We start from the raw sequence: 72,089 nt of genomic DNA, 5'->3' as shown, positions 1-72,089 counted from the left end.
GCACTGGTCGACCATTCACTTTAGAATACAATTGAAACGTATTACTCTCACCCATAAAGCTCTACACATGTCTAAAGCTCTACGCTACACCTTCTTACATGTCCTCCCTCATCTCTGTCTACCACCCTACCCTACTTTCTGCCAATGATCTTAGATTAACATGCTCGATAATCCACACCTCCCACTCCCGTCTTCAAGACTTCTCTCGTGCTGCACCAGGCCTCTGGAATGTGCTACACCAGACAATCACATTAATTCCCAACATTTACAGTTTTAACCCCTTAAGGACGCAGCCTAGTTTTGGCCTTAAGGCTCAGAGCCCATTTTTCAAATCTGACATATTTCACTTTATGTGGTAATAAAGTCGGAATGCTTAAACCTACCCAAGCGATTCTGAGATTGTTTTCTCGTGACACATTGGGCTTCATGTTCGTGGTAAAATTTGGTCGATATATTCAGTGTTTATTGGTGAAAAATTGCAAAATGTAGAGAAAATTTTGAAAAAATTGCATTTTTCAGAATTTAAATGCATCTGCTTGTAAAACAGACGGTTATACCACCAAAAATAGTTACTAGTTCACATTTCCCATATGTCTACTTTAGATTGGCATCGTTTTATGAACATTCTTTTATTTTTCTTGGACGTTACAAGGCTTAGAACTAGAGATGAGCGAACCGGGACAACCGGCCGAACCCGTTTTGACCTAACCCGGTCAAAAACATTATACAAATCGGCAGCCACTTGTCTCTATCAATCACTGATAGAGAAAAGAGGCTGCTGATTAAAAATAAAATAAAAAGCATTTCATACGTACCCGGTCGTTGTCTTGGTGACGAGTCCCTCTTCTTCCTCCAGTCCGACCTTTTCTGACGCGGCAGACTGTGATTGGCTGCAGAGGCCTCTGCAGCCTGTGATTGGCTGCAGAGGCCGCGGCAGCCTGTGATTGGCTGCAGCGCTCACATGGGCTGCATCGTCATCAAGGAATGTCGGGCCGGATGTCGAGAGGGACGCGTCACCAAGGCAACGGCCAGGAGACCGGACTGGAGGAAGCAGGGAGTTCCCGGTAAGTATGAACGTCTTTTTTTTTACAGGTACTGTGATCGGTAGTCACTGTCCAGGGTACTGAAACAGTTACTGCCGATCAGTTAACTCTTTCAGCACCCTGGACAGTGACTATTTAGGGTATGTGCACACACACTAATTACGTCCGTAATTGACGGACGTATTTCGGCCGCAAGTACCGGACCGAACACAGTACAGGGAGCCGGGCTCCTAGCATCATAGTTATGTACGATGCTAGGAGTCCCTGCCTCTCTGCAGGACAACTGTCCCGTACTGTAATCATGTTTTCAGTACGGGACAGTAGTTCCACGGAGAGGCAGGGACTCCTAGCATCGTACATAAATATGATGCTAGGAGCCCGGCTCCCTGCAGTGTGTTCGGTCCGGTACTTGCGGCCGAAATACGTCCGTCAATTACGGACGTAATTAGTGTGTGTGCACATACCCTTACTGACGTCGCCTAGCAACGCTGCCGTAATGACGGGTGCACACATGTAGCCACCCGTCATTACGGGGCCTCATGCACACGACCATAAAAACACCCGTTATCACGGGTCGTAATTACGACCCGAAATAGCGGGCCCATAGACTTCTGTTAGCCACGGGTACCTTCCCGTTTTCTCACGGGAAGGTGCCCGTGCCGTTAAAAAGATAGAACATGTTCTATTTTTTTATTTTACGGGACGTGCTCGTAATTACGACTCGTAACTACGAGCATGGCCGGCCACGGGCAGCCGGCCGCTTTTGCGAACCGTGCTGTCATTATAATTATAGCAGCACGGCCCGTGGGTAACAGAAGTCTATGAGCCCGTTATTGCGGGTCGTAATTACGACCCGCAATAACGGGTGTTTTTACGGTCGTGTGCATAATGGGAGCACGGCTCGGAAAAACGAACGGCTGCCCGTGCTCATCTCCTGAAATACTCTGTGCTGCCTTAATCTCTGTGGACAGGTCAGGATCCTGTTTCTTTTAAATGCTGCTAGGGAACCCGCTCGATCCACTATATAAGGCTACGCTACAGTGCAGCATTTAAAAGAAACAGGATCCTGACCTGTCCACAGAGTTTAAGGCAGCACAGAGTATTTCAGGAGATGAGCGTGCAGATTCAGTGCTGCTGTGAACTCTGCTCTTACCATTACGTAGCTCTCAGTCTGTTACCTCTCCTCCACTTCTGTCCTCAAGAACACCTTCACATGATTGGCAAGTCACCACGTAATGGTAAGAGCAGAGTTCACAGCAGCACAGAGTATTTCAGGAGATGAGCGTGCGGATCTTGTGCGTGGTGGTGACTTGCCAATCATGTGAACGTGTTATAGAGGACAGGAGTGGAGGAGATGTAACAGACTGAGCTACGTAATGGTAAGAACAGAGTTCACAGCAGCACAGAGTATTTCAGGAGAGGAGCGTGCAGATTCAGTGCTGCTGTGAACTCTGCTCTTACCATTACGTAGCTCAGTCTGTTACCTCTCCTCCACTCCTGTCCTCAATAACACCTTCACATGATTGGCAAGTCACCACCCCGCACAAGATCTGCACGCTCATCTCCTGAAATACTCTGTGCTGCTGTGAACTCTGCTCTTACCATTACGTGGTGACTTGCCAATCATGTGAAGGTGTTCTGGAGGACAGGAGTGGAGGAGAGGTAACAGACTGAGAGCTACGTAATGGTAAGAGCAGAGTTCACAGCAGCACTGAATCTGCACGCTCATCTCCTGAAATACTCTGTGCTGCCTTAAACTCTATGGACAGGTCAGGATCCTGTTTCTTTTAAATGCTGCACTGTAGCGCAGCCTTATATAGTGGATCGAGCGGGTTCCCCAGCAGCATTTAAAAGAAACCGTGTTTGTGTATGTGTGTGTTTGTGTATATATGTGTGTTTGGGTATGTGACTTTGTCTGTTTTTGTTTTTATATGTGTGTTTGTGTATATGTGTGTGTGTGTATATATGGGTGTGTTTGTGTATATGTTTGTGTATATGTTTGTGTGTAGATGTTTGTGTGTGTTTTTGTATATGTGTGTGTTTGTGTATATGTGTGTATATGGGTGTGTGTTTGTGTGTATATGGGTGTGTTTGTGTATATGTGTTTGTGTATATGTGTGTTTTGGTATGTGTGTGTATAACTGTGTGTGTGTGTTTGGATATGTGTGTTTTTGTTTGTATATGTGTGAGTTCGTGTATATGTGTGTGTGTTTGTCTGTTTATGTGTGTGTGTGTGTGTATCTTGTTGTGTTTGTGTATATATGTGTGTGTTTGTGTATGGTTGTTTGTTTGTGTGTGCGTGTATATAGGTGTGTAGGTGAGTAGAAGTATTGGTATTGTTCACATTGATAACTGTTTTTTTATGTTGTTGCAGATTTTGATGTACCGATTGGACTACATCTTCGATTCGTTGGACTACTGCGTAGATCTATGTTTTTTCAAATTTTAATAAAATGATTAACGAGGGTTTTGTTGGGGATTTCTTATTTCAATAAAAAAGAATTGTCTTTGTGTTTTTTTTAAACTTTATTAGTGCCTAGATAATGGCAGTTGGCTGATTGACAGCGTCCATTATTAAGGCGGTACATAGTGTTAGCCGGTGCAGAGGCTAGCACTAACCACCCATTATTACCCCGGTACCCACCACCAACAGGGGTGCCGGGAAGAGCTTGGTACGATCCAATACCCGACCATCTGTTGTGATGGTCGGGTACTGGGGCGGCCGTAGGCTGGTATTATGAGGCTGGGAAGGGCCAAAATCAGTGGACCTTCCCACCCTTGTAATGCTAGGCTGCTACTGCTGTGTTGTATCGGGCTGGTTATAAAAATGTGGGGGACCCCCACGTCTTTTTTTTTTTTGAATTTAACAAATTTAGCAATAGACGGGTCCCCCACATTTTTAATAACCAGCCATATACAAGGCCGCAGCAGTCTGGCATTACATTGGTGGGAAGGGCCACTGGTTTTGTCCATTCCCAGGCTAATAACACTGTGTTGTATGTGGCTGGTTATGATAAATTGGGTGGAACCCCATGTCTTTTTAAAAAAATGTTTTTAAATAAATAAATAATTTAAAAAAATGACGTGGGGTCCCCCCCACTTTTATAACCAGCCAGAAACAACACAGCAGCAGCAGCCTAGCATTACAAGGGTGGGAAGGTCCACTGTTTTTGGCCCTTCCCAGCCTCATGATACCAGCCTGCGGCCGCCCCAGAGCCCGACCATCACAACAGATGGTCGGGTACTGGATCGTACCTGGCTCTTCCCGGCACCCCTGGTGGTGGTGGGTACCGGGGTAATAATGGTGGTTAGTGTTAGCCTCTGCACCGGCTAACACTAAGCCTCGCCTTAGTAATGGATGTTGTCACTCAGACAGCGGCCATTACTAAAGTGGTAGTAATAAAATTTGAAAAGAAAAAGACAAAGATATAGATAAAATATTTTATTGAAATAAAGCACCCCCAACACAACCCTCATTAACCATTTTATTGTAGAAAAAAAAACGTCATCTAAGTAGTCCTCGAAACCGACGTAGTCCAAACACTAAACCTGTAAAAAAAAAAAATGAAATAAAACATGTCGTAGGCTTAGATTCAGTTTAATGTGTGATACTGACTGTTATACCATGTATAGAAGCCTGCCGTGAAGTTGACTTAGATACAGGGCGCCAGCAGACAGTATCATACATGGCAATACATACATATATACAAACATACATACAAGCATGCACATATATACATGCAAATATACATACATGCAAACATACACACATATATACATGCAAACTATCATACATACATGCATACACACACACATGAAAACATACATACATACAAACAAACATGCAAACATACATACATATATACAAGCATGCACAAATATACATGCAAACATAAATACATGCAAACATAATTACATACATGCACATATATATAAACATACATGCAAACATACATGCAAAAATAAAAACATGCAAACATACATACATGCACATATATACATACATACATGACAACATACATACAAACATACATGACAACATACATACATGCAAACATACATGCAAACATACATACACACATGCAAACATATATACATGCAAATATACATACAAACATGCACATGTATACATACATGCAAACATACATGCACATATATACATACATGACAACATACATACATGCAAATATATACATGCAAATATACATACATACACACATGCACATATATACATACATGCCAACATACATGCACATATATGCATACATGACAACATACATACATACATGACAACATACATACATACATATATATATATACACACATGCAAATATACATACAAACATGCATACATACATGCAAACATACATTCATGCAAACACACATACATGCAAACATACATACATACATTCATGCAAACATACATACATACATACAAATATACATACACACATGCACATATATACATACATACATACATACATACATACATGACAACATACATGCAAAAATACATACATGCAAACATACACATGCAAACATACATACATACATGCAAATATATACATGCAAATACATACAAACATGCACATATATACATACATGCCAACATACATGCACAGATATACATACATGACAACATACATACATGCCAACATACATACATACATACATGCCAACATACATACATGCCAAAAAAAAAAAATAATACGTTCATACTTACTTTCCTCCTGTCCGGCCTCCAGCGATGACGTTTCATCCATGTCGCCGCTGCAGCCTGTGATTGGCTGCAGAGGCGGTCACGTGGGATGAAGCGTCATCCTGACGTGCGTGACCGCCACTACAGCCTGTGATTGGCTGCAGCGGCGAAAGGGATGAAACGTCATCGCTGGAGGCCGGACAGGAGGAAAGTAAGTACGAACGTATAATTTTTATTTTTTTATTACATTTAAATTGTATTTTCCGCGCGCCGAGCATGTACTGTGAAGGTTGCTGAAAGAGTTAGTGCAGCCCATTAACTCTATCAGCACCCCGGACAGTAGCATGCTCGGCGCACGGAAGTGACAGGTTCGGTCAGAACTAGTTCGGTCCGAACCGAACTTTTTTGTGAAATTCGGCGAACTAGCCGAACCGAACTTTTGATAAGTTCGCACATCTCTACTTAGAACATAAACAGCAATTTCTCATATTTTTAAGAAAATTTCAAAAGCCTTTTTTTTAAGGTACCTCTTGAGTTCTGAAGCGGCTTTGAGGGGCCTATGTATTAGAAACCCTGATAAAACACCCCATTTTAAAAACTAGACCCCTCAAAGTATTCAAAACAGCAGTTAGAAAGTTTTTTTAACCCTTCAGGCATTTCACAGGAATTAAAGCAAAGTGGAGGTGAAATTTGCAAATTTCATTTTTCTTGCTGAATTTCAATTTTATTCATTTTTTTTTTCTGTAACACAGAAGGTTTTACCAGAGAAACACTACAAAATATGTATTGTCCAGATTCTGCCGTTTTTAGAAATGTCCCACATGTGGCTCTAGTGCGCTCGTGGACTAAAAACACAAGCCCTAGAAGCAAAGAAGCACCTAGTGCATTTTGAGTCCTCTTTTTTTATTAGAATATATTTTAGGCAGCATGCCAGGTTTGAAGAGGTGTTGAGGTGTCAAAACAGTAGGAATCCCCCAATAGTGACCCCATTTTGGAAACTACACCCCTCAAGGAATTCATTTAGGGTTGTTGTTACCATTTTGACCGCACAGTTTTTTCACAGCACGTATTTGAATTGGGCTCTGAAATGAAAAAAATTTCATTTTTTCCAATAAAATGTCATTTGTGATCAAAATTTCTTATTTTCACAGGGAACAAAATACCCCATTTTGTTGCCCAATTTGTCCTTAGTGTGGCAATACCCCATTTGTGGTGATAAACTGCCGTTTGGGCCCATGGGAGGGCTCAGAAGGAAAGGAGCGCTATATGTTTGTTGGAGTCCAGATTTTGTTGGATTGGTTTTCGGGTGCCATGTCGCATTTGCAGAGCCTCAGAGGTATCAAAGCAATGGAAACCCACCAAAAGTGACCCCATTTTGGAAACTACACCCCTCAAGGAATTCATTTATGGTTGTTGTTAGCATTTTGACCACACAGTTTTTTCACAGCACCTATTTCAATTGGGCTGTGACATTAAAAAAATGACATTTTTTCCAATAAGATGTAATTTTTTACCAAAATTTCTTATTTTCACAGGGAACAAAATACTCAATTTTGTTGCCCAATTTCTCCTGAGTGCATCAATACCCCATTTGTGGCAATAAACTGCCGTTTGGGCCCATGGGAGGCCTCAGAAGGGAAGGAGCGCTGTGTGTTCTTTGGAGTACAGATTTTGCTGGTTTGGTTTTCGGGTGCCATGTCGCATTTGCAGAGCCCCAGAGGTATCAAAGCAATAGAAACCCACCACAAATGACCCCATTTTGGAAACTACACCCCTCAAGGAATTCATTTATGGGTGTTGTGACCATTTTGACCCCATAGTTTTTTCACAGAACTTATTTGAATTGGGCTGGGAATGAAAACAAAATTATTTTTTTCAAATAATATGTAGTTTTGGCTGAAAATTTCTTATTTTCACAAGAAACAAAATACCCCATTCTGTTGCGCAATTTGTCCTGAGTGCCGCAATACCCCATTTGTGGTGATAAACTGCCGTTTGGGCCCATGGGAGGGCTCAGAAGGAAAGGACCACCATTTGGCCTACTGGGGATTTTCTAGTGCGAAGTCATGTATGCAGAAGCCCCTGAGGTACCAGTACAGTTAAAACCCGCAAGAAGTGACCCCGTTTTAAAAACTACACCCTTAAGGCATTCATTTAGAGGTGTAGTGAGCATTTTGACCGGAGACCTACACCCCATAAACTGTAATGTGGGTTCTCCCGGGTATGGCAATACCCTACATGTGGCTGTTATCAGCTGCCTGGACACACAACAGGGCTCAGAAGGGAAAGATGAGGGGGATAAGCTGTGCGGAGTGCATCAGGGTAAGTAAAATTGGGGTAAATTATAAACCAAGGGATGTATGATAAATTTTAAAACACTTTCATACAGAGCTCTGGTTATTCGGGACACGTGTCACATTGATATATTGTGTCATCCACTATCGCCCTCTTATAGCAGACTTTGCACCTCTTTTGACTTTTTCCCTTCTTGCCAGTTTGGGGAACTACTCCTGGAAAGTGTTGCCCTGGTACGATGCATGTGGGCTCGCTTCCAGAAGTACTGGGTGCCCCCCCTTCTTGGTCCCTAAAGATTAGGTTCTTGATAATCACCTCTTGAAATTCCAGGAAAGTTCCCGTCTGGCCTGCACATCGACGTAGCATGTACGCATTGTACAATGCCATCTGTATGATGTGCCCGGCCAGCTTCTTATACCACACCGCATGGCGCTGTAGGGCTTCAGGGCTTGATCTTACAAGTCCATCCCTCCCATGTACCTATTGTAGTCCAGGATGCAGTCTGGTTTGGGGGTGGCCTTTCCTTCATATATCCTAAACCTGTAGGTATACCCTGATGCACTCTCACAGCTTATACATCTTCACGCCATACCTTGCCCTCTTACCTGGCAGGTACTCGCGGAATTGAACCCTCCCTTTAAAATGTACCAGGGACTCATCAATAGAAATACACTTCTCGGGGTGTATGCTGGGGAAAACCGGGCACTGGAACGGTCTAATAGGGGTCTCCGTTTATACAAACGGTCAAAACTGGGGTCACCTCGGGGTGGGCACGGCTTATTATCAGTATAATGTAAGAAGCGAAGTATTGCCTCATTTATTTATTTTTTTAGGTTCCAGTTCAGTTCTGAAGTTGCTTTGAGGGGCCCATATATTAGAAACCCCTATCAAATACCCCATTTTAGAAACTAGACCCCTCAAAGTATTCACAACAGCATTTAGAAAGTTTATGAACCCTTTAGGTGTTTCACAAAAATTTAGAGCAAAGTAGAGGTGAAATTGACATTTTTTTTTTGTCAGAAAATCCTCTTTATACCATTTTTTTTATAACACAAAAGGATTTATCAGAGAAACGCAACTTAATACGTATTGCCCAGATTCTGCAGTTTTGAGAAATATCCCACATGTGGCCCTAGTGCGGTAATGGACTGAAGCACCGGCCTCAGAAGCAAAGGAGCACTTAGTGGATTTTGAAGCCTCTTTTTTATTAGGCACCATGTCCGGTTTGAAGAGGTCTTGTGGTGCCAAAACATTGGGAACCCCCCAAAAGTGACTCCAATTTGGAAACTAGACCCCTTGAGGAATCCATTGTAGTTTTCTTGGGGTGCATGCGGCTTTTTGATCAGTTTTTATTCTATTTTTAGGTGGCGTGGTGACTAAAAAACAGCAATTGTACGATTGGTTTTTTTTTTCGTTTTTTTTTACAGCGTTCACCGTGCGCTATTAATGACATATTCACTTTATTCTGTGGGGCGATACGATTACGGCGATACCAGATGTTTATAGTTTTTTTTTATGTCTTATGGCGTTTGCACAATAAAATACGTTTTGTAAACAATCATTCACTTTTTGTGTTACCTTATTCTAAGAGCCAGAACATTTTTATTTTTCAATCAATAAAGCCGTGCGAGGACTTATTTTTTGCGTAACGAACTGTAGTTTCGATCAGTACCATTTTTAGGTACATGCGACTTTTTGATCTCTTTTTATTCAATTTTTTGGGAGGTGAAGTGACCAAACAATTGTGATTGTGGTTCGGTTTATTATTATTTTATTTTACGGCGTTCACCGTGCGGGATAAATAATGAAATAATTTTGTAGTTCAGGCCGTTACGGATGCGGCGATACCAATTATGTATAGTTTATTTGTTTGTTTATATATTTTTATTAATAATAAATGACTGATAAGGTAAAAAGGGGGATTTTTACTTTTATTACTTTTAAATCTTTTATTTTCTTATTTTTACACATCTTTTTTTAACTTTTTTTTTACTTTATTACTTTGTCCCACTAGGGGACTTGAGGGCAGGAGGCCCTGATCGCTATTCTAATACACTGCACTACATGCGTAGTGCAGTGTATTAAAACTGTCAGCTACTCACTGACAGCAAGCATAGTGGGTCCTGACGTTGTCAGGACCGACTAGGCTTCCGTCTATGGCATAGCCGGACGCCATTGTTTGGTGTCCGGTTGCCATAGTCACCATCGCCGGCCGCTATCGCGTAGCAGGCCGGCGATGGCAGCTTAACCCCTAAAAAGCCGCGATCTCTATAGAACGCGGCTTTTAAGGGGTTAATCAGCGGGGACACAGCGATCGGTCCCCGCTGTAGGAGCTGTGACAGCTGCTGAACAAGACAGCAGCGTCACAGCTCCTGTATGTGTCGGGAGGACGGCCGAAACGACCGTTACTCCCGAGACGTACTATTACGGCATGGAGTGCGAACGATACAGCTGCCATGACGTAATAGTACGTCAAGGAGCGGGAAGGGGTTAAGCGTGCCCTGAAAACACGTTTAGGCAGACCTATAACATTCCCTAATCTGACTCCTTTCCCTTGCTCCCTATTACACTAGTCATCAGAACCTGACCCCCTACATTCAGCAGTGACCCCCCCACACTCCTTGCACCCTAATACACTTCATGTCTGCCATACACAGATACTGTCTGCTGACTGGCTCATGCAGCTTTATGTGTATTATCCCATATGTATAAAAGATGGTGGACCATTGTACTGAGCAAGCACTTTTTATGTCTTTGCCATCCCTATTTCCTCATAGATTGTAAGCTCTTCCGAGCAGGGCACTCGATCCTTTTGTTCAAATTAATTCGTTTTGAATTGTGAAGTGCTGAGGAATACCATATGTTGGTTCTATATAAATAAAGATTATTATTATTTTTAGCTGAAAAGCGAGCGGCGGATCAGGCATTGCTCACACAGTTCATTTTGGTTAATAGATTAAATTGTATACAGTGTTATGTACACATTGCAGTTTTTTTCTACACTGTTCATCTCTCTGTGAATATGGCATAAGAGAAATGTTGTTGTTTTTTTATTACATAACGTAACAGATCAGGTCCCTTAGACTCCATGCATACGACCGTAGTTTTCATCTGTAATTAGAGATCCGTAATTACGGATGAAATTGCAGACTCATACATTTCTATTGGCCACGAACACCTTTTCGTATATTTACGGATGTTTGTCCGTGCTGTAGAAATGATCCCTGGATGGCTTCGGATGTGTATTCGTAGCTGTCGGATCCGTATTTGCAGGCAGTAAAAACCCTTACTGTCATGTGCACGAGGCCTTAAAGGGGTTTCCCATGAGAGTCATTTATGACATATCCACATGATATGTCATAAATGTCAGATAGACGCCGGTCCCACCTCTGGGACCCGCACCTATCTCCAGAACGGGGCCCCCTAAACCCTGTTCAGCCGCTCTGTATTGCGGCTGAATGAGGTTACTTACGACCGTGAAAAAGGTTATATGGTCGTGAGTTATGTATACAGCTGAGCTGCGCTGTTTTCGTAAGCCCCATAGAACTGAATGGAAGTTACGGAAACATACATTACACTACATTATCTGTACTCAGAGAGTTATCACTGTGTGTATCTGTGGTGTTACATAGGACTGCAGGTAACATCTACTACATTATCTGTACTCTGTTATTACTGTGTGTTATCTGTGGTGTTACATAGGGCTGCACGTGAAATCTACAACATTATCTGTACTCCGTTATAACTGTGTCATCTGCGGTGTTACATAGGACTGCATGTGAAATCTACCACATTATCTGTACTTGGTATATATGTGTCTGTTTGTGAATGTGTCTTTGTGCTTATATATTTGTGCCTTTTATGTATTTGTGTATGTTCCTGTCTATGTATTTATCTGCCAATGTGTGTATTTGTATATGTGTCTGTACGTCTATATATTTACCTGTATGTATGTATATATTCCAGAATGTGTGTATGTATATTTGCCTGTATGTCTAAATAGCTGTCTTTATGTATGTACAGTATATATGTTCCAGTATGTTCGTGTCTATATATCTGCTTAATTTTTGGTTTGTGTAGGGGGCGTCAATAGAGAGTCCCGCTCAGGGCACCATCCAACCTAAGGCCGGCCCTGGTCTCATCTTCCTCTTGACAATACCCGGTAGATTCTCTATGGGGTTTAGGTCTGGGTAGTTTGCTGGCCATTCAATCGCAGTGATACTGTGGTTATTACACCAGGTATTGGTACTTTTGGTAGTGTGGGCAGGTGCCAAGTCCTGCTGGAAAATGAAATCTGCATCTCCATAAAGCTTGTCAGCAGAGGGAAGCATGAAGTGCTCGAAAATGTTCTGGTGGACGCTGCACTGACTCTGGACTTGATATAACACAGTGGACCAACGCCAGAAGATGACATGGCCCCCAAACCATCACTGACTGTGGAAACTTCACACTGGACCGCAAGCAACTTGGACTGACACCGCTCCACTCTTCCTTCAGACTCTGGGACCGAGATTTCCAAATGAAATGCAAAATTTACTTTCACCTGAAAACAGGACTTTGGACACTGAGCAACAGACCCATCCTTGTAAAGGCTTAGGAAACCTTTGCAGGTGTTTTTGTTTTGATTCGCTGATTAGAGTGTCACACTATAAGTCTACAATCTTCAACTTTTACACAACATTCTAATTTTCTGAGACACTAAATTTTGGGTTTTCATTAACTGTTACCATAATCATCAACATTAAAAGAAAAAAAATGCTGGAAATAGATCACTCTGTGTGTAATGAGTCTATATAATATATGAGTTTCACTTTTTGAATTGAATTACTGAAATAAATTATCTTTATGATGATATTCTAATTAATTGAGAAGGACTAGTATAATCCGAAAACCACAGATTATTTAAATCAGCTTTTGTATTAAAAACATTTTTACAATTTTTGGTCTGGTTTTGTGTAGAAAAATCCTGAAACCTTGCAGTTTTCACATTGGCCCCTGGAGCACACACAATAAGCTGACGTCTCCACCTTTTAACCTTTTAACACCATGTCACTTGTAGGGCCAACGTTCTGTACTGATTAATTTTTAAATATCTCTTTATAGTGGTTAGAGCTCTAAATATTCATCAACACTGTGCATAGACATAGACAGGAGTTTACTAAGACTGGCATTTCATATCCCAGTCTTAAACTGGAGTGTGGTAGAGTGCAATGTGACAAATTTTTTGAGGCCATGGTCAGGGTTGTAGTACTTAAAAAAATGGAGAGCTACATGTTGCAAACCACTGCTCTGAATCACCCATCAGTTTTTGTAAAAGTGGTGTAGACTCATTTTAACCAGCTTTTATACATGCAGCTCATGTTACAAAGTAAAAACTCACATGAAGGAATTGCAAATTTTTTATTACGATTATCACATTATACAATATATATTTACATATTTATTTACATATTACCATAATTATTTGGACAAATATAATACCATAACTAGAAAACATATATTTGCTTAATTTCCTTAGTTATTGACTCTTTCAAAATCTGGTATAGGGCCCCCAAATATGACACCTATTTTATTTTTGGCCTTGGCCTCCTCATATAGGGCAGAGCAACCTTTTAGACCCTCAGTCTCCAGTGCCCAGCTGTGACTACAACCTTAGTACTCTCTATAGCTAAACCCCTGCCGTTCCAATGCTACACTCATCTTGTATGCGCGTGTGTGTGTGTGTGTGTGTGTGTGTGTATATACATATATATATATATATATATATATATATATATATATAAAAAGTTTTCCTTTAGGACCATCACAGGTTAGAACATATTCCAACTTCAGCACCTATGTCCGGTTATTACATGTGAAAGTTCTGTTCTGTAGTATCAGTGACATCCACATTCTTCAACAATCATATCTTCATGGTGCTTTAGAACCACCTTTCCTCCTTCATACATCAGCATGGATAATGGTTTTATCTTGACTGGGATACATGAGGAACAATCAACTCTATCTGAGTTGTACAACTTCACCAAACTCTAAAAAAAAAAAAAACATCAAATATGTTATCGAGGGACAGTAGAAATATGTTATTAACCAGAAAATATAAATGTAACTGTAAACATATTAAATACAAAGTGAAATTGTGGTGCAAACGTAATAATTACCTTGATATATGCATGATTTGTTGGCTGGAAGATCTCGCTCAGGGGAATTGGGCAGGCTCCCTCACATCTGTATGCATTGAATTTCTTGGGATAGATAATCTGGTCGCCCCATCCAATCTTCTCAAAGTCCATAATCATGTTTAGTCTCCTGCACAATGGTCTACCATCTTCAATAGATTTGGTGGGGATGTTGGCCATGATCATACCATGCTTTAAATTTCTGCCCTTTCTAGGCCTTGTGCCAGACACTGGGGTCATAACATACTTGGAAGACTCGACTGTCTGGATGAGGTTGGGATATCCATGGAGATTAGTAGGATTGTCCTTGGTAAAAACTACCAATACAACTCTGTCGGTAAACACTTTTGAACAGTTTTTTTCTTGACCAGTCTCTGACATTCCCTTATCCTCCATGTCTTCTTTATTATAAAAAAAATTTCCCTGGTGGAAATAAGACTGCATCATTCCGGTGATATTAAAAGCCCTTAAAGTGGATCCGATTTCACGGCTAAAGTCAACTTTCATCGACCCCAGGAAGCTCTTCCCTTCACCTTCTTTACCGTGATAGATGTTAAGGTTTACATTGTGGGTTCTCCCAGGCAAAGAAAGATGTAACCTCAGCTCTGCCAATCGTATTTCATTGTTGCTTGTGATAGAGGACATATCAAAGGACAATGCCCAATCATTTGTCTGTTGAGAGCAACCTGGTGACAATAAAATAAAATAAAATGAAGGTCAACAACCATGCCACATGATTAATACATGCCAAAAAAACATAATTATTAGAAAATATCAACAACTTGTATCTAAGGTAAGAAAATGATCAAACATAAAATACTCTTTGTTGTCTACAAAATGCATATACTGAAAAACTAAGAAAGAGTTAACCTATAATACATATTGCCATATTAGGTTCAACAGGTTGAACATATTAAAACTATCTCAACATAATTAATAAAAAAGTTGTACTTGCTTTTGGCGGTGAGGCTTAGGATAGTGTCAGAATCTTGAAGAACAGAATGTTCTAGACTGGATAGATCAGTTGTGTTTCCCATGATGAGGGTCTGGTAGAGTTGCATCATGAAGGGTGAGTGCTTCATATTTTGGGAGTGTGTCCTTCCATGTAGACTGGATGAAGCCTTTAAACCAAGGTTTGAATGTTGAAGAGGAATCTTCATATGTTTGTCCTGTAGAGAAGGCGGCCTTCCCAGAACCATGGAGATGATTGTGAAGTGTAAGATGGAGATCAACCAAGACATCTCTGCACAGGTCTTCTGTAATGTCTATCAGGAGATGTTGTTAAGACCCTCCTCAAGAATGAAGTGAGGTCTTCAGGGTTCTCTTACCTTTTATATCAAGGGATCAAAAGCCTCCATGTTAACACCTGTGGCCTTTCATGTATATAAACTTAACATCCAATACCAGAATAGACACTTCTCCAATTATGGTAATGAAGCAAGTCATTAGGTGACATAAATATTTGTTTATATATCAGATATGTCCTTTAATGTCTGTAAACCAGAAACTATGCTTGTGAATTGACACGTAGTAAGGACTATTTGGGGAAATACAGCTAATAGTTGTCGTTTTTGTAATGTGAATTGTTTACAGTCTCCACAACGCTAAATGGGTACAGTGATAAACGGTTAACCAATAAACGTTATATTGTTAACATTTGAACATTTAGTAAAACCAAAAAGGTATAAATATACCAATAAATAATGTAATACTATATGATTAAACTCAACAATGAAATATATGGTTAAAATATTTATGAAACGTGCCATATTTAAATGTGGTTAAAAAGAAAGATGAAATACCTGATCACAATGCATTGTTTTATTTTTTTTCCAACGTCTTTTAAAGTTTTTATAGGCTTCTCACCAGATGTTTTTTTTTTATATCTTACATTAACAAATATTTTTTTTTTATTTATAAGCTTAACATTTTTTAAGCATACTTAATAAATTTTAAAAAAGTTACAACTATGAACAACTCTTTTGATATATATCGATACACATTTAATACGCAGCCCGTAATTTAATACACAAGTCTGAACAATTTTATTTTAACGTGTTGGATGATAACATTTTTATATTTTAAAATGTAGTCCTGTGAATAACTTTTTCTGCTCCACCCCCCCCCCCCCGTTTCAACATGTGGTCAAATGTAGTATAATGTTATAGAACCTATATATAGGGCATACATATGCATCATTTTACACGACGGAACTCCTACGATATAATATAACACCAAAAACAAGAGTCCACAGAGTCTATAAGTCAAATGTAAAAAAACAATCACGACGCTGGATGGAGTCAGAACCTCCGCTGTGGCCAGAGCCGAAGAGGAGGGTAAGTTTACCACTATTATCTGCTGTCCAGTCCCTAAAAATCGATCGATAGATAACTAAAGAATCAGGCAGAACTTTATTACCCTCAGTGCAACATTTCAGCTCCTTGGTCTTGAGCCTTTCTCAAGCTGAACATTCTGTTCTTGAAACGTTCCACTGAGGGTAATAAAGTTCTGCCTGATTTTTAACCCCCTTATTTTCAATTGAACTACGGAGTGCTGCCTGATTCTTTGGTTATATATATATGGGTTGAGGGCCTGTTCCCCAGGGCCTGCACCCGCAAGCTGCCTGTGCTGCTGGACTTTTGGATAATAGATGGATAGATAGATAGATAGATAGATAGATAGATAGATAGATAGATAGATAGATAGATAGATAGATAGATAGATAGATAGATAGATAGATAGATAGATAGATAGGAGATAGATAGATAGATAGATAGATAGATAGATAGATAGATAGATAGATAGATAGATAGATAGATAGATAGATAGATAGATAGATAGATAGATAGATAGATAGATAGATAGATATAGATAGATAGATAGATAGATATACAAATGACAGAACAAAGAAAGCATTCCAGAAACTAATTTCAGAAAATATATGATAATCTCATCACAGGAGCATCTTGTCAATAAAATCAAACAGTAGGTGTTACTGCTAAATATAACACCCGCACCACAGGCATAAAACAAACTTGTAGCACCTAAGATATAAACGTGTTACAGGGCAAACAATGAGTTCTGTGGACTGTTCTATACAGGGTGGCAGCAATGCATTTGAAGTGAAAGATCAAAGTTTTCTAGAAGTGTAAGAAGTCTTAGTAAAACAATATGTTATGTAAAAATATAAACTCTGATAGAACTTATTTCTATCAGAGTTTATATTTTTACACGTATGGAAGCCTGGAGGCGGAGCCTAGTTGATTTGCTTTCAGTGTATGACTGACAGCTCTAATGCATTGCACTACATGGGTAGTGCAATGTATTAGAATAAAGATCAGAGGTGCAGGCCTTCAAGTCCACTATTGGGACAAAAGAAAAATTTAAGAAACCGTAAATATAAATATTGTACAAAAGTATAAAAATAAAAGTTTCAAGTTAAAAAAAAAAAAAAACTGTTTTTTTTTCCCTATAAGTCTTTTATTATAGGAAAAGAATGAAAATGTAAAAAAAAAGTACACATATTTGGTATCACCGCATTCGTAATGACCCAAACTATAAAACTATAATGTTATTTTTCCCACAAGGTGAACACCGAAAAAAATAAAAAATAAATAATCAATGCCAGAATCGCTATTTTTTGGTCACCACCCCTCCAAAAACAAAGAATAAAAAGTGATCAAAATGTAACATGTACCCCCAAAAAAAGCGGAGAAGATTAGGCACGATTTATCAGTGCGACACCGGCCACACATCTATGGATTATTTATTTACCGCATTATTATACCCTGATGTACTCTGCCCAGCTTACATATACCCTCACATTATAAACTGAAATACCAGCAAAACCCAAAACAAAACAACTACCAAGCAAAATCTGCTTTCCAAGAGCCAATGGCGCTCCCTCCCTTCTGAACCCTACAGAGTGCCTAAACAGCAGTTTATCGCCCCCACACATATAACATTGCCATACCCAGGTGAACCTGCGTAACAGTTTATTAGATATTTGTCTGCAGTGGCACAAACTGGGCACAACATATTGTGCACTAAAATATCAGGCATATTTTCACTTAACACCATCCGCTGCATATGAATTTCAAATGAAAAACACCTACAGGGTCAAAATGCTCACTACACCCATTAAAATGCCCTAAGGGGTGTAGTTTCCAAAATAGGGGTCACTACTTGGCAGTTTGTTTTACTATTCTACGTCAGAGCCCTGCAATTGTGGACCAATGCTGTAAAAAACACCAAAATAGGCCTCAAATGCACATGTTGCTCTTCACTTCTGAGCCCTGTAATCTGTCCAAGCAAATTATAAATGCCTTGAGGGGTATAGTTTCTAAAAGGGCTCACTTCTTGGGGGCTTCCACCGTACTCTAGTACCTCAGGGGTTTTGCTAATGCGACATGGCGCCCAAAAACCAAACCAGCAAAATCTGCATGCCAAATAGCGTTCCTGCATTTCTGAGCCATGCTGTGTGTCCAAACAGCAGTTTAAGACCACATGTGGGGTATTGCCGTACTCGGGAGAAATTGCTTTGGAAATGTTGGGCGGCTTTTTCTTCTTTATCCCTTATGAAAATGAAAAAATGCAACATTTTAGTGGAGAAAATGTTGATATTAATTTTCACAGCCTAATTCCAATAAATTCTGCAAAAAACCTGTGGGGTCTAAATTCTCACTATACCCCTAGATAGATTTCTTAAGGGGTGTAGTTTCCCAAATGGGGTAATTTTTTAGATATTTCTACAGTTTTGGTCCCTCAGGGGCTTTGCAAATGCGTCATGACATTTGAAAACCATTCCAGCTAAATTTGAGCTCCAAAAGCCAAATAGTACTCCTTCCCTTCTGAGCCCGCTGTGTGTCCAAACAGACATTTATGACCACATATGGAGTATTGCCATAATCTTGAGAAATTGCTTTTCAAACATTGGGGTACTTTTTATTCCTTGTAAAAATTAAAAATGTCTGCGTTTTATCAGAAAAAAATAAATTTTCAATTTGACTGCATAATTCCACTAAATACCCCTCGATAAATTCCATCAGGAGTGTAGTTTGCCAAATATGGTCACTTTTGCTGGCTTTCCACTGATTTGGTCCAGCAGGGGTTTTGCAAATGTGACATGGCGCCACAAACCATTCAAGCTAAATTTGAGCTCCAAAAGTCAAATAGCTTAGGAGCCCTCCAGTTTATTGCAACATATGGGATATTGCTGTACTCATTAGACATTGCTTCACGAATATTGGTGGGCTTTTTCTCCTTTATCTACTGTAGAAATTGAAAAATCTGAGCTAAAACTACATTTTATCAGAAAAAACGTAGATTTTCATTTTCACAGACTAATTCCACTAAATTCAGCAAAACACCTGTGGAGTCAAAATGCTCACTATACACTTCGATAAATTTCTTGAGGGGTATAGTTTCCAAAATGAGGTCATTTTTGGGGGGGTTTCCACTGTTTTGGTCTCTCAGGGGCTTTGCAAATGCGACATGGCACCCGAAAATCATTCCAGCAAAACTTGAGCTCCAAAAGCCAAATGGCGCTCCTTCCTTTCTCTGCCCTGCCGTGTGTCCAAACAGCAGTTTATTACCACATATGGGGTACTGCCGTAATCGGGAGAAATTGATTTTCAAACGATGGGGTGCTTTTTCTCCTTTATGCCTTGTAAATATTGAAAATGTTGACGTTTTTAATTTTCAATTCACAATTCCACTAGATTTAGCAAAAAAAAAACATATACCCCTTGATAAATTCCTTGAGGGGTATAGTTTGCCAAATGGTGTCTTTTTTGGGGGTGAGCACTGTTTTGGCACCACAAGACCTCTTCAAACCAGATATGGTGCCTAAAAAATATTCTAACAAAAAGGAGGCCCCAAAATCCACTTGGTGGCCCTTTACTTCTGAGGCCTGTGTTTAAGTCCAGTAGCACACTAGGGCCACATGTGGGATATTTCGAAAAACTGCAGAATCTGGGCAATAAATATTCATTTGCGTTTCTTTGGTAAAACCTTTTTGTGTTACAGAAAAAAATGGATTAAAACAGGTTTTATGCAAAAACGTGCTTTAATTCCTGTGAAACGCCTAATGGGTTAAGAAACTTTCTAAATGCTGTTTTGAATACTTTGAGAGGTGCAGATTTTAAAATGGGGTGATTTATAGGGGATTTCTAATATATATGGCCCTCAAACCCACTTCAGAACTGAACTGGTCCCGAAAAAAAAGGATATTGAAATTTTCTTGAAAATGTAAGAAATTGCTGCTAAAGTTCTAAGCCTTTTAACCTCCTAGAAAAATAGAAGGACGTTCAAATAATGATGCCAACATAAAATAGATATATGGGAAATATTAACTAGTAATTATTTTGTGTGGTATTACTATCTGTCTTACAAGCAGATATATTTAAGTTTAGAAAAATGCAAATTTTTTCACATTTTCACCAAATTTTGGTGTTTTTCCACAAATAAATACTGAATGTATCAACCAAATTTTACAACCAACTTAAAGTACAATGTGTCACGAGAAAACAGTCTCAGAATCGCTTGAAAAAATAAAAGCATTCCAAAGTTATTACCACATAAAGTGACATATGTCAGATTTGAAAAAAATGGCCTGGTCCATGATGCAAAAATAGGCTGTGTACCTAAGGGGTTAAGAGGTGTGTCCCAACACTTTTGTCCATATAGTGTATCTGACTTGATCCATTAGAAGCATTTTTCAACCAAGATGATTGTATTATACGGAGATCATCTAAGTGATATCCATATTATAACTCTTCTATTGTATCCTCCATATCTTATAAGTTATCTTAGGAGATGATGTTCCTCATAAGTTCTGTCTATATTAAATGGGTGTTTTCATCTTAAAAAGTGATGAACTAGAGCAGGGGTCTCAAAATCGGCCAGGTAAGTGGGCCACATATAGAAATAATTAGAAGTTGACGGGCTGCATCTCAACAATCCAGTTTTCAAGTTTAAGTGTCGCTAAATGCAGTCCAGTGGCTCAGTTGGCAGCATTTTGGCAGACACACAAATGTCAAGATTGGGCAGCCCCTTTTTAGATAGTGCCACAGAGACTTCTGTAGATACTGCCACAGTGCTCTCTGTAGATAATGCCACACACCCCTAGATAATGCCACAGTGTCCTCTATAGATAATGCCACAGTGCCCTCTGTAGATGCTGCCACACACCCACCCATAGATAATGCCACAGTGCCCTCTGTAGATACTGCCACAGTGCCCTCTGTAGATACTGCCACAGTGCCCTCAGTAGATACTACCACAGTGCCCTCTGTAGATGCTGCCACAGTGCCCTCTGTAGATACTGCCACACACCCACCCATAGATAATGCCTTAGTGCCCTCTGTGGATGCTGCCACAGTGCCCTCTGTAGATGCTGCCACAGTGCCATATATGGACAGTGATGTCAGGGGCTGGCCCAGAGCTAGAGTCCCGGAGCAGAGACGCTTCTAGCACTCTGCCTGGGACTCCAGCTGCTCTCCTGACATCACTGTCCAGCTCTGGGGAAGCCCTAGACATCGCTGTCCACAGAGTCCCGGAGCAGAGGCTATACTAGCGCTTTGCCCGGTACTCCGCTCTGGGGAAGCCACAGACATCGCGTGTTCATATATGGACAGCGATGTAAGGGAATTCCACAGAGTCCCGGAGCAGAGCCTATACTAGCGCTCTGCCCGGGACTCCGCTCTGGGGAAGACCCTGACAACACTGTCCGTATATGGACAGCGATGTCAGGGAGTTCCACAGAGTCCCAGACCAGAACCTGTACTAGCGGCTCTGTGTCCCGTGGGCCGCAGATGACAGCCACAGGGCCGCGTGCTTGAGACCCCTGAACTGCAGACTTTTTTTCTAATCTCATACAACCACTATCAGAAAACCAGCAGCGGGCAACTGTAAGGAAGAGGGCTCTGTGGCTGGCACTGTTATGAAGGTTGTCTATGGCTGACATTGTTATAGGTTTTATTTGGGAAAGGTCTTAAAGGTTGAAATGTAGTTTAGGTAGAAGGATACAGTTACTTATGTAAGAAGGACAGAGTTCCAGAATAAGGGTTTACATAAACTTATATGTAAAAAGAGTCTGACAGTTTGATTCTTTCATAGGATGATAAGGGAGGGAAAGTCTTAGAGTCTAATCTCGTTTTCTCCAATTTGTGGCATAGTTCGTCTTGGCTTGACATGCCATTTTCACACTTACGACCTTTTATCCAAGTGCAGTCAATGACTCCAAAGACAATCAAAGTTAATGCTAGGTGACAAATCAGTCACATGTGCTTGTATGATCTTAACATGTATGTCAGATGTATATGGAAACAGAAAATACCCTTACTAAGTACTCTATACCCCGGATTGCAAGATATACAAAAGAGGTAAACAAAAAGAGATAAAATAATATCTAGTCCAATTGTCACTCACATAAATATAAACCTTACTGTGGTGCTGTTATGGGGATGCAATGGCTGGTTCTTATGAAAGTATTGTAGCCATCACTGTTCTGGAGGCACTTTTGCTGTCTTTTATTATAGGAGATAGCTTTGTTGTCACTGCTATAGAGGTATTGAGGGTACTTTTGGAGCATTGTTGTGGCTGGCTCTTTTATGGGGTGTACTGTTAATCACAGCCATGCATGTTACCTCTGTATATATTTTGCCAAAAAAAGATATCAACATAGAGATTTCTCTACTAGGCTTCTAATCCAGCATTTGGCAAAACATAAATGGAAAGATCATGGATACTTTACCATATGTTTGCACAAACAAAAGTATATATATTTTTTTCAGTGCCTACAGTAATAGTATAGCAGGGTATTCTATTCAATACAATTTTTAAAAAAAATGTGCGCTAGATACAGACAGCACTTTTATAATTGCTTAGAAGCAGATATCCCCAAAAATTTCAAAGGCACCCCTATAGGGTCTAACAATTATGGTCACAGTTCACCCCATAATTGTCAGCCACAGTTCCCCTTCAAAATAGCCAGCCTCAGTCCATATAACTATCAGCCACAGTTCACCCTTATAATTACCCACAATTCACCACCATATTTTTTAGCAACAGTTCACCTTCATATTTGTCAGCCACAGCCCCCTATAACTGACAGCCACAGACCCCCATTATTACTGCCGACCACAGTGCCCCCTATAACTGTCAGCCACAGTCCCCCTTTTAACTTCCAGCAAAAGCCCCCCTTATAACTGCCAACCGCAGTGTCCCCTAAAACTGCCAGCCACAGTCCCTCTTATGACTACTGACACATTCCACCTCCCATAATTGCCAGACCAAGCCCTCTTATGATTGGCAGCCGCAATATCTCCCATAACTGCATGGAATACACGAGTTCTGTATATTATCGTGACACGAATGTTAGACATGCTGAGACTATTGTTCTCAGGGATCACCTGCTGTGTGTGGGGAATCCACGGCACGGCAATACACATCTCCAAAACGGCATTATACATAACTCTGTGTACTGCAGTGCGAGATATGCTGCCGCCAGGCAGTAACAGGCTGCCTGCCTCTGCTCTGCGATCTCCTCACTCTCAGTACAAAGGGTGGAGGAGGAAGCATGCTCAGTACACACTGAGTGCTGTATTAGGGCAGGTTTACACCTGCGTTGGTCTTTCCATTGTTCTACGTCAGAGCAGTAGAATGACGAATATACCGGAAGCGGCGGTATTTCCATTGTACGATGGACACCACCGTTGGGTGGCTGTCAGGGTGTCTGGGGTTTTACCAGAAACAATAGTGCAGCATACTATACTAATGTTTCCGGTATTTTCCGCTGGATCTGCGACAGCGGCCCCTAATGTAGCCTCCAACGCAGAGGTGAACAGGCCTCTAGAGAATAGGGTCAGATCCTGTCCCTATTCTCTGATGCACAGTGCATGCTGTACAGCAATCTATAGAGCTGTCGTTCCCAGCATGGTTCAACAGTTTTATAGAAGATGTCTGCCTCCATAAAATAAATAAGAATTAAAACTAAGCAAATACACAATCAGAAAATAAAAGTAAAATATATCATTTAATAAATACTTTTAATTAATAAGTAAAAGAAAATAGCTATACATTTCCTTTCAGTTTCTGATTATTGATCGGAACTGAAGTTTCAATCGTCAGATTTTGGGGGGGAAAATTCAACATGCCCTATCCTTTGTTTTCAAAGAAGATAAGTCGCCGTCAGAGGGACCTGATATCAGCTTATTCTCCTCTTCCAAGACATGCTTGCTCAGTTTCGTTGACTATGCATGTGTATGGGAAGCTCAGGAGGAATAGCGGTCGGCCATCAGGTATAGAAGGTGTATGGCAACCATTAGTTTTAATGTTGTAGTTACTAATGTCAAAACATAATTGAGGATACAGGGAAATTCCATGTAAATAGCTTTCAGTTGGTTATGTGAACAAGGTAATAGGGCACAATAGTATCTGACATGGCGGGTGCCAAGTGTTGCATCAAGGCCATGGTGCAGTAGTTGTATTCCATGGAAGTCATTGGACACATTGATTGAATGAAAAAGAGTCCAGTAGCTGAAAGTCAATAACAGGCTACAGGTGATATTACACGGCCCGACGTGGGTCGTGTAAACAAGCGCCGATCAATGAGACATCGTTGATCGGCGCTCATTTGCTCCTTTCACAAGAAGCTAGTATGGGGCGGAGTGCTCGTTACTCCGATCGCTCGTCCCCATACATTTTTATCATGTCGGCAGCGCATCTCCCTCTTTAGACAGGAGATGTGCTACCGACAATGATAATCGTTTAGGCATTTAAAACGATGCAATCAGCCGATCATCTGCTGATCTCGCCATGTATACACAGGGCAATTATCGTGAACGAGCGTTCTGTGAACGCTTATTTGCCCGATATTAGCTGGTGTAAAAGGGCCTTTAAGCTGGCAAGATCTTATATATCTTTTAAACAGTCTGATAAGTGATACGATATTTAAGGTATTGGAAAGTTTGATAAATGTATGGATATGTGATTGTACGAGGGTGAGGATACAGCAAATATTCCTGCAATTTAAAGAGGTAAAAGGGGGGCCTATCTATGCCTAATTTGAGTTTTTATTTCTTGGCTTGTCACTACAATCAATCCCTGGTGCGCTGGAACCAGCATGGTTAAAAAATTAAAATTTTTGAATTTTTTTAAATATTATAATATATACAGTATTTGACTAATGAGACACTTCACAAGAGAAAGCAAAAATGCTTTTGAATGTGGAAGAATAATTCATTTGTTTGGGACTTTGAGAAAATATGTACTTGGAGGAATTTGATTTTATAACAGATAAAATATTTTGGGAAAGCAGAGGATTAAACAAAATTTCAACATTGGTGGTAGGTGATACCTTAATGTCTATTAAATATTTATAGGTTGAATTTAATAGGATCACTTAAAGAGGCTCTGTCACCAGATTCTCAAATCCCTTTCTCCTATTGCATGTGATCGGCGCTGCAATGTAGATAACAGTAACATTTTTTTTTTTTTTAAAACGTTCATTTTTGGCCAAGTTATGAGCTATTTTATATATATATGCAAATGAGCTTTGAAATGGACAATTGGGCGTGTTTTTGTTCGTATGTCCAACTGGGCGTGTATTGTGTTTCTAACTGGGCGTGTTTACTTGTTTTACTAACTGGGCGTTGTGAATAGAAGTGTATGATGCTGACGAATCAGTGACCAATCAGCATCATGCACTCCTCTCCATTCATTTACACAGCACATAGTGTTCTTACTAGAACGATGTGCAGCCACATACACAAGTGTCCTGATAATGAATACACATGACCTCCAGCCTGGACGTCATGTGTATTCAGAATCCTGACACTTCTGAATCTTTTCTGTGAGATTTCCAGAAAGGGAAACGAAATCTCGTTTACCTCGTAATCCCGTGAGATTACGCGTGGCTTGCTGGAATCTCACAGAAAAGATTCAGAAGTGTCAGGATTCTGAATACACATGACGTCCAGGCTGGAGGTCATGTGTATTCATTATTAGGACACTTGTGTATGTGGCTGCACATCGTTCTAGTAAGAACGTGATGCTGCTGTGTAAATGAATGGAGAGGAGTGAATGATGCTGATTGGTCACTGATTCGTCAGCATCATACACTTCTATTCACAACGCCCAGTTAGTAAAACAAGTAAACACGCCCAGTTACAAATACAATACACGCGCAGTTGGACATACGAACAAAAACACGCCCAGTTGTCCATTTCAAAGCTCATTTGCATATATATAAAATAGCTCATAACTTGGCCAAAAATGAACGTTTAAAAAAAACAAAAACGTTACTGTTATCTACATTGCAGCGCCGATCACATGCAATAGGAGATAGGGATTTGAGAATCTGGTGACAGAGCCTCTTTAAAGAGGACATGTCACTAGGTCATATAAGATGAACTAGTTAACTAACCTGAATAGCGCCGTCTTCAAGATTCCTGTTTTTTTTTTTTTATTAGCCCCCTCGCCGTTCCAGAGATGGCCCACTGTTGTGTTGGCTACCTATATGGTAATTTGCTGTACCCAACGGGGTGGAGCTTCCCTGCCTCTGATGCTGACCAATCAATGAGGCACCTTGAGGGTAGTTCACGCCCTGTTAGCTAACTTGCAAATTAGCATAGAGGGGGCCAACACAACAGTGAGCCATATCTCTGGAACCAGGTAGATAAAAAAAATACAGGTATTTAAAATTAAGGATATTTTAAAAGCAGTTAATAAGAAATTGTAGATCGAAACATTTGATATGTAGAATATATTGATGTCACAGAACAATGTAAAGAGTATTTTATCTCAATTATATAGGGTGTAGTTAAGGTCCTCCTTGAGAAATGATGAATTTCTAAATAGACAGCAGTGGCAAATTTTCATAGGGGCACTTTGGGCAGCCATCCCTGGGCCCAAGGTCTTTATTATACACCTGATAAACTAGCAAGAATAGGTAGTCGAATGTCAGAAAAATTTCCTAAATGTTTGAAGGGACTGGTGAACTGATATATTTGCTCTGGCATTACTTAAAGCTGTCCATACATCTAAGATAGTGAGTGACTGCAATGTGGCTGATCAATCGTCTGCACGATCGTTTCTATGAATGATCTCACCAGCAACAGTAAAAACGAAACATGTCAGTTTAAAAATAATCTAGACTCCCTTGGGCTTGCGCACAATGGCAAATGATCGGTCAAATTCGGCCAATCATGCCATACAGAAGTCGTTTCGGCCGACTGCAGCAGAAATTTTCCAACCTGACCGATCATATTTTCGACAGATATCTGCTGTCAGCCATGTTGGACGATCGTTTGCATTAATTTTACAAGCAATGTCAGCCTAAATGGCTCAAACTTGTGTTTGTGGTGGGTTTTTGAGCCTACAGTGAGCCAGAACAGGAGAAAGGAAGGCCACAGGTCATCTGTAGAAATACAGTGCATTCGGAAAGTCTTCAGACCCTTTTACTTTTTCCACATTTTGTGATGTTGAGGCCTTGTGCTAAAATAAAAAAAGGCATGTTTTTCCCTATCATTCTGCACTCAATACCCCATAATGACAAAGTGAAAACAGAATTTTAGAAATTTCGGCAAATTTATTAAAAATGAATATCTCAAATTTCGCATTGAGATAAGAATTCAGACACTTTGCTATCACACTTGAAGTTTAACTCTGGGGGGGCCTCCCATTTCTCTAGATCATCTTTGAAATGTTTCTACACCTCGATTTGAGTCCACCTGTGGTAAATTCATTTGATTGGACATAATTTTGAATTACACACCCCTGTCTATATAAGGTCTCCCAGCTGACCATGCATACCAGAGCAAAGCCAAGACATGAGGAGGAAAGAACTACTTGTAGAGCTCAGAGACAGGATTGTGTGGAGGCACAGATCTGAAGGTTCCCAAGAGGACAGTGACCTCCACCATTCTTAAATGGAAGAGGTTTGGAACAACCAGGACTCTTCCTACAGCTGGCCGCCCCACCAAACTAAGTAATGAAGGTAAAGGGCCTTGGTAAAAGAGGTGACCAAGAACCCAATAGTCACTCTGGCTTAGCTCCAAAGATAATGTGTGCAGATGGGAGAAACTTCCAGAAGGTCAACCATCACTGCAACACTGTTTCCTTCTGGCCACTCTGCCATAAAGTCCAGATTGGTGGATTGCTGCAGTGATGGTTGACCTTCTGGAAGTTTCTCTCAACTGCACACAGGATCTTTGAAGCTCAGCCAGAGTGACCATTGGGTTCTTGGTCACCTCTAATACCAAGGCCCTTCTCCCCCAATTACTTAGTCTACTGGAGCAAGACCAGTCAGAAGAGATCAGGCCTGCATAGCTGGAGGAGAGGACGGTGTGGCAACGGGGACAGGTGGGTGTAGCACTATGTACAGGGGGTGTGGGGTGCTATCTACAGGAGTGTGTGGCACTATCTACAGTGGGGTGTGGCACTACCTACAAGGGCACTGTGGCACTACCTACCTGGGCACAGCAGCACTACCTACATGAGCACTGTGGCGCTATCTTCATGGGCACTGTGACACTATTTACATTGGCACTGTATGGCACTTTCTACATGGGCAGTGTGTGGCACTATTGACATGGGAAGTGTGTGGTATTATCTACTTGGGCAGTGTGTGGCATTATATACATGGGCAGTTAGCAATATCTACAGTGGGCAATGTGGCACCATCAACAGGAGCAGTGCGGGGGACTATCAACAGGGAGCACTGTGGAAACACTGTGGAACTATCTACAGCGGGCAGTATGGGGCACTTTCTACAAGTGGTACTGAGTGTGGCACTATCTATTCTGGTTTCTACACTAACAGTAGTGGACAGCACATATACATTAGCCTAGCCCTTTTTTGTTTATCAGAGCTTGTAATATAAAGGGCTAGGCTGGTGGATAAGTGCTGATGACTACTGGCAGCGTAAATACCAGAGGGTTGAGATAGAGGGTTTTAGTTTGAAAAGTATGCGTTTGGAAACCCCCCAATGAAAATCCTGCATTTGCCCCTGGGTTACATGATTGCTTGGATGCCATTTAGTGGGAGGATTCCGCAGGGTCTAGCTAGACCCAGCACAGCCATATCAGTGACAATAGTCACTAGAACCGGGCTAATTTCCCCCTGTAACTGGGGCTGCAGTGGTGTCAAATAAAAAACAGTCCCCCAGAGTTTTTTTTTCTGAACATTGAGTGACATACCATAATATTAACAAAAATAAAAGGTAAAAAATTTTATATAATGAATGCACATAAAATACCCACCCCAAAAATATATTCCCCACATTGTCGTAACTCTAGCCCTGACCCAATTACCCTAAAAGAGACATGTAATATATCAAAACTTAAAGGGGTTGTCCAGAGAAATCAAACTCCTGCTTATTAACTTTATAAATATATATAATCTTACTTACCAATAGTGATGAATTTCGACATTTGTCCAGTCTTGCCAAACGGAACCCTGGTCACATGATCCCTGAAGCTCAGTAGTTCAACCACTAGTAGTTGCAACCTATCTGATGACGCGCCGACACGGCAACACGTGACCTCTACTGGTTTCCTACTGCTGTTGGTGTCGGAGCCTTATCAAACATGTGACCTAAAAGGGCTGGCTTAGGAAAGGAGCAGTCGCAGTTCCAGCCCATTTAGGTCACATGTTCTAATTTCTGTCTCTCTCCGCAAGAGAGAAGTCTAGCTCCAGACCTCCCAGTCAATTAAATAATAGCGTTATTAAAGCACGCATGGCTTTCGACTGAGAATAGTCCTCTTTGGAGAGTACTTGGTGCGAACCTATTGGTCATTTAATAAAGAGGATGGGGATTAGGCTACAGAAACCAGAGGGATATGACGGCATGACGGGATATATATTTCCGAAGCGCCCAAGTCCCACCTTCAAACAGGAAGTGAAGTAGTGTATAAGCCGCAATATCGTGGGTAAGTTACTGCTCTTAAAATATGTTTATTAGCTAGCAAAGGACGTATTAACACTAGGTAAGTATTAACACTAGGGAAGCATTTCAGATGTGTTTCGGGAGTTGTTTTTTTTGTTGGTGGCCGTTGGAAACCCCTTTAAGGTAGGCAATGATGATCACGAATAAAAGGTCTATTTTAGGGGAACACTATATATTACCATAAATAATTAGCTAGAACCTGAAAAAGCATATTTTTTTTACTATAATTTTCAAACTATAAGCCTAAAAATTCTAAATACCAAAAAGGATGTGTATAAAAATAATGAAAAAAGAAACCTGTGTTGTTTATGAAAAAAATGTCACAAAAATCACTTCGCTAGTCCAACAAATAAAAACGTTAGAGCAGTTTAACGCATTGGTAAAAATGTCTAAACGGTATCTAGTCCTGAAGGCTCAAAATAGCCCGGTCCTGTACCAGTTAATACATTCTGCCAAATTCCCCCACAGATTACAGCTGATTTCTGGGAGACACAGTACTAGGACAAGCAGCGATCAGCTTATTGTTGAGGGACCCTTCTAACAAAAAAGGATTGTCAAAAGCAGACAACCCCTTTAAGAATAAATATTTTGCCCATCTTTGCCTTTAACGATCCCTTTTTGGCAGAAGCATCCCGTATCCCCCGATGGGGAGATTATCACAAAGATATGCTGCTGCTGGGACCTTAAATAAACGTCTGTAATCTGTAGTGGATCAGGGCAGCAAGTGTTCCCTTTCCCTGCAACGCCTCAACAGGGGAATTTCAAGCATTATCCATTGAAATCAATGGGCTGTCTTCTTTATGGGCCCTCCAGAGTGGGAAACACTCTTTGTAAATAATAGATGAGGGTCCTGAATTCACTTTGAATTCCCTAAAAGGGTATTTGAAAATGTTTTTTTTTAAACAAGACAATTCATTTAAGGGTTTATATGGATGATGTCAGGTCCCTAGCAACCATGTTCCTTACACATAGTTACATAGTTGACAATGTTGAAAAAAGACAAAAGTCCAATCTATAATCCCACCATGTTAATCCAGAGGAAGGCAAAGCCCCCATGAGGTTGATGCCAATTGCCCCATTAGGGTAAAAATTCCTCCCTGACTCCCTGACTCAAAATATAGAATATAGAAATCAGAATAAATCAATGTCCCATCTCCAGAATCTACTACTCATAACCTGTAATATTATATTTTTTTTAAGAAAGACATCAAGGCCCTTCTTGAACTTGTTCAAAGAATCAACCACCACATCCTGTGGCAGCGAGTTCCATAGTCTCACCGTCCTTACAGTAAAGAATTCCCGTCTGTGATGATGGTGAAACCTTTTCTACTCTGGACATAGTGGATGCGCCCTTGTTCTTGTTACAGGCCTAGGTGTAAAAAGATCATTAGAAATATATCTGTAGTGTCCAGTTATATATTTGTACATTATAATTAGATCGCCCCTAAGCCGTATTTTTTCTAAACTTAATAGCCCCAAGTTTGATGACCTTTCTTGGTACTGCAATCCGCCCATTCCCTTAATCACTCTTCTTTGCATCCATTCTAGTTCAGCCATGTCCTTCTTATACACAGGTCCCCAAAACTGTACACAATATTCCATATATGTGGTCTGACTAGTGATTTGTATAGAGGCAAAACTATGTTCTTGTCACGAGCATCTATGCCTCTTTTGATGCAACCCATGATTTTATTTGTCTTGGCACCAGCTGCCTAGCACTGGTTGCTAAAGGTAAATGTACTGTCCACCAATATCTCCAAATCTTTTTCAGTGGTAGTTGTACCCAGTGTTTTACCATTTAATGCATAATTGTAAAATCTGTTTCCATAGCACAAGTGCATATGTACACTACCGTTCAAAAGTTTAGAAATTTCCTTATTTTTGAAAGAAAAGCACAGTTTTTTTCAATCAAGATAACATTAAATTAATCAGAAATACACTCTATACATTGTTAATGTGCTAAATGACTATTCTAGCTGCAAACGTCTGGTTTTTTAATGCAATATCTACACAGGTGTATAGAGGCCCATTTCCAGCAACCATCACTCCAGTGATCTAATGGTACATTGTGTTTGCTAACTGTGTTAGAAGGCTAATGGATGATTAGAAAACACTTGAAAACCCTTGTGCAATTATGTTAGCACCGCTGTAAACAGTTTTGCTGTTTAGAGGAGCTATAAAACTGACCTTCCTTTATGCTAGTTGAGAATCTGGAGCATTACATTTGTGGGTTCGATTAAACTCTCAAAATGGCTAGAAAAAGAGAGTTTTCATGTGAAACTCGACAGTCTATTCTTGTTCTTAGAAATGAAGGCTATTCCATACAAGAAATTGCCAAGAAACTAAGATTTCCTACAGTGGTGTGTACTACTCCCTTCATAGGACAGCACACACAGGCTCTAACCAGAGTAGTATGAGAAGTGGGAGGCCCCGCTGCACAACTGAGCAACAAGACAAGTACATTAGAGTCTCTAGTTTGAGAAATAGACGCCTCACAGGTCCTCAACTGGCAGCTTCATTAAATAGTACCCGCAAAACGCCAGTGTCAACGTCTACAGTGAAGAGGCGACTCCGGGATGCTGGCCTTCAGGGCAGAGTGGCAAAGAAAAAGCCATATCTGAGACTGGCTAATAAAAGGAAAAGATTAATATGGGCAAAAGCACACAGACATTGGACAGAGGAAGATTGGAAAAAAGTGTTATGGACAGACGAATCGAAGTTTGAGGTGATTGGATCACACAAAAGAACATTTGTGAGACGCAGAACAACTGAAAAGATGCTGGAAGAGTGCCTGACGCCATCTGTCATGGTGGAGGTAATGTGATGGTCTGGGGTTGCTTTGGTGCTGGTAAAGTGGGAGATTTGTACAAGGTAAAAGGGATTTTGAATAAGGAAGGCTATCACTCCATTTTGCAACGCCATGCCATACCCTGTGGACAGCGCTTGATTGGAGCCAATTTCATCCTACAACAGGACAATGACCCAAAGCACACCTCCAAATTATGCAAGAACTATTTAGGGAAGAAGCAGGCAGCTGGTATTCTATCTGTAATGGAGTGGCCAGCAGAGTCACCCCCATAGAGCTGTTGTGTGAGCAGCTTGACCGTATGGTACGCAAGAAGTGCCCATCAAGCCAATCCAACTTGTGGGAGGGCCTTCTGGAAGCATGGGGTGAAATTTCTCCCGATTACCTCAGCAAATTAACAGCTAGAATGCCAAAGGTCTGCAATGCTGTAATTGCTGCAAATGGAGCATTCTTTGACGAAAGCAAAATTTGAAGGAGAAAATTATTATTTGAAATAAAAATCATTATTTCTAACCTTGTCAATGTCTTGACTATATTTTCTAGTCATTTTGCAACTCATTTGCTAAATATAAGTGTGAGTTTTCAAGGAAAACACAAAATTGTCTGGTTGACCCTAAACTTTCGAACGGTAGTGTAAGTACTTGCTGCGGTGGTGGGCAATAGATACGACACTGCGGTTGGTTTAATGGTTGTTTACTGTGTAAATTCAGAGATGGATCTCCTCCTCTTGGTTACAACATTCAACTTCGGGTGACAATTGTCCTCTGCAATGAACGCCAGAACACGGCCAGAAGATAACCACGGGCAAAAGGTTGGGGGCGTTGAAGGGTGTGGCTCATTGGCTGTTGGGCCTCCTCTGTATGAGAAAGTCTCTGGTGCACTGTCACAACTACAGGAGTCACGCTTCCTCGTCCTCGCTTAGGGAGAAACCAGTCCAGTACCTGTGCTCCTCTGCGTCTTCCTTCCCGGCTTTGGGGTGGCGTCCCAGGGTCTGGCAACAGGCCCGCTGCACGGCTGGACCACGGCACGGCTGTACCTCGGCACGGCTGGACCTCGGCACGGCTGGATCTCTGCACGGCTGGACCTCTGCACGGCTGGACCTCGGCACGGCTGGACCACGGCACGGCTGGACCTCGGCACGGCTGGACCACGGCACGGCTGGACCTCGGCACGGCTGGACCACTGCAAGGCTGGACCTCTGCACGGCTGGACGACTGCACGGCTGGACCTCTGCACGGCTGGACCTCTGCACGGCTGGACCTCTGCACGGCTGGACCTCTGCATGGCTGTTGGGCGGTTAGTGCTGCTGGCTGTTGGGCGGCTAGTGCTGCTGGCTGTTGGGCGGTTAGTGCTGCTGGCTGTTGGCGGCTAGTGCTGCTGCTGTTGGCGGCTAGTGCTGCTGATGTTGGCGGCTAAGGCTGCTGGCTGTCTGGGTGGCTGGTCCTGCTGGGGGGGTACTTTGGTACTCACTGCTCCCCTCACTTTATAGTACTGTCTCCTCCTGGTTCGCTGTTATGCTCCTTCCCCCCCTCACTCCAAGGCTGCCTGCCTTGATTCCCTGTTTGCTCAGTCTCCCTGCCGCTTCTCATCTCTCTCCGCCTCTTCTCCTTCTACTGCCACTCTCCAAGGCTGCCTGCCCTGATTCCCTTCTCCCCTCAGTCTTCCGGCCGCTTCTCCTCCTTCTCGCCGCTTCTCCTCACCTCCTCCTTCTCTTCTTCTTACCGCCCTTCTTCCTCTCCTCTTCGTGCCCATGCTCCTGCTTGCGGTCCATCTTCACCTCCTCCCTCCTCCGTTCTCTGCGCGCCCTTTCCCTTACTTCCGGTTGCGCGTCCTCTTCCTTCCGGCCCATGCGCGCCCCTCACTTCCGGCGCGCCTCACAACCGCCGACACCGTCCTGCTCCGGACAAGTAAGTCCTCGGGGGTATTGATCCCCCTTACACTTCCCCCCTCGTTCTGAAGTGCAGTCCTCTGCACTTGTTCTTTGTAGTCCTGTAGATAAGCCGGTCGTTTGTTACGGCTACTTCTCTGAGGATACCGTAATCCGCGGTTCTCTTCGGGTGTTGATGGCTCCAAGGGCCCGGCTAACTCTGCTGCCTCTGTTGGCACTCGTTCCCGGGACGCCGAGGGGTCATCTGACGGGATCACCAGCCACCAGTCCTCTCCTGCAGCAGTCGGCAACGAACCCCTCTGCTCTTCTGGTCCTGGCGAGGCTACCACGTCTGGCATGGGAAAGGTGCAGGGCCGCAACGGGTTTCCGGTGTAGATTTCTACTCTGGCCCTGATTCCCTTCTGGCCGTACTTCATACACCGGGAGTTCAGGATCAATACGCTTAATTACCACATATGATCTTTCCCATCGGGGTTCTAGCTTACCCCCGCGTGTCGCTCGGCCGTTCCGGACCATTACTCGATCTCCAGGATGAAAGCTTGCGTGACGTCTAGCACGGTTTGGAGTCTTCTCTCTTACTCCAACTCTCTCCACCCTGCCTTTCGCGATGTTCAGATGCCTCTGGTGTTCCCGTACCCATTCAGCGGGAGACCTGTCCACGTGAGACTCTGGGGTCTCCCAAAGGAGCGCTAGTGGCAACCGACTGGGACGGCCGAACATCAGCTGATACGGGGTGTAACCCGTTGTGCGGTGCACGGTGTGGTTGTAAGCCCACACAAGGTCGTCTATGTACTCGGGCCATCGTTCCTGTTTCTCCTCCCCCAGGGTTCTCAGCAGACTAAGTAAGGTGCGGTTAAATCTTTCACAGGCCCCATTGCCTTGCGGGTGGTAAGGCATCGTCCTCGATTTCCTTATTCCATGGAGGGCACACAGCTCCCGGATGAGTTCGGATTCGAAGTTCGGCCCTTGGTCGGATAATAGTCGTCTCGGAAACCCGTAAGGACGAAGAACGTGTTTCCACAATGCAGTGGCTGTTGTTGACGTAGTCTGATCCCGGGTTGGAATCACTACCGCAAATTTGGAGAAATGGTCGACACAGACTAAGGCATACTTGTGGCCCGACGTGACTTACTGTATGGTCAGAAAGTCGACCGACAACAGCTCCAGCGGTTCTCCCGTTTTGGTGACCATCGGCTCTTCACACTGTTCAGTAGCCTTGTGCACCACACAGGTCGCACATTCTTCGCATACATGCCTGGTTACTTCCTCTAATCCTGGCGAGTAGAAGTGATTACGGATCAATTGAACCATTTTGTCCGCTGCAAAGTGGCCTCCCTTCTCATGCATCCACCTGCATACTGACTTCACGTCTGCCTTTGGTAACACCAGCTGCCATAGTTCTCGGTACTCTCGCGGAGACCACACTCTGCGGTACAGAACTCCTTTCCGCAGCTCCAACCGCTCTAATTGGCGGCCCAGGATCCGTGCTCGTAACGTCAGTCTGCTCCTCTTCGCCGGTGTTGGTCTTTCCCCTTGCATTACCCAGGCTGCGGCTACCCTGATGTCCGCATCCAGTTGCTGGCGACGCGCCCATTCAGTTTGGTCATACAGATCAGCCATTCCGGCAGATGCTTGGACCACTGTAGTGACCCTCTTGGTCCTTGACTCTGTCGAGACCACCCGCAGTGGGGGAATCTCGGTTTCCTCCTGTTCTTCATCCACCTCTCCGTAAGGGACTTCACAGGGCTGTCGGGACAGTGCATCCGCATTGGTGTTATCCTTGCCTGGTTTGTAATAATGGATCACGTAGTCGAACCGAGCCAACCGGGCCACCCACCTCTGTTCCATCGCTCCCAATTTTGCAGTATTTAGGTAGGCCAGTGGGTTGTTATCAGTGTAGATGTCCACCTTGCTGCCGGCTAAATATTCGGCAAAGAGTTCCGTCACGGCCCACACTATAGCTAAAAGCTCTAGTCTGAATGAGCTGTCGTTAGCGGGGTTGCGTTCTGTTGGTCGGAGACTGCGGCTTCCGTACGTAATGACCCGTTCGGTTCCCCCTTGCTGTTGTGCCAGCATGGCTCCCAGTCCTCTTAAGCTACCATCCGTGTATAACCGGAATGTTCGGTTAAAGTCAGCGAACGCTAAGATAGGAGCTGACACTAGTCTGGTCTTCAACTCCTCGAACGCCTGTTTTGAGGCTCCTGCCACTGTTCGGCGACACTCCGACTGTGACTTCCCTTCTTCTGCGTGGGTTTCCCGCACAGGAGTTGATTCAGTGGGGCCGCGATATTGGCGAAGTCCTGAATAAATCGTCGATAGTATCCGACTAATCCCAAGTAGGCCTTTACTTCCGTGGTGTTTTTCGGCACGGGCCACTCTTGCAATTCCCGCCCCATCCACGAGATGACCGAGGTACTTGATCTGTTGACGGGCCAACTTACACTTACTAGGCTTCAATTTGAGACCATACTGGCCCAGCCGCTCCAACACCACATGTAGGTGCTGGAGATGTTCGGTGAAGGTCTTGGAGAAAATTACGATGTCGTCCAGGTAGATCAGCACCGACTCGTAATTCAAGTCCCCTAGGCAATGTTCCATTAACCTCTGGAATGTACTAAGCGCGTTGGTGAGCTCAAACAGCATTCGGTTGAATTCAAATAGTCCAGAAGGAGTGATGAATGCCGTCTTCTCCTTGTCTTCTTCCTTCATGGGCACCTGCCAGTACCCACTGGCTAGGTCCAGGGTTGTATAAAATCGGGCTTCTTGCATGGCAGTTAACGACTCCTCCATCCGTGGTAGCGGATAGGCATTCCGATGAGTGCATGCGTTTAGCTTCCGATAGTCCACGCAAAATCGGAGGGTGCCATCCTTCTTACGTACCAGAACGATTGGAGCCGCCCACGGACTTTGACTCTCCCTGATCACTTGACCTTCCAACATCTTCTGTAATAGGTCCTTCACCTCTCGATGCAACGCCGGTGGAATATTTCGATACCGTTCCCTGATAGGTGGGTTGATTCCAGTGTGGATTTCGTGCTCTATAGTGGTGGTACACCCGTAATCCTCTACATGTTGGGCGAATACCCAGTCAAACCGTCGCACCAACAGCTTCAACTTTTGCTCAGCCTCTGTCGTTGGGGCCACTCCGTCCAGCTCCAACTGTTGCCACAGTCGATTGTTTGAATCCTGTTCTGGAGTAGGACCCTGATCCTCTTGCCTTGACCTTTCTGCAGGGCCTTCGGTATTGGTTGTAACGGACACGTCTTCCGGCCGGACTAACTCGATGCCCTTCAGTAGTGTGCCCGCTGAGATGACAATGGCGTTTGGGGTGGGATTCATCAGCCGGACTGTGACCATGCCTCTTACGATTCGACACATCGTTCTTCCAACCACCCACGCACTAGGATTCTCCATAGTCTTTACGGGTTCCACTACGACCAGGGCGCCCTTCAGCCGGTGGTGTGTTCCGACCATCAAAGGAACAGCGACCTCTTGACGGGATTGTACCCGGATTCCCGTCCTGCTTGGAGAGCGGATCATTCCAACTTGCCCCACCAGAGTCTTCCAGCTTGCTTGCCGTTGACACACCTGATGAACATGAAATAGGGTCCATTGTACCTTCTGATCAGACGCCAGACGCTCCCAATAACTGTCACCGACTTCGTTGAACATTAGCCCATGTATTTCTTGCAGAACATTCATGCCGATGATTACGGGCACACCTGTTCGAGCGCAGTTATGGACCACCACAATGCCGGCCCGCTGCAACTCTCGTCCAAACACCTCCACTGTTAGCCAGGTCACCCCTGCCATTGGAATCGGAAGGCTATTGGCTGCTGTTAGCTATATCCAGGGTGCTTCTAACCTCTGATGGTTCTGGAACTTGTCGTGGAATAGCTGGTACGTCATGGTCGTCACCTCGGATCCCGTATCAATCAGGCAGGGGACCTCCACTCTCCCAATGACGGCCGTCACAGCTTGGCATCGTCCCGTCAACAGTCCCCCTGTCCCCTCGTGGGCCTAACAGTGAATTGCCCGCGGCTTGACCCTCAGCGGCGGGAGTTCCTAGTTTAACGGCGGCTGTTCCCTTCTGGTCAACCGTTCCGCTCTGCACTCGCGGGCAAAATGTCCTGGTTGATCACAGCATCAACAACGATGAGGGCCACCTGGCGGCCCTCTGGATGATCGCGGCGTCAGTCTATCGGCCATCACTCTCAACTGTGCGACCTCCGTTTTCAACTCCCGGATTGCTTCCCGGACATCCCGGGCAAAATCTTGAAACCCTGATCCCGGTCGCTCCACTCCACCTGGCGTCGCTTCTGCAAGGCCGGTACATTGCGAGGCTACACTTGCTTCCCCAGCTTCCTCTCCATGGAGTTCCAGGACTTCCCTTAGCACATCGCCCATCGTCACCGTTGGTGTGGCTCTGATGAACTCCCGCAGCGTCCTCCTCCAGGTGCGGCTATCCAGACCGGAGATGAACTGGTCCCTTACAATCCGGTCGTGCTCGGATAGCGCCGCACATCCCTCTGGGTCGTTCTTCACCAACCGACTCCACATACCTTGAAGCCCCACCGCAAATTGTTGGAGGGACTCCCCATTCCTTTGCACCCACGTGTAGAATTTCTTTCGCAGATCAGCGACTGAAGTGACATCCCAGAATAATGAGTCCAGTCTATTGATAATAGCTTCTAGCGTATCACGCTGGTCCGCTGGTAGGACCAGTACTGCTCTCCTTGCGTCCCCCTCTATGGAATTGAGTGCTAAATCGGCTTGGTGGGCTAATGGCACCTGGAAAAAACGGGCGGCTGCCCGTACCCTCGCGGCCCAATCTGCAATAGGTACACTCTGTCCATCGAATTTAGGGACGTTCATCAGAGCAGTTCCCATCGGTATTACAATCGCGACAGTTGCGGCGGCGCCCCCGCTGCTTGATGGTTCCATCCTCTAATGCGGGTCTTGGATCCTGCCGACTACGCCAAATGTGTAAGTACTTGCTGCAGTGGTGGGCAATAGATACGACACTGCGGTTGGTTTAACGGTTGTTTACTGTATAAATTCAGAGACGGATCTCCTCCTCTTGGTTACAACATTCAACTTCGGGTGACAATTGTCCTCTGCAATGAACGCCAGAACACGGCCAGAAGATAACTACGGGCAAAAGGTTGGGGGCGTTGAAGGGTGTGGCTCAATGGCTGTTGCGCCTCCTCCGTATGTGAAAGTCTCTGGTGCACTGTAGCGACTACGGGAGTCACGCTTCCTCGTCCTCGCTTAGGGAGAAACCAGTCCAGTACCTGTGCTCCTCTGCGTCTTCCTTCCTGGCTTTGGGGTGGCGTCCCAGGGTCTGGCAACAGGCCCGCTGCACGGCTGGACCACGGCACGGCTGGACTACGGCACGGCTGGACCTCGGCACGGCTGGACCTCGGCACGGCTGGACCACTGCACGGCTGGACCTCTGCACGGCTGGACCACTGCACGGCTGGACCTCTGCACGGCTGGACCTCTGCACGGCTGGACCTCTGCACGGCTGTTGGGCGGCTAGTGCTGCTGGCTGTTGGGCGGCTAGTGTTTCTGACTGTTGGGCAGCTAGTGCTGCAGGCTGTTGGCGGCTAGTGCTGCTGCTGTTGGCGGCTAGTGCTGCTGCTGTTGGCAGCTAAGGCTGCTGGCTGTCTGGGTGGCTGGTCCTAGTGGGGGGGTACTTTGGTACTCACTGCTCCCCTTAATTTACAGTACTGTCTCCTCCTGGTTCGCTGTTATGCTCCTTCCCCCCCTCACTCCAAGGCTGCCTGCCTTGATTCCCTATTTCCTCAGTCTCCCTGCTGCTTCTCCTCTCTCTCCGCTGCTTCTCCTTCTACTGCCACTCTCCAAGGCTGCCTGCCCTGATTCCCTTCTCCCCTCAGTCTTCCGGCCGCTTCTCCTCCTTCTCGCCGCTTCTCCTCACCTTCTCATTCTCTTCTTCTTACCGCCCTTCTTCCTCTCCTCTTCGCGCCCATCCTCCTGCTTGCGGTCCCTCGTCACCTCCTCCCTCCTCCGTTCTCTGCGCGCCCTTTCCCTCACTTCCGGTCGCGCTTCCTCCTCCTTCCGGCACATGCGCGCGCCTCACTTCTGTCGCATCCGCGCGCCTCGCAGCCACCAACGCCGTCCAGCTCCGGACAGGTAAGTCCTCGGGGGTATTGACCCCCCTTACACATAGCCTTACATTTATCCACATTAAACCTCATTTGCCATTTATCCACATAAAACCTAATTTGCCATTTCTCTGCCCAAACCTCCAGCTTACCCAAATCCCTCTGTAGTATTCCATTATCCTCCTACGTGTTGATTACTTTACAGACCTTAGTATCATATGCAAATACTGAAATTATACTCTGTAAACCCTCTACAAGGTCATTAATAAATATATTAAAAAGAAGAGGGCCCAATACTGACCCCTGTGGAACCCCTCCGGTAACTGTGACCCACTCTGAGGATGTACCATTAATAAACACCCTCTGTTTTCTATCACTCAGCCAGTTGTTAACCCCATTACACATATTTTCCCCCAGTCCCAGCATTTTAATTTTATAGGCCAACCTTTTATGTGGCACAGTATCAAACGCCTTTGAAAAGTCTAGATATATCACATCCACAGCCTTACCCAGGTCCAGTCTAGCGCTTACCTCCTCATAGAAGCTGATCAAGTTTGACAGGACCGATCCCTCATAAACCCATGCTGATGAGGTATTAACAGTTTATTTGTATTAAGATACACGAAAATAGTATCTCTTAGAAAACCCTCAAATATTTTACCCACAATGGAGGTTAAATTTACAGGCCTATATTTTCTGGGCTCACTTTTTGACCCCTTTTTAAATATTGGCACCACATTTGCTATGCGCCAGTCCTGTGGAACAGACATGGTCATGATAGAATCCTTAAACACCAGAAATAAGGGTCTGTCTATCACGGTACTTAATTCCTGCAGAATGTGGGGGTGTATACCATCTGGACCAGGTGATTTGTCTATTTTAGTGTTATTTTAGTGTGCAGCGCCGCACTTCTTGCTGCGTTAAGCAGGTGACATTTAATGAGGAATTGACTTTATCCCTTATCATGTCGTCTGACATTGGATTTTCATGTGTAAATACAGTACAGAAAAAGGCGTTTAATAGGTTGGACTTTTACTCATCGTCCTCCACTATAATACCCAGATTCTTTTTGAGAGGGCCGGCACTATCAGTCTTCAGTTTTTTAATATTTATGTATTTGAAAAATATTTTTGGTTTATTTCAACTTCCTTTGCCAACGAGTCTCTCTGTTTCAATCTTTGCTGCCTTTATTTGTCTTTTACACAACTTATTTTTTTCTTTAGAATTATTTAATGCCTTGTCACTACCGTCTGGCTTTAGCAGTTTGAACGCTTTCTTTTTATCATTTATTGCCCCCCTTACTGTTTTATTTAACCACATTGGTTTCATCATGCTTGTTTATTCCCATAAGATATATATTTTTCACAGGACCCACTTAAAAGGCTTTTAAAAATGTTCCAGTTAGTTTCTGTATTTTTATTTTTGAGGACCTTGTCCCAATTTATGCCCTTAAGGTCATCCCTTAGCCCATGAAAATTGGGCTTTCTGAAGTTTGGGGTTTTTGTAGGTACTCTACCGAACATCTTTTTAAAGGCTACATGAAAACGTAAAAAACCCACACGGTTCTCCTATAACCGCTAAGAGCCAGTATCTGGCAATATTGTTTACAGAGGGCTTCAGGGTAAGAGATCATTTTAGAGATCTGAACTGGGCCAATTTTAAAGTGAATCTACAGTAGGCTATGTTCACACAGAGTTTTTTGCAGGCGTAATTTCTGCCTCAAAATTCCGTTTGGAAGTTTGAGGCAGATTTTCCTCTCCCTGCATGCAGATTTTCGCAGCGTTTTTTGCCCGCGGCCATTGAGCTCCACGGGCATAAAACGCAGCGAAATACGCTTTCTCTGCCTCCCATTGAAGCCAATGGGAGGTCAGAGGCGTAAACGCGAAGATAAGGCAACCGCCCCCACCTCACATTGAAATCAATGGGAGGCATTTTCGGGACGTTTTTGACGAGTTTTGCGGCGCGGTTTCCGCGTCAAAAAACTTGTTACAAAAACTCAGTGTGAACATAGGCTTAGACTGTTATATTTATGTGAGCTGTTAAACCTTTAGTAGACCTGGATAAACCCTTTACGTCTATTTCATGATTTCTGAATTAGCAAATATTATATCAAAACTTAACCCCAGTATGCCAAACCCATATCACACTCATGTGGTTCCAGGAAGCCAAGATAAGGATAGTATTTCCCTCATGTCCCATTATGTCAAAGGCAGGCAAAGACACGGCAACAATATAGTTTGTAGACTCCACTCAGCTTAGTAAACTTCTGTGAGTGCGACATGGGGACGATATTTGAGGCACCTGCAGTGAAGCCTGAATGTACAGAATGCATGCATTAAATATAGATTTGTGGAACAGAGCTTTTGCTGGTGACCTGCATTCTGTGTATTACGTTCTTTACACTAAGTACTACACTATACATTAATAATCTGTATTAAAAAATAACTGTAACACTACATTACAGAAGCTTAGCTAAGATGTGTGTCTGTAAATAGGATTGTTGACTGTTACCAATGACAACCAGCAGAATTGTGAATGCAGCTCTGGGGTATAAGATCAATACAATTATAATAATATATAATCTGTAAAATGCTGCTCAAAGGTAAACTATTCCTATCATTAAGCATGAATGCATATGGACAATAATAAGGCAACACAACAGATCATTTTTAAATTAAAAAAAGTTTATTTTATATAAATTAAAATGTGCACATTAGATTTATACATCATTATTTTAACAACAAAAGAACATTTCCTCTGTATTTTCTTCAATTATTAATATTTGTGGTATATTTTTTGCCATATGAATTAATAATTAACATGCAATTTATTACAGTTCACCATCTGTCAGTTTTCCCCTGTATCTTTTGTTGTTTCCATGTTCAGATGACTCTTGAATATACCCTGCTTCAGACTTTTGTAGACCACTATTCTAATATCTATCAGGCTTGCCGATAGTTAAGAAGCCTCTTGATTGCAAGTGGACCCATATTAGGCCTTATATTCTGTTCACATGTATATATGTATACATCCTCAATGGCATCCACATTCTTCAACAATCATATCTTCATGGTGTTTCATCACAACATCTCCCTCTTCAGACATCAACATGGACAAGGGCCTCATCTTCACAGGGACGCAGGAGGAGCATTCTACCCTCTCCCAATCATACATCTTCACCAAACTCTGCAAAACAAAAATAAAAGACATCAATTTTTTTTATTAAAACAAAAACTAAATTTATACATGTATCACATTTTCTGTATTGTGCTTTATATCATTCTTAATATATTGTTTTAGCTAACTGTAGAAAAGAGTTGAAACATACCTTTATGTAAGCATGATTTGTTGGCTTGAAGATCTCATTCAAGGGGATTGGGCAGGATCCCTCACACCTGTAGGCATTGAAATCCTTGGGGTAGATAATCTGTTTGCCCCAACCTATCTTTTCAAAGTCCACAATCATGTTCACCCTTCTGCATAGTGGGCTTTCTTCTTCAACATGTCTGGTGGGGAAGTTGTTCATTATGAGACTGTGTTTGGAATTTCTGTTCTTCCTGAACCTTTTACTATCACTGTCTCTCGTGTCTTCTGTTGCCACTACATACTTGGAAGTCTCCACCGTCTGGATGAGGTTGGGATGTTCATTAAGGGTATCCAATGGTTTGTATTTGGTAAATACCACAACTACTGCTTTATCTGAAGATATATCTCCACAGCTGGTCTCTTCATATGTCTCTGACATGCCATTTTTCTTAGAGTATTTTTCAGTTCCGAAAGTGATGTCCTGATGAAGATAATTGTTCAGCAATTCAGTAATGTTGAAGACTTCCCAGGAGTATTCAGGTGTAAGAGATGAATCAATATGAAATAATCCCAAGTAGACCTTCTCTTGGCCATTTTTACTGTGATAGATCTCAATTTTTGTGTGGTGTTTCTCCAAAGATGGGAGATGAATCCTCAGCTCGGCCAAATTTATCTCATTATTTCTCGATAAAGAGGACATGTCAAAAGATAGTGCCCAGGTTTTGTCCACTTCAGAGCAGCCTAAGAAGGACACAAGACAGACAAGGTTATTCACTGAGGTATACAAATCCTGACAAAACTAAGAATTTTGTTTTGAAGTTAAGCACTAAATCTGACTCAAGTAAAAATTTAACTGTAAATGAGTTTTGGTGTATAGACAAGGCCGACATGTACAAATAGGTAATACAATATATGAGTGAACAATCTGTACTTACTTTTGACCGTGAGGCTTAAAATGGATTCAGAATCTTGAAGAACAGAATATTTCAGGCTGGATAGATCTGTCTTGTTTCCCATGATGAGGGTCTGGTAGAGTTGCATCATGAATGGAGAATGCTTCATATTCTGGGAATGCTCTTTTCCAAGAAGACTGGATGAAGCCTTTAATCTATAGTTAGATTGTTGAAGAGGAATCCTGCCTATTTTTCCATTGAGAGGAGCAGGAATTCCCTGAACCAAGGAAATGGCTGTGAAGTATAGGATGAAGGTCAACCAGGTCATCTTGTACAGCGATTCGTTAGAGTCTCTTCATATGTTCTGTCTCGTCTCAGGAGTTCTGTCTTAAAGGGAATGTGTTGCCAGAAAAACATGTTGTTTTTTTTTAAATTAAACATTTAGTGTGTGGGTGATTAAACATTGTTCAAATTTTTTTAATTTTTTTCACGAGTCAGGAAATATTATAAATTAATTCTAATTTATAATACTACCCATTTTTGGTCACTAGATGGAGCTATTCCCAAAATTGCAGCTTTGCAAAATTGGGTAAAAAGCCCTCGCTCTAGTGAGCTCTCAGCATCCCCCCCTCCTTTATCCTGGCTAGTGCCGGGATAAACGAGGGGTTTGAACGGTGTAACCTCCTACACTGTGTGTCGCCATTTTTTGAGCTAACACACAGTGTAGTAGGTTTACATACAGTAGTAAACACACACAAACACGAACATACATTGAAATCTCTTACCTGCTCCTGCCGCCGCGGCTCCCTCCGGCCCGTCCGCTCCGTTTGCTGCCGCTGGTCCAAGTGCACAAATCCGGAAGCCGCGACCGGAAGTAGTAATATTACTGTCCGGCCGCGACTTCCGGTCCACAGGAAAATGGCGCCGGACGGCGCCAATTTCGAATTGGACTGTGTGGGAGCGGCGCATGCGCAGTTCCCACACAGACGCCGTACACTGAAGTCAATGGGACGGGAGCCGTTCGCAGTCCCTATGGGACTGTGGCTGCCGTATTCCATGTCTGTATGTGTCGTTAATCGACACATACAGAAATGGAACAAAAAATGGCAGCCCCCATAGGGAAGAAAAAGTGTAAAAATAAGAAAAAGTAAAACACAAACACACAAATGAATATAAACGTTTTTAATAAAGCACTAACATCTTTAACATATAAAAAAATAATTTGTGATGACACTGTTCCTTTAAGAAGCTCACCAAGACTGAACTGAAGTCTTCAGATTTCCTTCACTTTTTATGCCTGGATCAAAAGCTTCCATATTCACACCTGTCACGTTTCATGTTAGTAACACCTTCTTCAAAGACTATAATTGTCAAGGTCAGGTGACAAGTCTTCTATGTTATGTTAAAGGACATACAGAGAAAATCCTATCTGGCAAAATCTTTATGTAATGTAGAGAAATTTAAGTATCTACAGAAAGGCTGGATTTAAAGGGGTTTTCTTATCTTGGACATTTATGGCATATCCACAGGATATATTTAGGGAATGTACGGCACTCCGATAAATGGTGGTGCTCGAGTAGGACTCCACTCCTTGATAATATAAATACAAGAACTCGGCACTCAGGTACGCTGTGAAACAACTTGTGATTTTTATTATGCAATCCACATATTTATAAACGTTTTCGGCCACATAAGGTCTTCATCAGATAATTCGGATTACCAAGGAACGCAGCAAAATGAGAAGACTCTAAGACTTAGTATAATGCTCTCTAATACGCAACATCCATTGCTGTGGTAAATGGCACCATTTACCACAGCAATGGATGTTGCGTATGAGAGCGATATACTAAGTCTTAGAGTCTTCTCTTTTTACTTTGTTCCTTGGTAATCCGTATTATCTGATGAAGACCTTATGTGGCCGAAAATGTTATAAATATGTGGATTGCATAATAAAAATCACAAATTGTTTCACCACGTACCTGAGTGCCGAGTTCTTGTATTTATATATCCACAGGATATGTAATAAACGAGCGACAGATGCGAGTCCCACTTCTGGGACCTGCACTTATCTCTAGAATGGGTCCCCCTAAATCCTGCTCTACCTTGCTCGGCTCCTGCTATCTCCCAGCCACTTCCTGATTAGGTATTCGGGAGTTACTAAAACAGCCGAGCTCAATGACATATGCTGTTTCCGTAACTCCCATTGAAGTGAATAGGAGTTACAGAAACACCGTCGAGCTATGCTGTTTCTTTAACTTGGGAGCTACAGAAACAGTCTTTTTTTTGCAAATGTGACATAAGTGTTGGTTACTCTTGGATAGCAGTTCTTTCTGCCTTGTTACTTTCCCATAAATCCCATATTTACCCCTTTACCTTCTTAAAGTGGAGTCATAAACATGGACGACTACTATGGCTAGATATAGCGGCAGGTTTTTGGGATGTTTTGTGGCTTCCTGGATAAGTTCTTGCTGTAGAAATTTTGGTTAAGCCGTTTCTCCTGGTAAGATTTACCACTGTTTGAAGTCTTCTCCATTTTAAGATAATGAATGACGAGACGACTTATGACCCTAAAATGCAGCTGTATTATCACCTTCTGAAATGGGCCTTAGTTGTAGTTTTAGGGCAAGCATGGCTTCATTAGGCAGTGAAATAAATTATGAAATGTAAGGATTTAATCTAAGTTACTATTCTACATAAGGATTATGGTTAGTTCATAACTTTCTTCCTCCCTGCCCTTGATGATGCTTATTAGAGAATAAGGGTCTCATTCTGTGGCTCTGCCCAATCATCTTATGATATGTGAAGTAGCTACTGCACCCAGTTCTGAAGGCTTAAAAGTGGGTGCTTCCAATGTCTGTTGGTTTAACTCTCTAGGGGTGTCAGTGTGACACATATACAATAAAGGACATTTTATTCAGTATAGAAGGAATTTATTTTTAGTTAGTTCTAATAAAAAAAGTTGCTGTTGCACATAGAGACCAGTAACTTGTACAACTCTCATTTTTCGAACTACCTGAGAAGATGCCAATGGTAACACCACCACTTATTTGTTGTTACACACCCAATCTTTGATCCACCAATGATGTAATTTATAAGCAGAATTAACATTACATAGACAGTGTCATGACTACAGGTGACACCTGCATTTCACACTTCCGACCTAAAGTCCATGTGATGTTTGTATGTAATGCAGATTTAAGGTGTAGACTAAAAGTCTGTCTTCTTTTATATAATTTAGATGTAAGGTGTTAGCTAAATGTCTACAATACATGTTATAATATCAGGTCCAACAAACACATCTAAAGCCATGACACTTTACATGTGACCACCAGCCAAGATCAATAAAACACATTTCTTTGTTCTGACCATAAACCATAATACCACGTCGATCCGACATGTCAATAAAGGTCAGACTGGTGGTGGTTTGGAAGCGGGCATGGAATTTCCATAATTTACTTTGCGTTATGGAAATTTCATATAGAGCAGGTAAAATATTTTGAATGTATAAAATATTCATCTTAAAAGGGTTGTGTCATCTCAGTAACTCATTTTATCAAATGCCCTAGGGCATATGGACATCATAAATTGGAGTTTCCTGCTCGGAGAGCCGCTAACAAGCAATGGATCTCGCTCTAAACTACCTGGTCCATCCATGTATTACATGGATGTCCATTCATTTGAGTGTACAAAGAAGAGATCCTGGCAGCACATCCAATGGAACAAAAAGTTTTATTCACCCATGCAACGTTTTAGCTACACGGAGCCTTTCTCAAGCATAACATTATGCACAATGTGATCAGTATTTAAGGTGCAATACATCATTAGTAATTGTTCAATCAATCAATATATAATAAGTAAAAATACAGTGAAACAAATGTAAAAAAATACATATCATGTGTCAAAAAACAGTGTAATGACTAGAACAACCCTTAATATATTGGTATGCGTAACTCAATTAAATAGAACCTATTGAGGACAAGACACGACCTTCAATAAACAATAAAAAGTACGTATTTTATTAATTGATCCAATTAAAATATAGAAACATGTACAAATAAGTAAAATCCAATATGTAGCCTTCACAATAGAACAGAGAAAGAAAAAATGTGATGAGCATAACAGCTATATAGACAGTGTCAAGGTCTTATGCAGAAATCAGTACGCAGTGGAATACAATATTGAGTCAAGTGTTTAAGACATATAGTCAGACAAGACAAGGAGCCAGCACAGTACAACAGGATATAACATGAATCAAAGTAACAATGTAAGTTAGTTGATATAGTAAGCCATGAAGATGAATATCTTAAGCATAACACTCAGAACGTGGTAAGTTTTGGCAAATCCTGGTGTATATATATTACCTGCAGATGTAGCTGAGCCGGGACATTAGAAAAACCTAGACAGGACCAGTCACGCACCACCGCCGCGCTCCTGACACACGTTTCGCCGCAGCTTCGTCAGGGAATGGCGTCACCACCCCTCCCACTTAACCCTAATCCCATGTCAGTTCGCGCCGCAAACCAGAAGTCAGGCCGCATAGAGTGTAATTCACGGTCCGACAGAAGATATATCAAACTCATTCTCATAGGTTTGAATGAACAGGGTCCATAATTTGCTCATAGGGGCCATGTGGTACAATGGCCCCTATGAGCCAATTATGGACCCTGTTCATTTAAACCTATGGAGAACCTATTAGGAGAAACGTCCAATGAATGCCGCATCAGGATTAACAAAGATAAGTCCACTATACGTACCAAGAGACTTGATCTCCCTGTTTCTCAGCATGTTGTTAATGTTGGTCATACCGTTAGAGATCTTGCATTTTGGATTGTAGACTATATCCCCCCACTTAGACGTGGTGGTGTTAGGGTTGCCAAATTTAAGGGTAGAGAGTTGGAGTGGATTTTCAATTGAAATACCTTGGCCCCTAATGGTCGGAACCTTGATTTCAAAGTGGGTCGGCATTGTCTTGATACACATCTTTGGGACTGGGTGGCTAACCGGTTTTCTTTTCTTTCTATTCTGCATTTGTCTTTCTCCTCAATAGGTTTACATATAACATTCTGTATATGTGATTGATCTAATTCTTGATATTTTACAGATTGTCTTATAAACCTCTTTTTAATATGGTTTTGTTTTATTCCAGATGGTCTTTGACTGCCTATCTTGGACCCATTTATTGACTGTGTTCATCATCCATTTCCCAATATAGCGATTCAATATGTTTTTGTCATCTTTATTTGTCATCGATATTTTGACTCCGTGGGATCTATTCATCTCGTCATATTTTGAGCTGTATTTTTTATAGTTTGTATTTATATGTCCCGATATACATTCTCTTATAAACATATTCCCTTATTAACTATAGGTTGTCTTCCCATTCATGCTAGTCTACATAAAATCGTTATGGACCCTTATGTGTGTAGCGTCCATGGGCGCGGGCCGTCGGGTCTACTCACGCCTGCAGCCATGGATCTGTGAGTGCTGGTCCCAGCGCTCACGTTCGCTCCGGTCCGCTGTGTCATGAAGAAAATCATCATCATCAACACACATGATTTCCTAGACTATAAGAAGGCCCCAGCCCGTCTGATCTTTGCCTGAGCATTGTTAGTAATTCCCAAGTCTGTCTTGCAAATGGTCCCTTAGTGTTTCCCATTCCAGTTGTTACCAGTGCCCTGTTACCTGTTGCTATATCCCGTGCTGTGTTCCTGTTCCTGTGCCTACTAGTTGGAGTTGTGTCTACTGCAACTGTGTCATCCGCCACGTCCTGTGTCATCTGCCATGTACAGAGGGATTCACCACGTCTGGCGCAACCTGCGGCCCCTGCTGTCATCCGCCACGTCTGGCGTAACCTGCTGCACCCACCTCCATCCATGCCAGAGCTGCGGCCGCTGTCTGGGCTATCCAGGTACCCTAGTACGGGGTTTTGTATTACTGGGGTGCTCTGTTGTTTGGCCAGCTGCTTCTTCCACATACCCACAAACCGTGACACAGACCAAGTTTGCTCCCATCAGGCCATAGTGCCCTCAGAGTAGTGAAGCCATCGTGTCCATATTGTAGTGCCAATATAAATACCCACAGAAAAGTACCAGCCATAGTGCTCACATTTCAGTGCCAGTCACAATGACTCCATAACTGTGATAACCACATTGTCCCCAGAACAGTGGCAGCTACTGTGCCTACATTAAATCACCACTTATAATACCTCTAAAGCTATGCCAACCATAATGGCCTAGCAGAGTACATTACTTCCTAATCGCAATACAGTACTGACCATAGAACGCTGGTTGAAACCATAGAACACCAGTTGGGAACCACTGCCCTAATCACCACCTATTACCCGACTCGTACCCCTTATAAGTTGGGTTTTGCCAATACATAAAGCAGGGAAGCTATGGAAGCAATGTCTCACTGATTTTCCTGAAATCCCATCAGCAGACACATCCCCTGCATAGAAATAGCAATTCAATTAGTTTCTGACTGTCTGCATCCATCACTATATGGAACAAGAGGCTTAAAAGGGTTTTCCAGCATAAGGCTGGCTTTCCAGTGAGCGACACCTCCCCTTCTTTGTTAACCAAGCGCATCGCCGTACAGGCTGTGCCTGGTAGTGCAGCTCACTCCCACTCACTTGAATGGGATTGAGCTGCAGTCTCAGGCACAGCCACTACCAAATGTATGGCATTGTGTCTGGTAAACAATGAAGGGGACGTGGGGCTTTTTCGGTCAGCTGATCGGCAAGGATGCCAGGAGTCGGACCCCCACCAATCTCATATTTTTTGTTTGGAATATAATTTTTATTGAAACATTTTATATTTAGTAACAAATACATAGAGTACATAGAAAAATGCATACATAGCATAATGAACAAAAAAAAAACATGGCAAAGAACTTTTCCATTGGTAAAAGCTTAGAATCCCCACCTCCTCTCCTAAAACACGACTCAGATAATTTATATAATTGTTATGTTTATATAACCCTAGAAGACTTCCTAATTCAGGACACGAGTTACAACCCACCAAGAGTACCCTTGAAAAGTTCTCTGTTGTACCATGCAGTGTATTGATACGGTTCGACTATGTCTGTTATTTCCGCAGCAGTAAAGTAGGATTCAATAAAAACTTTCCACTTGGAAAACAATTTCTCAGCCCCTGAATCTTTACGCCTCACCGCTTCTATTCTCTCCAGCCCCAACAGTGTCTTCAAATGTGTCACAATCATATTTATACCTGGTATATACTTTTCTAGCTATTTAGAATGAAGACAATGTAATGCTACCACCGAAATTATGTGTACCAGGGGGGGAAGAGTATTCTTCTCCTGACGACCCTCCATTTCTGGCGGTCTAACATGGTAAAACAACATTGTCTGAGACGACATGGGAAGTCTCATCTTCCAATGATAATATACATAGGTTTGGACTGCATTCCAAAACTGTTAAGTGGGAGGACAGTACCATACCCCATACCAAAGATTAGCTAGCGGGATATTACATTTGGGGCAGGCAATAATGCGATCCGGGAAGGATGGAGAAGGCAAGATGCTAAAGCCATATAGAGCCGTATGCATCAATTTAAAGTAGGGTTCTCTCCATCTCTCATTCAGTATGACCTTTCTCACCATGTCCTAACCATCTAGTATTATCCCTCCTATATCAGGATCATCTTTCCCATGTTTTGAACATTAATTTGGGATTAATTTTAAGGAAATTGTCTCTGAGAGCCCTATAAAGAGTCGAGATAGATGCTTTATATGTCGTTGGGCCTGTGATCTCATCCAAAGTGTGTGCTGTGGCTTCTCTAGATAAGTCTCTCAGTCGGGACATACAAAAAGATCTTATCTGAAGCACTTTGAGAAAATCACCCACAGATGGATGTAATTTAGCCAAGATTTCAGACGGAGTAAGCCATCTCCTATCTTCTTCATGCATAATATCCCCTGCGCATGTGACCTCACCATCTATCCAAGAGGCAAATGCACTATCTCCTCCCACCCCTGTGGGAAATTCTGGATGTCCCCATAAAGGCATGTGTTTGGAGAGCAGATGAGGTAGACCAAATGGTTTTCGAATTACCTTCCAAGCTACAACTGTATCTCTCAAGATAATTGAGGTTTTAAGGTGTTGCGGAAGGGTAGCAACTTTGCAGTGTAACAACGCTTTTAAATTCCAGGGTGAAGCATACGCAGCTTCTAGAGCTATATTGGAATGGTGGTCCGACACATGCAGCCAATCTATTACATGGCGAAAAAGACACATCACATTGTAGCCTCTGACGTTTGGGAATTTAATTCCCCCATCAGACTTGTGAAGCATTAGTTTATTAAGTGTTATACGAGGTCATTTACCCGCCCAAATGAAATGCGTGAAGGCAGAATTCAGCCTAGTGACGTCTACATGTTTGAGCAAAAGTGGAAGTGTTTGCAAGGGATATAGAAGCCTAGGGAAACTGATCATTTTTACCACGTGACATTTACCTAGAAAGGTCAGCGGAAGACAGTGCCATCTTGCGAGCTCCGACTGAATTTTCTGAAGGAGTGGCGAAAAATTAAAACCATATTGTTACTCAGGGGATTTCCCTATCTTAATGCCGAGATATGTGATACAAGTTTGAGTAGGAAAAATGTCACATCTCATTAATTGCCTTTGCGATCTTAGGCATGGTTGTCTCAGTTCTAAAGGTTTGCTTTTCCCTACATTTACTTTGTAGCCGGAGCATAATCCAAATTGAGACAGGAAGTTATATATAGGTACCAAATGCTCCTGGGGGTTAGACAGAAAGAGTATAACATCGTCAGCAAATAATGCCATCTTCACTTCTGTAAACCCCACTCGTATACCACTAAATAGAGCAGAGTCTCCTAAGAATCTCGTCATTGGTTCTAATGCTAAATTAAACAAGAGTGGAGGTAAGGGGCAACCTTGTTGTGTCTCTTTGAACAACTGGAAGGGTGTTGACAAAAATCCCAGTGTTTATATTCGAGCCTGCGGGTTGGTGTAAAGGCCATGTAGAAAAGTTCGAAAAGCTCCTTGGACATGCATTTTGTCTAACACCATCCCCAGCCAGCCCCACTGAATATTATCAAAAGCCTTTTCTGCATCCAGTGCCAGTAAAGCTGATCTGTTACCTGGCTGCGGATGTTGCCGCACCATCTCCAACACTGTCAATACCTTACGTAAATTTGTTACCGCAGCTCGACCTCTCACAAATCCCACCAGGGAGCATCCCACCAATCCACCAATTCAGGTATATATATATATAAAGCCAAAACGAATATGTTTGACAGAAGTTTCTGGTCTTGATCTATCAAAGATATCAGCCTATATGACCCTGGGTCCTATGGATCTTTCCCCTTTTTGGGCAACACCTTAATATATGCCATTTTAGCTTCTGCCAGAAATGTCCATGTTCTCAGCAATGCATTGTAGTAATTTGACAATAATGGGCTAATGTTATCCCTCAGGGATCTGTAAAATTCACTTGTGTACCCATCCGGCCCGGGGGCTTTTCCAGTGAGAAGGGAAAGAATTTCCTCAGTCGTAAATTCTGTATTCTGCAGCTCGCATTGATCTTGTGTGAGGCTAGGCAAAGGTATCTGATCCAATATTTCCTTACCTTTATGTAAATCAATAGGTGTATCAGCATACAGTGACTGATAAAAGGACTGTAAAATAGTGTTAATCTGTTTAGAGTCTGACGTAAACCGGCCTTGTTTATCTTTAAAGAGGCTCTGTCACCAGATTATAAGTGCCCTATCTCCCACATAATCTGATCGGCACTGTAATGTAGATAACAACAGTGGTTTTTATTTTGAAAAACTATCATTTTTGAGCAAAGTATGGGCAATTTTAGATTTATGCTAATTAGTTTCTTAATAGACAACTGGGCGTTTTTTACCTTTTTAGCAAGTGGGCGTTGTATAGAGAAGTGCATGACGCTGACCAATCAGCGTCATACACTTCTCTCCACTCATGTCAATTTGTACTCAGCACAGCGAGATCTCGCGAGATCACGCTGTGCTGTCACATACACCCACATTAACTTTACTGAAATGTCCTGCGAGTGAATAGACATCACCTCCAGCCAGGACGCGATGTCTATTCACACTCAAGACACTTCGGTAAAGTTTGTTTGGGACTTAATCACAGCACAGCGTGATCTCGCGAGATCACATTGTGCTGTGTGAGTAAGTCCCACAAAAATGCGTTTTTATTATATATTCTAATAAAGATATTTTTTGATATATTGGCTAGTGCTATGTTTGTACTTCTGGTGATTTACATTCTAGATTTATTTTCTTTTTCTCTCTGCTCAAAAATTATATTTTTTCTAAATAAAAACCACTGTTGTTATCTACATTACAGCGCCGATCAGATTATATAGGAGATAGGGCACTTATAATGTGGTGACAGAGCCTCTTTAACCCCTTCCCGACATCCACCGTATATATACGGCGCTGTCGGGAAGGTGTTCCCGCAAACCGCAGTACAGTTACGTCGCGGTGATGGTGCGGGCTCAGAAGCAGAGCCGGCACCATCACCACGGGGTGACAGCTGTATTATACAGCTGGCGCCCTTCTGTAACTGCCAGGACAGGAGCTATTCTCCGATCCGGCCGATTAACCCCTCAGATGCAGTGCTCAATAGAGCACAGCATCTGATGGGTTTTAACCCGACCGGCAACCCAGCGATGCAATCGCTGGGTTGCTATGGCAATCGGAGGCCAAATAATGGCGGCGTGTCCTCATAGGCTTGCTGTCAGTGAATAACTGACAGTGCTAATACACTGCACTACTTATGTAGTGCAGGGTATTAGAGTAGCGATCAAGGCATCAGGCCCTCAAGTGCCCTAGTGGGACAAGTCAAAAAAGTTAAAAAAGTTAATAAACATGTCGTAAAACAATAAAAACACACAAGTTTCAAGTAAAAAAAAAAGTCAACTGCCTTTTTTCCCATAATAAGTCTTTTATTAAGGGAAAAAACGTAAAAAATAAAAAAAAACGATACATAATTGGTATCGCCGCGTCCGTAACGACCCAAACGATAAAACTATTATGTAATTTATCCCGCACTGTGAACACCGTAAAAAAACAAACATGAAAAACAGCGCCAGAATCTTTGTTTTTAGGTCACATCTCCTTCCAAAAAATGCTATAAAAAGTGATCAAAAAGTCACATTTACTCCAAAATAGTACCAATAAAACCGACAACCCGTCCCACAAAAAATAATCCCTGACGCAGCTTTGTCCTCGCAAAAATAAAAAAAGTTATGGGTCTTAGAATATGGCTACACAGAAAACAAATGATTTTATAATAAAAGTGATTTTATTGTGCAAAAGCTGCAATACATAAAAAAAACTATATACATTTTGTATCGTCGTAATCGTATCGACCCACAGAATAACGTTAACGTGTCATTTATGCCGCACTGTGGATGCCGAAAAACCCCCCAATAAAACACTATTCCAGAATTGCTTGTTTTTGGTAATTTTCCATACCAAAAAATGAAATAAAAAGTGATCAAAAAGTCGTATGTGTTCTAAAATGGTACCAATAAAATCTACAGCCCGTCTCGCAAAAAACGAGCCTGCACACCGCTCAATCAACTGAAAAATAAAAAAGTTACGGCACTAGTAATGCGGTGATGAAAAAACATCTCAATGCGCAGGCCGGAGGGGAACATTCCTTCAGTTTCAGGGCCCTAGTATTTAGGAACTAGGAAGGAAAGGGACATAGCACATCCGCTGGAAAGTGCAGCGTGTTACACAAGGGGGATAAGAAAGAAAAATGTTTATCAGTGTGACACCGACCTGCGCATAATAGATCGCTTCACAGCGTAACACACATCTATGGATAATTTTATTATTTACCACACTATTATACCCTCTTATTATGCCCTGATGTACTCCGCACAGATTACATATGCACCCACATTATAAACTGAAATACCAGCAAAATCCATGCTCAAAATGGCGGTCTTTCCCTTCTTAGCCCTACAGTGTGCCCAAACAACAATTTATGTCCACAAGTAAGGCATTACCATATCCGGGAGAACCCGCTTAACAATTTATGGGGTAAGATTATCCAGTGGCACAAGTTGGGCACAACATATTGTGCGGTGAATAGGCATATCAGTGGAAAAATTGCAATTTTCACTTTGCACCATCCACTGCGTATTAATTTCTGAAAAACACCTGTGTAGTCTAAATTCTCACTACACCCCTTGATAAATGCCTTTAGAGGTGTAGTTTCTAAATCGGGGTCACCTTTGTTTGGTACATCAGGGGTTTTGCAAATGCAACACGGCAACCGCAAACCATTCCAGCAAAATCTACGCTCCAAAAGTTAAATACCGCTCCTTTTCTTCTGAATGCTCCCATATATGTAAACAGCTGATTATAACCACATATGAGGTGTTACTGTACTCGGGTTAAAATTGCTTTACAAATGTTGGTGTGCTTTTTCTTCTTTATTCCTTTGCTTAATTTTAATTAATTCAGCAAAAAACCTTTGGGATCAAAATTCTCACTATACCCCTAGATGATTCCTCAGGGGGTGCAGTTTCCCAAACTGAGTCACTTTTGGGGTGTTTCCACTGTACTAGTACTACAGGGGCTCAGCAAATGTGACATGGCGCCCAGAAACCATTCCAAAATACAAATGGTGCTCCTTCCCTTCTAACCCCTGCCGTGTGTCCAAACAGCCGTTTATGACCACACGTGGGGTATGGTTTTACTCAGGAGAAATTGCTTTACAAATGTTGCGGTGCTTTTACTCCTTTAGTGTTTGTGAAAATTAAAAAAAAATTAGCTAAACCTACATTTTATTTGAAAAAATTTAGATTTTAATTTTCACGGTCTAGTTGCAAAAAAACCTGTGCCGTCAAAATGCTCACTATACCCCTAGATAATTTCTTCAAGGGGTATAGTTTCCAAAATGGGGTCACTTGTTGGGGGTTTCCACTGTCTAGTCCTCTCAGGGGCTTTGCAAATGCGACATGGCCACCACAAACCATTCCTGCTAAATTTGAGCTCCAAGAGCCAAATGGCACTCTTTCCCTTCTCAGCCTTGCCATGTGTCCAAACAGCCGTTTAAAACAATAACCCACAGGTGGGCATACTCGGGAGAAATTGCTCTACAAATGCTGTGGTGCTTTTTCTCCTTTAGTCCTTTTGGAAATGAAAGAAAATTAGCTAAACCTACATTTTATTTGAAAAATTTAGATTTTCATTTTCATGGCCTACTTCCAAAAATTTCTGCAAAAAAACTGTTGCGTCAAACTGCTTACTATACTCCTAAATAAATTCCTTGAGGGGTGTAGCTTCCCAAATGGGGTCACTTTAGGGGGGTTTACACTGTTTTGGTACCACAAGACCCAGGGGCGTAACTAGGAAAGACTGGGCCCCATAGCAAACTTTTGACTGGGCCCCCCCCCCGGTAACCAACAGCGCCACAACTCCCGCCTTCCCGACAATGAACACTTATCAGTTCTGTGTGCCAAGTGTACTCTTATTAGCCTTTTAGTTACAGTGTTACAAATAATGTAACGAACAGTTAAGCACTGTTGGGCGGTCTGAGGGGCCTCTCTTTCTGAGGCTGGGTTCACACTACCTATTTTCAGACGTAAGCGAGGCGTATTATGCCTCGTTTTACATCTGAAAATAGGGCTACATTTGAATGGGTTTGCCGACGTACTGTGCAGACAACCTGTCATTTACGCGTCGTCGTTTGACAGCTGTAAAACGACGACGCGTAAAAATACAGCCTCGTCAAAAGGAGTGCAGGGCACTTCTTTCAGACGTTATTTGAGCCGTTCTTCATTGAACTCAATGAAGCACAGCTCAAAATTTACGGCTGTCAAGAGAAGCCTCGCAAAATGCGAGGAGGAGCATTTACGTCTGAAACGAGGCAGCTGTTTTCTCCTGAAAACAGGCTGTCTTTTCAGACGTAAAAGCCTGCTACCGTGTGCACATACCCTAAGGGCTTACATGCCGTGGTTGCTATTGACCGCAGCATCTAAGAGGTTAAACGCGCGGAATCAGAGTGATCTTGGATTTTACATGTTGCAGCGAGGCATCTGCTGTATCAAGGGCGTAGGTAAAGGCTCATAGGCCCTGATACAAAAGTCCTTCTTGGGCCCCCCAACTTCTTATGACCGACGGGCCGCAGCTTGCAGCTGCATCGCTAAGTCTCCTAAGTGACCCAACAATGCAGCATTAGCAGCCAGGGGCGTCACGAAGGTCTTAAAACATATGGGGCAATAGCCACAATTCATATCCACCAAAAAAGGCAGCATATCTATAGCACTACAACCACATAGCTATGGATAGGATTAGATACAATGGCGCAGCAGACGGTATCACACATGATAGGATTAGATATAGGACTCAACAGACAGTATCACAAATGATAGGATTAGATATAGGACTCAACAGACAGTATCACACATGATAGGATTAGATACACAGCTCAGCAGTCAGTATCACACATGATAGGATTAGATACAGGACTCAGCTCATTGACATTGTTCGTTTAGCTCCGCCCCCTGTCCTCCCCTGTCTGAGCGCTCCTCCTACCACCTATCGCCGTCCCATTCAACTGTGTGTGGCAGACTGTCAGTGCACAGTGTGCAGTGCAGGGGATATCACTGGACCCTCGGACCCCCCCGCGCGGCTATCAGCGGGCCCCCGGCCCCCCCCGGATGCCTAGTGTAACGTTGGTGTCGTGATGCATGCCTGCCACATAATGTAATGTGACTGTCAGGGCGACACGGGCCCCCCCATGCCGCGGGCCCCGTAGCAGCTGCTACGGCTGCTACTGTGGTAGTTACGCCACTGACAAGACCTCTTCAAATCTGACATGGTGCCTAAAATATATTCTAATAGAAAGGAGGCTCCAAAATCCTCTAGGTGCTCCTTTGCTTCTGAGGCCGGTGCTTCAGTCCTGAAGCGTACTAGAGCCACATGTGGGATATTTCCTAAAAATGTGGAACCTGGGCAATAAATATTTTGAGTTGCGTTTCTCTGGTAAAACCTTCTGTGTTACAAAAAAAATTGATTCAAAATGAATTTCTGCAAAAAAAAATGAACTTTGTAAATTTCACCTCTACTTTGCTTTAATTCCTGCAAAATGTCTAAAGGGTTAAGAAATTTTCTAAATGCTGTTTTGAATACTTTGAGGGGTGCAGTTTTTAAAATGGGGTGGCTTATTGGGGGTTTCTAATATATAAGGCCCTAAAAGACACTTCAGAACTGAACTGGTCCCTGTAAAAATAGCCTTTTGAAATTTTCTTGAAAATGTGAGAAATTGCTGCTAAAGTTCTAAGCCTTGTAATATCCTAGAAAAATAAAAGGATGTTCAAAAAACAATGCCAATCTAAAGTAGACATATGGGGGATGTTAATTAGTGACTATTTTGTGTGGTATAACTATCTGTCTTACAAGCAGAAACATTTAAATTTAGAATAATGCTAATTTTTGCAATTTTTCGCTAAATGTTGCTGTTTTTCACAACGAAATACTAAATGTATAGACAAAATTTTACCACTAACTTAAAGTCCAATGTGTCACGAGAAAACAATCTCAGAATTGCTTGGATAGGTAAAAGCATTCTAAAGTTATTACCACATAAATTGAAACATGTCAGATTTGAAAAATGAGGCTCTGTCAGGAAGGTCAAAGTGGCCAAAGCGGGAAGGGGTTAAGGCTTGGGATGTGTGTTGGAGCATATCGCCCCTTAGCTAAACGAGCTAAGAGTTTGCCGGCCTTGTTACCATGCCTAAAAAGATCAGCATCAAATTGTGACCTATAGATACTCTTTTTTTTCTAGCCGGAGCTCAAATCTGGTGTCGGAGATTGTAGAAATGCTGTGTATGCAGCCCGTAGATGCTCACTCGCAGCATTGTATCCTTCAGTTGTCTTACGTTTAAGAGTAGACATGTGTTGTAGAATCTTACCCCTCATCATTACGTTGGCTGTGAGCCAACACAAAGTCGAGTTAGAGCGGTGAGATCTATTGTTCCCCTTGTATTCTAGCCACCAACCCTGTAATTTCTGTATGAAACTATCATCCTTCACTAAAAAGGAAGAAAAATGGCATATAAAATCCATACCTTTAGCAATAGTGTCAGAAAGGGTAATTGTAACCGGAGAGTGGTCAGAAATAACTAAATCCTCAATCGATGCCTCTGTCAGACGTCGGGTAGGAACTTCACTCACTAAAATGTAGTCAATTTGAGACCAGGACTGGTGGGCATGTGAATAATGTGTGAACTCCCTAGCGTCTGGATGCAGCCATCGCCAGGCATCTGTAAGTGTAGTTTGTCTTGCAAAGTTGGGTAAAATCAAATCCCTATGCCGTTGTGAAGGGGTTACTGCACTCCTATCGCCCCCTCGTAGCATTACAGTGTTCAAATCTCCCCCTAACACCAAGAATTTTGTACGATCTAGCTGGATTGTGATTCCAGTTTACGAAAGAAACGACCATTAGCGGCATTAGGGCCATACACATTATATAAACTAATCGGTTCACCGGCATGTTCAATCATCAGGTGTATCCAACGACCTTCATCTTCACATTCTTGGGATAATACATTAAAAACAACATTTTTAGGCATCAACACCATGACTCCCACTTTCCCATCTTTTTCAGCAGAGCCAAAAACCTCGTCTAGCCTCAGTTTCTGCATATATCTAAACTCTCAGCCAGTGAGATGGGTTTCCTGCAAGAGGACCACATCCGGACAAAATCTTTTCAAATGCCTAAGCAATTTGCTTTGTTTGTGCAGAGATCTTAGACCTTTAACGTTCCAAATGACTATCTTCATATAATTGGGCTATGTAGTTGATGATCCCTATTACAAAAGGATTGTGACCAGGTGGGGAGGTTGGATTCACCTTTACAGAAAAGCCATGTAGGAACATGTAAAACAAAATACGAACAAAGTAGAACATATGAAAATACAGTCAATACCAACAGATAATAAGAAAGATGCCTCTTATGCGGGTGTGCATAAAACTGCTCCCTAAGGCCTCATTTACACGAGCGTGTGCGTTTTGCGCGCGCAAAAAACGCTGCGTTTTGCGCGCGTTTGTATGGCGTATGCACTGCGTATACGCAGCCTTGTTGCGTTTTAAACGCGCGCACGACTAGCGTTTGCATCGCGCGTAAAAAACGCAGAGGGGATTAGTGGGACGCCCGCCTACAAATAGGCCAGCTGGCCCAACCCCTGCTTGCTGGTAGAAATCTGTTTGCAAGGTTATTTCCGCCTCTGCAGAAACCACAGTGTTTGTTTTTCCCTTCAAATTGGAATCGCTTTGACACCCAACTATTATGGCTTCGCCAGCACTGGCGCGTGTGCTTCTTCTCTGGATGATCTCACGTCGGTTTGGCCAGCGCCGACACATGCTGCAGCACCACACGCCTGGAAGAAGTCGCATTTGGGTTCATCCACTTGTGGCCCAACGTACAATAAAAGGGCATTTCCATACCCTGTTTGAGGACTTACGCCGGCATCCCGACAAATTTCGATCCTTCTGCCGCATGTCTGTGGCCACATTTGACCTTCTGCTTGAGCAAACTCGCTCTGGTCTCACCTTCCAGAATACGAACATGAGACGCTGCATTTCGCCCGAGGAACGTCTGCTTGTGACCTTGAGGTATGTATGAAGCTGCTATAACTTAGTCCATGCCGCTGTCTGCTTTACCAGCCCCCCACTAACATGTGTTCTTCCTTTCTTTTTCTTTCTCTTTATTTTCTAGATTTCTGGCCACAGGCAATAGTTATCATTCGTTGCATTTTGAATTTCTTTTGGGAGTGACCACCATTTCGTTCATTGTCACATCCACCTGTGTCGTGTTGTGGCAGAGTTTAAAGAGCACGGTCATGCCTCAGCCCACGACAGAACAGTGGCTAAGTATATCAGAGGGATTTCTTAGAGCTACTGAATTTCCAAATTGCATTGGTGCCCTTGACGGCAAACACATTCGTGTGAGAAAGCCCCCACGCAGTGGCTCGCAATACTATAACTACAAGCAGTATTTTTCGATGGTATTGTTAGCCTTGGCGGACACTAATTATTGTTTCACTATTGTTGACATTGGCTCGTATGGAAGCTCGGCAGATGCCCGCATATTCCGTACATCAAGAATGGGGAAGCGACTCGTGAATAGGCGACTGGGGTTGCCGGAACCCTCCATCCTCCCAGGCTCCAGCGGGCCCCCAATCCCGTATGTAATCGTGGCAGATGAGGGGTTTGCACTCACAAGGCAAGTCATGCGTCCCTTTGCAAGAAGGGGCTTGGATGACCGTAGGCGCATGTTCAATCTCCGCCTGGGCAGAGCTCGGCGATGTGTCGAATGTGCCTTTGGCATTATGTCGAACAGGTGGCGTGTCTTTCTGTCAACAATGCAATTGTCCATGCATAATGTCACACGTGTTATCCAAGCGGGTGTAGTTCTGCATAACTTCTGCCGCATTAATGATGCAAACTTTGATGCTGACTATATCATAACACACGCAGACACCACTGACAATGTCCCGGTGATTCCTCTCGGGCGATCTGTCTCCTCCGGCCTTCGAGTTCGTGATTCTTTGGCGGCATATTTTGAGTGCCCATCTGGACCAGCACCGTGGGGGGCTGATGACCTGTGAAGGGGTGAATGTTCTTTTGACGCTTCACTACCCACCTGAGATGTGGGCATTTTTTGTTTTGTTTCTTTTGTGTGTTGGGGTTGGGGTAGGGACTCGCAAAACATGAGGACCCTTGACGCGGGTTGCGAGCTTATATCTCTCGGGGTTTGAGCAGGACTTTACACAGTTGCCGACTTACTTTGCCCATATATCCTGTTGTGCGGACTCCAGTTAGGGAAGTCCAATTGCAAGTGTACTTATTTTGCTTCAGGGCCCATGGCAGGACCTAAACTTTGCAATCCCTTTCAAGCCATGTCAAACCACGAGAGATTAACTAAAACCTCATATCACATGTCCATGCATTGGTCCAAAAGGCCAGAAGTGTGTGAGAGTGTAGGCTAAGGAAATGTGTGCCAAACCTTCTGTTGGGTGGTCGAAATGAATAATAAAACGAAATCAAACCATTAACGTTTTTTTTTTTTATTTAGGGATTCGGACCAATCCCAAAATTTGTGGAAAAAAAATTAGACACCAACATGGTGTAACGAAATCCAAAATAAAAACATGATCCCACAATATACGTGGCCAGGCCTGCACCACACACAACAGTGCCGTCCAAACATATTGGCACCAACACTCTCAGAGGTGTTGGTATAGTTGGGCTGGGGAGGCATATGCCTGCATTTCAGCACCACTATGCTGGACCTGGAGCTGGGTAGGTTGTTCCTGGCCAGCATAGTGGTGCTGATGTGGTGGCTGGAATGTGGGCCCTGCGAAGTGGGGAGCCATAGGGCGCATGTATGGATGCGGACGGGCCATCTGGGGAACAGGGTGAAATTGGCCAGGCACCTGGGCCGTGGGTGGCGGCATGTAAGTATTTCGCCACTGCTCTATTGCCGTGAAACACGGATGGGGATTGTGTGGCGGTCTGCAAGCGTCGATCAATGTGACGATCGACGCCTGCAGACGGCCCATAAGGTCCATCGGCACCAGGCGTAGGAGGGGCACAATGCTGCGGCCAAAGGCATCATTGCCATCCTCCTCTGCGGCTCGCCTCAAATAGTCCAGTACCCGCGTATCCACCTGGGCAGATGTGGAGGCCTGTGGGGCACGAACACGCCGACTGCGGGCTCGCACGGGCCGCTCCTGGGCTGGAGAGCCAACCGGCCGTTCGGACTGGCCTGGTGCGGGCTCCTGGGGTGTCGGCTCGGGGCTGGGTGGCAGGATATTGGGAGCAGGGGCTTCGGCCACAGACTCCCCCACGTCAGTCTCCTCTGCTGTATCCTCCAAATTGTCGGTGGTTCTACAAGGAGGCAAAAAATTATGAGTACAAAATCTAACAATGCCCACAACAACACGTTGACAGACAGGACCTGGCCAAACACACAGTACACTCATGCAACGACATAAATGCTTGCGTGCGCATATCCATGATGTCCTTCAGGAACATCAGCTGTTTCGTATAAATGTAGGGCCGTTTGCGAGATGCCCCATCTCCGCTGCGTCCCTTGTCACCCATCTCTCGCCTGAATTGATCACGGCAGCTCCGCCACCGTGTCTTGATATCTTGGACTGGTGTATGTAACAAAAACAAAACACGCCATCAGAACTATCACCTCTCACTACAAAATGAAGGGCCCTGCAATGGCAATGCGGTGGGACGTGGGGAAGCACCTGCTCCACCAAAGTTTCTCGTGCTCATGTGCGCAATACACATACAGGGCCCAGGTTTTCGATAGGCATGACAGGCATTGACAGAAAATGCCAGGTACTCACCCAACCGAGTGCGGTCACGGGTTCGGCCTGTCTCCCACTCTTGCCCAAAGAGGTTTTTGGCCACCAACTCCCATGCGTCCTCCTTCACCGTCCTGTTGTGATACTCCTCACATCTGTTATCCCATATCGCTGGATGCTCCTGGACAAAAAGTATGAGGCGCTCCACATCCATCCCGCGCGGCATGGCTGTAGTATGTGGCTGTGAAACACTCCAAAATATCCGCAGACAACTCTCCTGGCACTGGCTAGACTTGCCCCCTCGCACTTGAAAGGCAGGCACTTCCTGGTTTGGAGAAGCTTTGTGTAGCTTTATAGACTAATTAGAATGGACATAACAGCTCTTGCGTGTTTTTCGCGCATGCAACGCAGGACCGTCCGTGTGGCATGCGTTGTTTTCACGCACCCATTGAAGTCAATGGGTGCGTGTTGCGTGAAAAACGCAAGAATATAGAACATTTCGTGAGTTTTACGCAACGCACTCACGCAGCGCAAAATACACGCATCGTCTAAACAGCCCCATAGACTATTATAGGTGCGTACGACACGCGTGAAAAGCACGCGCGTCGCACGCGCGTATAATACGCTCGTGTAAATGAGGCCTAATGGTGTTAAAGACTTCACTTTTTTTTGGCGCGCAAAACATCTCTTACCTCTTTCTTCCCTTGCCGACTTATGTGTCGACATAAACTTATAAGCAAATGGTGTATAGAAACCGACACTAAGAATAAAGTAAAGGAAAGTAGTGCCACCAAAGAGCCAACACGTTTTGAACAAAATCACATTGCATCAAATTAAAGAGTCTGCGCAGGTTACCTCAATTGTGCAAAAGTCCCTGTGATAGTCCCACGAGCTTTCAATCTGGAGATGGAGAACAAGAATGGGTGTGATCTCTCGGGCGTCTCTGTGGCTTGGGAGATTCTGCTTTGCACAGAGATCTGGTTCTTCGGGTATTCTCCGACGAGGAAAACAAGGCCTCCGCCCAAGTCTGGCCTACATCTGACCGGCGGCGTCGTGGGGTACGCGGGCTGCATTGAGGACTGTTATGTTCACTCCGCCGAGAGCTTTGTCTACGATGCCCCACACCTGAATCCTAGAACGCATCCTCAGCCTCCTGTGCTGAAGTATAAATCTTGGCTAGTACATCTGCTTGGTACACTCGCAAGGTAGCTGGATATTGGATATCGCTGCCTTGATTGAAATAGACCGGTCCATATCTTGCTAAAGGCTCTGCGACGTTTGGAGAGATCCATCGAGTAGTCCTCGAAAAGTAGAAGTTTCATGCTTCTAATTTCCAAGGGTTTAGATCTGCGACGGAAAGCTTTCATTAGGACCACCTTCTCATTATAGTCAAGCAATTTCATTATGACCTGTCTAGACCGTGGCGGTCTAGTATTAGCAATTGGTGGTTGATGTCTCGGATCGGGACCCACTCTATGTGCACGTTCCACCCTGCATGGGTATTGGAGGCCCAGAAGTTCTGGCAAGGTTCCTTCACATAAACGGTGTAGGTCAGAATGAGCGACAGATTCATGCAGGCCCACGAGCCTCAGTTTGCTCCTCCTGGAGTGATTTTCTAAGTCTTCCACCATCTCCCCCAGCTCTGCTGTATTATTCAGGATAATTTTGAGCTGAAAATGCAGTCGCTCATTTTCATCTTCTTACAGCATTATACGTTGTTCTGCTTCATCTGCCCCGGATACTTAACTGCGCCAAATCTGCATGCATGCGGTTTAGGGATTTTTGCACCGTAGCTTCCATTGCCTTTTGCAAGGGGGTTAGTGGACACAATATCTGCAGGCACTATAGGAGCTGAGGGTGCCTGTGGTGGAGGCTCCGCTTGGGTGTATAGCGGGGGAGAAGAATTGGCGGGAATCACCGCCATTTTACCTCCTTGTTTCTGCGGCCGCTCTGAATCTTCCAGCAGAGAGTGTGACTTTTGAGCACTCCGGAGAGTCTCAGCATCACGCGTCCCGCATCGCCAGCACCTGAACCGGATGTCACCAATCTCATATTGATGGCCTATCCTAGGCCATCAATGTTACAAACCCTGGAAAAACCCTTTAATGCATATAATAACTTGTAAATTGAACTCAATGATAACAAAGTATACAGTACGTTCCTCCTTGTGGTGGCTTCAAGCAGCCAGCATGTTGTAATAATTTAAATCTGTCTATGCAGTGGATTTAGAGTTCTGCATCAAAGGAACGGAGCTCTGACTACTATAAAAATATTATAAGAAGTTAATCTGCAGAGAATTTTAGACTTGTTTAGATTAAAACCAAAAAAGATAGAGTAAAGATTTGTGAAAAACTACACTACATTAACTTGTTCCTATATAAAATCATACAGTGATGCTGACGGTTTTCTGCTCAATTTCACACCAAATTTTTACTCCTCGCTGCTACATGAATAGATGACCAATGGTGTTACACTTTATCATAATGCTAAACAGAGCAAGTCCTTTTAAGTTTAACAATATCCCGTCATTTTCTGGGAGGTAAACAGGAACTTGTTATCAGTTTTTATGGTCTACCTTTGTGTGTAGACAATAGTCATGAAATACAAAATAAGGTGAAGCAGATGAGTTTTGCACTTCATAGATTGACCCAGTGTATAGTGTGTGAAATGTTTAGTATGAAATATCAATCTTAGGCTACATTCACATGAGCGTGACAGATGTACGCGTGTAAAAAACGTGCGTTAAATCTGTCTGTGTGCATCCGTGTGCTGTCTGTGGTTTTCACACACCCATTCATATCAATGGGCGGCTAGGTGCGTCAAAACGCACCAATATAGGACATGCAGTAAGTTTCACACAACGGACACTCGCTGCATAAAAACTCACGCATGTTTGAATAGCCCCATTGAAAACAATGGGGCCGTATGCTGTGCGTTGTTTCAACGCACAGCACACGGATGAGATTCATGCTCGTGGGAATGAGCCCTTAAGGGGCTAGTCTCATCTTGATACCCCTTAGGGCATATGGATGTCATAGAGTGGGTCTTTGTGCCAAAGTGGATAGCCACTAAAAAGCAGTTTTGGCTGACCCGGTTTGTCCATGAATAACATGGACATCCATTTATTTGATTGGCTGCATGTAATACTATATTTCCCCTATAACAGCTGCTGCAGGGAAGTTGAGCAGTCTCAGGAGTAAAACCAAATTAATCTTTCTGTAACTAGACAACCCCTTAAAGTCCAATATCCTAACTAAGTGTATTATACAATTTAATAAACTAAAAACTATAAGGAAATATATTCAAATGACAGGTTATCTGGCAGATGACCCCAGATCTACCCATTGATATATCTTTGGTTTGGCCAAATATACCCATTAATCCCTGTGAAGCACGCCATTCGTTGCTAGATTTGTTATAACCCTCAATTTTATTCGACAGTAAATAAACATCTAGCCCCTTTTTAAATTCTCACATAGTATCTGCCACTACTACCTCTGTTCCATAGTTTGACTTCTCTAACTGTAAAGAACCCTTTCCTATATTGAGGTTTGAAACATCTTTCTTCCACAAATGTCTCCTGGTTCTTTGTAAAGTCCTTAGTAAGAACAGATGATGTGCTAGTTCTTTGTATTGACCACACATATACAGTACTTGTTAATTAGATAAGTGGGCAATATAGCACAATCTTTCTAGTTTTTCATTGTAAGAGACACCTATCATTCCATTTAATAATGTAGTCGTCTGCCTTTGAACCCGCTCCTGCTCTCCTATATCCTTTTTACAAATGCCCAAAACTGAATTCGATATTCAAGATGTGGTCTTACAAGGCATTTATATAAAGGTAATATTACATTTAAGTCACAGATATTTATCTCTCTATTTATACACCCTAAAATCCTATTTGCTTTTGCAGCTTCTGCTTGATATTGGGTATTGCGGTTAGCTTATTTGTTACCAGAATACTCAAGTCCTTCTCTGGTTCTGTTATACCCAAGTTTATTACATTTAATGAATCTGAATTAATACTATTATTGTAACCTAGGTGCATTTCTTTACATTTATAAACATTAAAATTAATCTGCCATGCTTCTGTCTTTCTGTAATATTTTATAATAAAGCTGAGTTTTAAGTTTCAGCAAAAACTGACACTTTACTATCAGTCCCATCTAAAAGGTCATGAATAAAGAAATTAAAAAGATTTATGCCTAACACCGATCCTTGTGGTACCCCGCTGCTGACTTCAGCCCATTTTGAGTATGTTCCATTTATAACGACTCTTTGTTTTCTGTCCCGTAACCAATTCTTTACCCACTTACATACACGTTCCCCCAGTCCTTGTGTCTGCAGCTTCAGAACAAGACTGTTGTGTGGAACACTATCAAATGCTTGTGCAAAATCCAAATAAATCACATCAGCCACATGACCAACATCCAGATTTACACTTAGCGTATGTTCACACGGCAGCGTCCGTAACGGCTGAAATTACGGGGCTGTTTTCAGGAGAAAACAGCACGGTAATTTCAGCCGTAATGGCATGTTGAGGCGCTTTTTGCTGCTTCCATTACGGACGTTAAATGGAGCTGGTTTTCCATGGAGTCCATGGAAAACGGCTCCATTTATGTCTGAAGAAGTGACAGGCACTTCTTTGACGCGGGCGTCTATTTTACGCCCCGCCTTTTGACAGTGGGGCGCAAAAAAAATGACCATGTGCACAGAACATCGTAAGACCCATTCTAATGAAAGGGGAGATGTTTGCCAACGCTATCGAGACGCATTTTCGGACGTAAATCGAGGCGTAAAACGCCCGAATTACGTCTGTAAATAAGCCGTGTGAATATACCCTTACTGTACCTCCTCATAGAAACTGAGCATGTTGGTTAGGCTCGACCTGCTTTTCATGAATACATGCTGGTTTTCCGTTATTAGACTATTCTCCACTGTATGCTTTTGCAGTTCATCTCTTAGAATACCCTCAGATATTTTACATACCACAGATGTCAAACTAACTGGACAGTATTTACTCGCTTCTACGTTCATATGAACGCTCGTTCCCGATCATTGTCCTGTGTAATCAGGGCAACGATCAGCCGATGAATGACCACACACTCATTCATCGGTTGATCTGCTCTTTCATGCAGAATTAAAAATCATCATTGTCGGCAGCACACTGTGTAATCAGGGAGATGTTCTGCCGACATGATGAAAATGTATGGGGACGAATGATTGTAGTAACGAGCGCTTGTGCCCATACATGTCCAAACATTGTTTCGTGTGATAGGAGCAAACGAGTTCCGATGAACGAGCTGACTCGTTGATTGGCGCTAGTCTAAACGGCCTGTGTCGGGCCGTGTAACAGTACCTTTACCCTTCCTAATTATTGGTACAACATCAGCCAATCTCCAATCTTGTGGCACTGATCCTGTTACAAGAGAGACTAAGAAGATGAGATACAATTGTCGTCCATTACTGAGCTCAATTCCCTTAAAGGGAAGGTGTCACTGAATTATTTTTTTATATGTTTTTGCTTTTAGTATGTTATTAAAATAAATTTTATTTATTTGTGTTTTTGTGTTTTACTTTTTTCTCTCTTTTACTTCTCTATGGGGGCTGCCATTTTTTTTTTCATCTCTGTATGTGTCGGTACGCGACGTCAGGAGATAGTCACTGTCCAGGGTGCTGAAAGAGTTAAACTGTTTCAGCACCATGGACAGTGACTTCCGATCCCAATATACATGAACCTGTAAAAAAAAAACGAAGTTCTGACTTACCGATAACTCCCGGCTTCTTCCTCCAGTCTGACCTACCGGGATGCCAATTCAGTCCAAGTGACAGCTCCAGCCAATCACAGGCCAAGCACAGGCTGCAGCGGTCACATGGACTGCCGCGTCATCCAGGGAGGTGGGGCCCGATGTCAAGAGAGGCGCGTCACCAAGGACGCGTCACCAAGGCAACGGCCGGGAGGGAAGTTCTCGGTAAGTACAAACTTTTTCTTTTTTTTTTAACAGGTTTCTCGCTATTGTGTTCGGCATTCACTGTCGAGGGTGCTGAAAGAGTTAACTGCCGATCAGTTAGCTCTTTCAGCACCTTGGACAGTGACGGGCGTCGACTAGCCTCATCTCTATGATGGCGGCTGCGCGAAAATCACTCAGCCTCGCATCATACACGGATGACACACGCAGCTGTCAAGTGGTTTTTGCGCGCGCAAAACGCCGCGTTTTTTGCGCGCGCAAAAACGCAACGTTCGTCTGAATCTGCCCTTAGGCTGGGTTCACACGAGCACATTAACGTCGGTAATGGACGGACGTATTTCGGCCAGGACAACTGTCCCGTACTGTAATCATGTTTTCAGTACGGGACAGTAGTTCCACGGAGGGGCAGGGACTCCTAGCATCGTACATAACTATGATGCTAGGAGCCCGGCTCCCTGCACTGAGTTCGGTCCGGGACTTCCGGCCGAAATACGTCCGTCCATTACGGACGTTAACGTGCTCCTGTGAACCCAGCCTTATTCTATGGGTTGGTACGATTACGACGATAACA

At 43.1% G+C, this 72,089-nt stretch overlaps 2 protein-coding genes across 2 annotated transcripts; both read right to left on the bottom strand.

Annotated features, from left to right (window-relative positions):
- Positions 1-13,913: 13,913 nt before the first annotated feature.
- On the bottom strand, positions 13,914-15,454 carry LOC142748312 (nodal homolog 2-A-like). Its single transcript, XM_075855407.1, has 3 exons — positions 15,169-15,454; positions 14,196-14,899; positions 13,914-14,066 (listed from the first exon to the last, which is right to left on the bottom strand). The coding sequence occupies exons 1-3, from the start codon at positions 15,452-15,454 to the stop codon at positions 13,914-13,916; spliced, it is 1,143 nt and encodes a 380-aa protein (XP_075711522.1).
- A 28,563-nt stretch (positions 15,455-44,017) lies between these two features.
- On the bottom strand, positions 44,018-45,511 carry LOC142748311 (nodal homolog 2-A-like). Its single transcript, XM_075855406.1, has 3 exons — positions 45,226-45,511; positions 44,313-45,031; positions 44,018-44,170 (listed from the first exon to the last, which is right to left on the bottom strand). The coding sequence occupies exons 1-3, from the start codon at positions 45,509-45,511 to the stop codon at positions 44,018-44,020; spliced, it is 1,158 nt and encodes a 385-aa protein (XP_075711521.1).
- Positions 45,512-72,089: the final 26,578 nt, after the last annotated feature.

This window comes from Rhinoderma darwinii, chromosome 3 (genome assembly GCF_050947455.1).
Source record: "Rhinoderma darwinii isolate aRhiDar2 chromosome 3, aRhiDar2.hap1, whole genome shotgun sequence".
In the NCBI taxonomy this organism is placed as follows: domain Eukaryota; kingdom Metazoa; phylum Chordata; class Amphibia; order Anura; family Rhinodermatidae; genus Rhinoderma; species Rhinoderma darwinii.
This window is presented reverse-complemented; position numbering and strand designations above follow the sequence as displayed.

Excerpts from the sequence above, each read along its gene's own strand:
- LOC142748311 (XM_075855406.1), bottom strand. The coding sequence starts at position 45,511 with ATGACCTGGTTGACCTTCATCCTATACTTCACAGCCATTTCCTTGGTT. Across the intron at positions 45,032-45,225 it reads TTTAAGCCTCACGGTCAAAA|GCTGCTCTGAAGTGGACAAA; the intron begins GTAAGTACAGAT and ends TGTCCTTCTTAG. Across the intron at positions 44,171-44,312 it reads CAAATCATGCTTACATAAAG|AGTTTGGTGAAGATGTATGA; the intron begins GTATGTTTCAAC and ends TTTGTTTTGCAG.
- LOC142748312 (XM_075855407.1), bottom strand. The coding sequence starts at position 15,454 with ATGTCTTGGTTGATCTCCATCTTACACTTCACAATCATCTCCATGGTT. Across the intron at positions 14,900-15,168 it reads CCTAAGCCTCACCGCCAAAA|GTTGCTCTCAACAGACAAAT; the intron begins GCAAGTACAACT and ends TATTGTCACCAG. Across the intron at positions 14,067-14,195 it reads CAAATCATGCATATATCAAG|AGTTTGGTGAAGTTGTACAA; the intron begins GTAATTATTACG and ends TTTTTTTTTTAG.